The sequence below is a fragment of the Lathyrus oleraceus genome, chromosome 6 (genome assembly GCF_024323335.1).
Source record: "Lathyrus oleraceus cultivar Zhongwan6 chromosome 6, CAAS_Psat_ZW6_1.0, whole genome shotgun sequence".
Lineage (NCBI taxonomy): Eukaryota > Viridiplantae > Streptophyta > Magnoliopsida > Fabales > Fabaceae > Lathyrus > Lathyrus oleraceus.
The window spans coordinates 357,713,366-357,785,454 of record NC_066584.1 but is presented as its reverse complement, the minus strand read 5'-3'; the positions used below and the strand labels follow the sequence as shown (position 1 = coordinate 357,785,454).

General features: G+C 37.1%; 1 protein-coding gene across 1 annotated transcript; it reads left to right on the top strand.

Annotated features, from left to right (window-relative positions):
* Positions 1 to 41,212: 41,212 nt before the first annotated feature.
* LOC127097617 (uncharacterized) lies at positions 41,213 to 42,718 on the top strand. The gene is made up of 7 exons (XM_051036119.1): positions 41,213 to 41,467; positions 41,537 to 41,608; positions 41,701 to 41,771; positions 41,861 to 42,011; positions 42,097 to 42,177; positions 42,253 to 42,354; positions 42,510 to 42,718. The coding sequence occupies exons 1-7, from the start codon at positions 41,330 to 41,332 to the stop codon at positions 42,597 to 42,599; spliced, it is 705 nt and encodes a 234-aa protein (XP_050892076.1). The 5' UTR covers positions 41,213 to 41,329; the 3' UTR covers positions 42,600 to 42,718.
* The last annotated feature ends 29,371 nt before the right edge of the window (positions 42,719 to 72,089 follow it).

Sequence of the window (72,089 nt, the reverse complement as noted above, 5' to 3'; positions counted from 1 at the left end):
ACATTCATATCATCAACCAATATCATTTCATGAAGCATAGAAGGCAAAGCATGCAATTTAGAACCTCATAGGACCAAACAGAAAGATCCAATTCAAATCAACTTACAAACAATTCAATAAATTCCCAAAACATTCATGGCTAAACAGAACTCATTAAAGGATCATCACACCAAATTTCAGGCTATTTGGACAAAGGGAAGCAAGTCAACTAAATTCATCAAGTCAACACAAGTTCAAACAAGCTCACACAAGGCACCAAGACATGCATCCACTTCAAGCAATCACAAAACAGAATGGGCATAAGATAAATGAACCAAATCAAAGCCATGACAAACTCCAAGATGTCTATAATACACATGCCAAATTTCAAGTCCATCCAATAAACCACAAGAATTTCCCAAATCATATAAAATCATGACTCACAAAAGGTCCACAATTGGTCAAACAGGGGAGAAATTATCAAACAAATTGGAAATGCATTCAAATATTCCAGGAAAATTCACAAGCAATCTCAACATTCATAAGTATCAACATGCAAAAATCCAGGTCATTTCAAGCTCAATAGGCATGGTAAATAAAATCAAGAAGTTGGACGTGAAATGGTGTGACACACATTGTCACACCTAGATTGATCATAGCATATCTCACAATCCAGGAATGATAAAATAGCAAACTCAAAGCCAAAATGTCCATTAAGGTCTCTAGTTTTACACATGCAATACTTCAGCTCCATCCAATTAAGCATCATTATTTCATGATCAAAATACCAAGCAAGGTGCAACAAATGACATGCATGAACATTCCTTAGCCAAAACAGAAATCCACACGTGCACAATTTCCACAAAAATCACCAAAAAATACTAGACATTACAAGGATCAAGGCATAAAAAATTTCATCTCAATTGGATCAATATTAAATGAGTGAAAAAAAATAAAAAAAAGTGTGAGATGGCATATGAACACATGTAGCATATATGAAGAAAAATACAAAAGGCCAAAGGTGGAATTGACATAGGCAAGGATCGAAGGAGGTATGGATTTGAAAAGTAGCGCGCGCTACTGTAGCTAACACTAACAGCATGGCAAAACGCGAAAATGAAGATCAAAGCAAGGTTCTGGAAAAAAATTCATCACATTCATCATGTTCATCATACATTCATGCGTCAAGAACAAATGTCCACCAAAATCAACAAAACCTATATCACTGGAAAGGTATCTCAACGTACATCAACAATATCACATCAATTAAGCCTAATTCCTCCTAATTTAAGAGAATCGAAGCAAAACATAATCATGCACCAAAGTTCTAATCCACATAACTTCCTCGTTTCTCAACCAAATTCAATGAAACAAATTGCAGAACACTCCACATCCAAAGATCTATCTAAAGCATGCATCAATTTTAAGAATTAGGCAAGTCGAAAACCAACCTTAATTGGATAGCAGTGATGAATTTGAGGTTTCCTGGCCTTGTAACATGAAAACAGATGCGCTTTGATGCTTGTAGAAGTGGATGAAACAAAGCTTTGATGTTGATTGTACACGATTTAGCTCAAATCTTGAATTGCCATTGTTGAAGCTCTCTTTAACAGTCCACGAATTCAGCTTGAAAAGGATGAAATCTTGCTTCCAACAGCTTCAATAATGCACATGGATCATGGATTGATGAAGATCTTGGCAAGGCTTTTGAAGAAAATTGCAGAAAAAGTGAGAGAGAAAGATGAAGAGTTTTGTGATTTTTAGATCTAGATCTCAATTCTGTTATGGTTAATCAGAAAACAGTTATGATTTAACTTATATATGTGATGTTAATGATGCTAGTAATCATGATTAGTGTAAATGCAATGGATTAAGCCAAATCAAGTTTCATGCTAAATGGCCAATTGACCAATCCACCCTCACTTGTGCAAAACCAATGCAACAGTAAAATTTCTGTTTTGGAGCAAGTTTCAAATGATATTTGTGAGCTAATGCAAGTGGAATGGAGTGAAAACAATGAATATTTTGCAAAATGACCTTTTTCCCTCCAAATTCAAAATTGGTTCACTTGAAAAATGCACTTTTTGTGTGATGAGTTTTCATGAAATGTGATGCATGTTTTGGATAGAGGGGATAAAAAGTGATTTGCCCCAAAAAGTCTCACTCCATTTGGCCCTGTGAATCAAAAGTTATGCAACTTTAAAATTCAACTTTTTTGGACAATGATTTGATCATAACTTGCCAACCACAAATGAGAAATTCATGTTCTTGGACTTTTTGGAAAGGTGAGAGAAAGATCTACAACTTTCATGTTGAACAAAATTTCATTTGAAGCATTTTTGGACATGTAATTTTAAGGTGAAAACCTTTCCATTTTTGGCAATTTTAAATTACAAGTCACTTTCTATTTTTGGAAAGTTTTCATCTGACTTTATTTTCTTCAATCTTGATGTTTGAAATGTCAAATGAAACTTGTTTGGACATGAATGAAGTGTATCCAACCCTCTCCCACCTCCAAATCCATCAGTTGACTGGTGGTTGACTTTTGTTGACTGATAGATGAACTGGCCATGCATAGATGAACTTGAGCTTCAAACTCCTGATGAAATAGCTCAATGATGAAACCCTAGCTTCCATAAGCTCAATATAACCATAGGATAATCCCCATATCCATTGAAACCCCATCTCCTTAACAAGCCCTGATTGGCACAATTCAGATGATTAGGGTTGACCAGAGGTCAAAACCCTAATCCCAAGGCATCTGGTCAAGCATAAGGAATCTCTTGGTGATAACAAAACCATGATGATGATGATGTACCATTTCAACCAAGATGATGATCAATCTCCTTGAGGAACCATGAAACCCTAATTTGAAGCACCAACCCTCAGATAATTAGTGATCAGTCCAATGAAACCCTCAGCTTGAATCTCAACCTCTTTGTCTTCTGATCAAAACCTAGGAGGATGACTAGTTTGATGTTGCCATATGATATGCAATATGCTAATGACCTAAAACCCTAAAAAATGAAATGCAATGTGTTAAGCTAGTCCCAAGAGAGGAGGGCAAATTTTGAGGTGTTACAATATGGCTCAGAACCTGTCCAACACATCACCGGCGTTAAACCTTCAGTCACCTTCTCAGGCGAACCTTGCCGGACTGATTCAGTCATCACCATCACATAAATGAAAAAGGATGATATGATCTGAAAGAAAAAAATAGCGTAGAGCACGAATCTGACCTCAATTTTAACTAACTCCACCTATATAGAAAGATATGAGGAGTTGAATTTTGAGGTGTGTCAACTGAGTTGCTTTGATTTAACCTCAAAGAAACTCAATCTTCTTGCCTACATTGGTAGGACTTCAGACAACCAAAGATCCAAGAGAATTGATGAGAATTGAGTGAGAACCGAAGAGAAGAAAAATTCTGAAAAATACCTTCAATGCTGTGTAGAACTTGATCTTGCTTGCTTCAAATCTTGCTTGATCACACTCAGGGAACTTGCAAAAGTGGTTTGGAAATGGAACAAAGCTTTGGGTCCTGGAGTTTTTGAATCTCTAAACAGTGAGATTCAAACTCAATTTTCAGATTGAAAATTCTCAAGTTTTCCTTTGAATTGTGAGGGTTTGAAAAGAGGGGGCAAAGCTGGCGCGCCAGGGATCCTTCGAATGAGCTCAGAGGGCTTGTATTTATAACAATTGGGAATGTTATTTGCACACTTGAATTTGCTTCCAAATTTGGCAATGTCATGCACATGCTTGCATGGGCGTGTACAGGCCCATGAAGCAATCTATTTAGGTCCAAATGCAACTGTTCTGAAGTTAGAATGAAGCTTGAATGGCAAGGCAACGCTATGTGATGTTTTGAACATTTGATCTTTCCACTTGATGCAGACCTATTAAGACCATGTGCAGCCCTAGAAAACCTTGTCCAAAATGGATGAAATAGGACTCTTTGGAAAGCTAATATCAAGGGGAACAACTCTTATGTTGAACACTTTTCCATTTGGAACTTGGATCAAGGTGAATTTTGAGGTGGAAGTTTAGAAATTTCAACATGTTGAAAAAATTTCTAAGTGTCAAGTCATATACCTCAATGTTCCACCTTACTTATCTTTTCATGTGAGCTCTAAAAGAGAAATGTGTCTTCATAAAAGTTGTAGCTCTTTCAAAGACCTTCAAAATTGTCACCAATTTCATGCCATTTGGATTTAGAATGATAGAGTTATGCATTTTTGAAGTTGAGGAAAATCACTTGTTCAATGGTATAGGTCAAAAATGACCTATAGTGTATCCTCATATCACATGCTCATAAAAGTTGAATTAGCTTTCACTATAAACATCAAAGTTTAAGTAAACATCTTTAGTTTGATTGTGCAACTTGGAAATCTTTCATCTCATAAAAATTGAGCAAGTTATGGCCTTGGGAAGTTGACTTTCAAATTAGGGTTTAGACAAAATGACCTATAATGTCTCAATATATAAAATGACTTTCCAAGCAAAATGAGCTTTATACTTCAACATGAAAGTTGTTTAGAATGTCATTTAGAGTAACTTTTATCTTGGAATCATTTTCATATGGTGAAAATTGTAGTAGATAGGGTCTAGGGAGACCCAGTTTTGATCAGATGAATCCATCTGGCCAACTACCACCAACCAACTTGCTAAATTACAATTCTCTTGACTTTTTAGGCTCATGGTAGATCATATATGTATAATATGATGAACTTTGAAGTTTCCCTTGAGAAATTTGATCAAATGGCGAGGAACCTTGTTAAAGAAGCTACTCAAGATACCCAGACAAATTAGGGTTTCCAAGGCAAACAAACTCCAAACTCTTGAAGAATACTTGATCAAAATAACATGTAGAGATCATTGGGACTCACATATGATGCTTAGAGACTTTATGGATCATTACTTGGTTGTGCTCTTAGCCATGAGGGTCTTAAACCCTAGATATGAACTTAATAGATCAATGGGGATCATACCCTACCTACAAAAGAGTTAGACAAATGCAAAGACATATTTTTGGTTTTTTGGTTAGAAAAATGATGATATACAAGTATGATAAATCACATGGTGCTTGGTGATCTCTCCCAAAATAAACCCAATGAAAGAGGGGTAAGGAGGATGCTAAGGTGTGATCCCAATGCTAATGCATATGATGAAATTGCATGAGGGATCTTAGGGTCAAAATTAGGGTCTTACAGCTGCCCCTATTTAAGGACATTCTAACTGAGGTGGTGAAGGTTAAAATCTTCGTATCGACTCAGTAGAATGGGCTTAAATAACAACATATAGAAACAAATTTTGGTCCCTAAGAGACCTCATGATGCATATGATATGAATGTTAAAAGCAAATTCTCTGTGGGGAAGTGTTACCACAAAGGAAAAGAAATCAGAGAGAACGAATATCCGCAGGAGCATGACGCATTCCGTAAGGAAAACTCACTAGGGAGACATAGATTCTGGGGGGGAATAAAAGGGTTATGCATAGGCCAGGCTATGACTTAAAAACTGCTGGGAGACTAGAGGAATTCCATGAACATGGAAAGACTCAGTCGGGGGGAAACAAAAGAACCTCTGCAGGGGAAGCAAATAGATCAGGATAAAACTGACTTACTTGAATCATGCAGGAAAAGCGATTTCACTACAGAAATATGCATTCAACTCAATTGGGGAAGAAATAGACTTCAACACAGGAGGAACGGAAATTTATTATCCACTACCGGTTACCGGGTAAGGATATAATAAAGATCCGATAGAGAGGACATCCGTCATCGGTTAAGATGAACATATCAAGGATGACTCGCTGGGAATCGCCAGGAGGGAGTATTCATTACCGGTTACTGGGTAAGAATAGTCTTGCTAGCGAAAATTGCGAGAATAGGATTTACAACTACCAGTTACTGGGCAGCAGACCAAAGATGAGAATATCCGTCGCCGGCTAAGGTAAACATATCAAGGATAGACTCAAAAGGAAAGAAAATCCACCATCAGTTAAGATGAACATATCAAGGATAGACTTGCCTGAGGATGTTAAGGAGGATATCCGTCATCGGTTAGGATGAACATATCAAGGATAAACCAACTGAACAAAAAGTAGGAATTACATCTATCAGATGCTGGATAGAATACCATCAAAGACAATACCCGTCACCGGTTAAGATGAACATATCAAGGATAAACTCTGTGAAGAAGAAAATAATTAGGAATTACATCTACTGGTTACTGGATAGAATACCAACAGAGAGAATATCCGTCATCGGTTAAAATGGACATATCAAGGATATACTATGCACATGGGAGAAAAGTAGGATTTACAACTACCGGCTACTGGGCAGAAGACCAAAAGAGAAGGAAACTCGTCATCGGTTAGGATGAGCATATCAAGGATTAACTCTCTGGGGAACAAAATAGGGATTACAACTACCTTTTTACTAGGTAGAATACCAAAGGTGAGAATATCCGTCATCGGTTAGGATGAATATATCAAGGATAAACTCAAAATGAGGGAAGAAAATATCCGTCATCGGTTAGGATGAATATATAAAGGATATACTCCCTGAAAACATAAAAAATGAATCCAACTGGGGACTCCACTGAGGAGAAAACAAAGGTACTTTTGCCGGGCATTCGGGCAAGAAGTAACAAACTGTAAACTAAGAAGAATATTACCAGTTACTAGGTAATAAACTCTTAGGGGACCCAAAGCATCCATCTAGGTAAGATCTAGAAAGAAACGGTCAATCAAGACTCATCCAAATGAGGATATATCTCAAGGGGAGTAGTTCCATCCAGATAACCAACTGGGGAGGAAACTGAAATAATAATCATCCATGAGGAAATAACTCAGTGGGGAAAGGAGAAAGGTTAAAGTCTTTCTATTTAAGGGGCTGACACTCTACAATTGAGAGGGTACAGACACCAAATTTTTATGGGGATAAAGTACCACCATAACAGAGAATTTAAGATCATAGGAATGAAACAATCAATGTGATGTTGCAATAATGGAATTATATGAGTGCATGTATATGTATATGTATATGTAATGATTATGCTGATAAAACTATCGCAAAGGATACAAAGGTGTCGTAGATTTGAATCATCGATACAATCCTCATTCAATCCACAAAAGAGGGAGACAACTGCTAGAGAAAAGAGAGATCAACATCCCAAAGGCTCGATTCTAGCTGGGGAAGGAAAAGATCGGGAGGGAATCTGATGATGATTGGTGAAGAAACCAAAGTCCTACTACAATCATGTGAACTGTTGAGGCCAACATCCTTATTCTGCTAGAGACGAAAATGGTCGGGTAATAATCACCAATCTCGCTGAGGAATAACCACAAGATCCGCTGGGGGAATAACACTCCGCAGGGAATTTGAACCAACTTAGCCGACTATTTCACCGGGAAAAGGTGAACAACACCGAGTGCTAAAAAATGTTGTTGGGGATGAAAGAGAATTGCGCCTACTGCTTGGGGACAACCAATACTGCTCCACACTTAGGGCTTACTGCTTTCGAACTAATGTTGCTATTCCTTTTTAAATGAAACCGATTGCTTAAAATTCATGCTTTTATATGTTTAAGAAAAATGATTTTGATTAAAAAATTTAATTTCAAAAAATGATCATAATAAAATTTAAAACTATTTTCTGAAATAAATAAGAGTAGAAACAATTGGATAAAAGCTCAACTTTATTTAATAGAATGGTAGTCTGTAAATGACAAGACTCCATAGATCTTTACAAAGTTGAAAAATGGTAATTTACATGGAAAAGGGTTACATTGAATACAAATAACCATTGATCCTTCCACCAACTCTTGATGTCCACTGTGCTTTTGGCCGTTTCTGGGGATGATGAATCACCGTCGCCCGCTGTGCTCAACAAAGTCTTCAAAACTGAAGATCAACAGGATGCAGTTACTTGCCATAATCCCTAACTTTTGCATAAATTTCCCCAAGGTGGGGTACTCAATTCATCGGGATGATTCTTTTCTGTGTTTATGTCTCAAACTTTTGCCTGGATCGCCCTTTCGGGTTTTCAATCCACCGAGACGCTCATTTTTGCCTAAGCCGTCCTTTCGGGTTTTCACCCTAGCGAGCTGTTCTTTTCTTTTTAGGCGAAGTATTTCTTGACTGCATCTGCGTTCACAGGACGAGTGAACTCTTCTCCATCCATAGTTGTAAGAATCAAAGCAGCACCTGAAAAGGCTTTCTTAACAACATATGGGCCTTCATAATTAGGAGTCCATTTTCCCCTATAATCTGGTTTGAACGACAAAATCTTCTTGAGCACAAGGTCACCATCTCTGGATACGCGAGGTATGACCTTCTTATCAAAATCTTTCTTCATTCTCTGCTAATATAACTGACCATGGCACATGGCAGTCAATCTCTTCTCCTCGATTAAATTCAGCTGATCAAACTTGGTCTTACACCATTCAGCCTCAGTCAACTTGGCTTCCATAAGCACACGCAATGAAGGGATCTCAACCTCTACGGGGAGTATTGCTTCCATACCATAAACAAGTGATAAAGGGGTTGCCCCCGTTGAAGTGCGGATGGATGTACGATACCCGTGCAAAGCAAATGGGAGCATCTCATGCCAATCCTTATATGTGGCAACCATCTTCTGAATAATCTTCTTGATGTTCTTTTTCGCAACTTCAACAGTCCCATTCATCTTAGGTCTGTAGGGAGAAGAATTATGATGTGCAATCTTGAAGTCTTTGCAAAGAGCTTCCATCATACTATTATTCAAGTTTGGTCCATTATCAGTAATGACCTTACTTGACACACCATAACGGCATATAATCTGATTCTTGATAAACCTTACAATAACTTGCTTGATTACATCCGCATACGGTGTCGCTTCAACCCATTTTGTGAAGTAATCAATTGCCACTAAAATGAAACGATGTTCGTTCGAAGCTTTGGGCTCAATCATGCCAATCATATCAATTTCCCACATGGAGAAGGGCCATGGGGAAGAAATGACATTCAACAATGTCGAAGGAACATGAATCTTATCCCCATATATTTGACACTTGTGGCATTTCTTCACAAACTTGCAACAGTCAGATTCCATTGTCAGCCAATAGTAACCTGCTCGCAACATCTTCTTTGCCATCGCATGTCCATTGGAATGAGTACCAAAGGAACCTTCACGGACTTCAATCATCAATAGGTCTGCTTCGTGTCTATCCACGCATCTGAGCAAAACCATATAGAAGTTTCTCTTGTACAATACATCACGATTCAGGTAAAAATTGTCGGCTAATCTCCCCAAAGTCTTCTTATTTTTCAAGGATGCCCTAGACGGGTAAATCTGACTTTGGAGGAAACACTTGATGTCATAATACAATGACTTCTCGTCTTTGATCTCTTCAACAACAAACGCATGAGCTGGCCTATCAAGACGCATCACAGTCAAATTGGGAACCTCATTCCAATACCTCACTACAATCATTGATGCCAACGTTGCAAGAGAATCTGCCCTCCAGGTTTCATCTCGAGGGATATGATGAAACTCAACCTTTGTAAAGAAAGTTGAAATCCTCCTTGCATAATCTTTATATGGTATCAAGTCGGGTTGATTTGTCTCCCATTCCCCTTTTATTTGATTCACAACCAAAATTGAATCTCCAAAGACATCTAAATGCTTGATTCTGAGATCAATGGCCTCCTCAAGCCCCATAATGCAAGCTTCATATTCCGCCATATTGTTTGTGCACTTGAAAGTCAATCTAGTTGTAAATGGAAAATGCGTGCCTTGAGGAGTAATAATCACTGCCCCAATGCCATTACCATACTGATTAATAGCTCCATCAAATACCATGCCCCAACGGGAACTAGGTTCTGGCCCTTCTTCAAGCAATGGTTCATCATAATCCGTCATCTTCAAGTATAAGATCTCTTCATCAGGAAAATCATATTGTACTGACTGGTAATCTTCAATTGGTTTATGAGCCAAATGGTTAGCCAAGACACTACCTTTGATTGATTTCTGAGATCGGTATTCAATATCATATTCTGATAACAACATCTGCCAACGGACAATCCTCCCAGTTAAAGCAGGCTTCTCAAATATATACTTGATTGGATCCATTTTGGATATCAACCAAGTGGTATGATTCAACATATACTGGCGCAGACGCTTGGCAGCCCAAGCCAATGCACAACAAGTCTTCTCTAGCATAGAATACCGAGTCTCACAATCAGTGAACTTCTTACTGAGGTAGTAAATTGAAAATTCTTTCTTTCCAGTCTCATCTTGCTGACCTAGAACACAACCCATACTCTCTTCAAGCACAGTCAAATACATAATCAACAGTCTTCCTTCAACAGGTGGAGACAGAATCGGAGGTTCAAGCAGATACTCTTTGATACTGTCAAAAGCTTTTTGGCAGTCTTCGGTCCAATCACAAGACCGATCTTTTCGAAGAAGCTTGAATATAGGCGCACATGTGACAGTCATGTGTGAAATGAATCTTGAGATATAATTCAAGCGGCCGAGGAAACCTCTGACTTGCTTCTCAGTTTTGGGCGCAAGCATCTCTTGTATTGCTTTGACCTTGGCGGGATCAACTTCAATACCCTTCTCGCTGACGATAAAGCCTAACAACTTACCAAAACGGACACCAAAAGTACATTTATTGGGATTCAAGTGGAGTTTATACTTCCTCAAATGCTGGAATAGCTTCAACAAATGCTCAACGTGTTCCTCTTCATCAATTGATTTAGCAATCATGTCATCGACATAAACTTCAATCTCTTTATGCATCATATCATGAAAAAGAGTAGTCATTGCCCTTTGGTAAGTTACACCAACATTCTTTAAACCGAAAGGCATCACTCTATAACAGAATGTTCCCCAAGGTGTAATGAATATGGTATTCTCCATATCTTCGGGTGCCATCTTGATCTGATTATATCCGGAAAATCCGTCCATAAACAAAAAGACTTTGAATTTAGCAGTATTGTCTACCAACATATCAATGTGTGGCAGAGGGAAATCATCTTTCAGACTGGCTTTATTCAAATCTCTATAATCAACACACATGCAGACTTTTCCATCTTTCTTCGGTACAGGCACGATATTGGCCACCCATTGCGGATACCCAGCGGTCACAAGGAAACCGGCATCAATCTGCTTTTGCACTTCTTCTTTGATCTTTACCGCCATATTAGGATGCGTTCTTCTCAACTTCTGCTTGACTGGAAGACATTCTGGCTTCAACGACAATCTATGCTCCACTATCTCAGAATCCAAACCAGGCATGTCTTGATAGGACCAAGCAAACACATATGAATACTCTCGAAGAAGATCAATCAACCCCTTCTTAACGTCTGAACAAAGTCGAGATCCAACCTTGACTTCCTTCACTTCATCCTCGGAACCCAAGTTGACTAGTTCAATCTGCTCTTCGAATGGCTGAATGGCTTTCCTTCATGCTCAAGAAGACGAGAAAATTCATCACTCATTTCTTCATCACTTTCCTCCTCAGCCTCAAACACAGGGAATTCAAAATTTGGAGAAGGAGAAGGATCACTGTATTCAATGGGGTTAGAAACCAACCTACATAATGATTTGATATTTTGATTTTAGAGAAGTGAATTTATGACCAAATATTATGCAGATGGACAATTATATTATTTATTTATGTTTTTTGTGATTACCATTTTCAGAATAAAGCAAAAAGTAAAAACAAACATCATAGATGTGGATGAATAGAATTAATTTTATTGATAATCAAATTTGAAATGCCCAACAATGTTCACTTCTCCCTTAGGCATAGGAGAAGGATTTTTAAAACAAATAGAAGCAATTACTTAGATCGATGCAAAATAACAGGTATATCAACACCAGTCCAATTGTTGCAAGCCTTTCCATGCGTCACAAAATTGGTGAAGTCTTCCTCTTCGTCATCCCCTAGCACATCAGCTAAGTGGTGTTCATTGCGATGAATGAACCCTCCTCTACGGAAGCTAAGTTGCATATCCTCTAATCTAGCGGTTGATGAACCTTGTTGGAAACCCAAACCGGTTCTATTCTTGTTGTCGGAGACCTCTACCACTCGCCCCCACTGGTCGACATTGCCTTCTTCAACAATCTTCCTTGCATCTTTCAATGAGGACATAGGTGCCCCAACTCTCTTTTCAACAACAATAGATAAGGCTTGGAATGGAGTTCCAACCTCATCCCTAGCTTCAACGTAAGAGAAAGATGACAGATGGCTAACCAACAACGCCTTTTCCCCACCAACAATGACTAATTTTCCGTTCTTGACGAATTTGAGTTTCTGATGCAATATGGAAGTAACAGCTCCTGCCTCATGAATCCATGGCCTTCCCAACAGACAACTATAGGCCGGGTGGATATCCATTACTTGGAAAGTAATCTGGAAGTCACTCGGACCTATCTTTACTAGAAGGTCCACTTCACCTATCACTATTTTGCGTGAACCGTCAAAACCTTTGACGATTACACCATTATACCTCATAGGTGCTTCTTGATATGACAACTTTGATAATGTTGACTTTGGAAACACATTCAACGAAGATTCGGTGTCAACCAACACATTGAATAAAGCGTCATCTTTGCAATTCATCGAGATATGCAAAGCCAAATTATGATTCCTACCCTTCTCAGGGAGTTCCTCATCACAGAAACTGAGATTGTTGCAGGAAGTGATGTTAGCTACAATATGATCAAACTGATCCACCGTAACATCATGTTCCACGAAAGCTTGCTCAAGAACTCTTTGCAGTGCTTCTCTGTGCGCTTCTGAATTCATTAACAGAGACAGTACTGAAATCTTCGAAGGGGTTTGGAGCAACTGCTCTACTACATTAAACTCACTTTTCTTTATCAGCCTAAGTACCTCATCATCATCATTAGTTTTCAAATTGATGGCTCCACTAGACTGATGCTTTGAAGCACTAATTGGATATGCTGCAGGCACTTCCACTTTCTTTCCAACCGTTGAATCTTCTACATCTTTTGGGAACACCGGCTCAAACACTCGATCGCTACGGGTCACCTTAGTAACATCAGCAATGCTCACGACAGAACTGGTCATAGGTAATGGAACCTCTTGACCATCTTTCAACATAGTTGCATTATACTGATAAAGAACGGCCTTATCGGATGCATACGGGACTGGACCCGCCAACCGTATGACCAATGGCAATACCAATCTTTGACTGATACTGTTACTGTTGCTGCTATCATATTAAATCACCACTCTCTCGGGATTCTTAAACACTGGAACAATCACATTCACATCGTCATCTACATGACGAGATTGAATAATCTGAATCATACCCTCATCCATCAACCGTTGGATGTCCCTTTTCACAATCTCACAACCCCTTGAATTAACACTACAAATAGTACAACCGTCGTGGTCATGCTCACATTAACTAACCAAGCAAATATCCTTGTGCATCGTCACCAAGGATCTTCTTATGAAACGGACATCAAACACTTTGAACTCCCCAGGGCAGCCGTCTACCATATTAATAGATGAATTTCCATGAGCGGGTAGTGGGTTTGCTTTCACATTAGGTGCGCGGTCCTCAATGGACACCATTCCATTTTTCACTAGCTTCTAAACTTCATATTTAAGTGGATAGCAGTTCTCAATGTCATGTTCGGGTTCTCCTTGATGAAAAGCACAGCGGAGGTCATGCTTGTACCACCATGAAAGTGGTTCAGGAATTTGTGGCGGATTTCTCGGTTGTAGCAGGTTCTTGAGAACCAACAATGGATAAAGCTCTGCATATGTCATAGGAATTGGGTCGAAAGAGACCTTCTTACTCTCAAAAGTTTGTTGCTGATGATTGTTGGTATTGTTGTTGTTGTAGGTGTTTGTTCGTTGTTGTGGTTGTTGTTGTTGACGTTGTTGTTGTTGTTGAATTGGTGTTGATTGATTTCCTGAGAAAACGGGAATTACTGAAGATACTTGATGATGGTGTTGATGGGGTGGTTGACTTCTTCTGATTTGGGGCCTCCTCTGCCTCCCACTGGAAATTGTGTTGGTTTCACTGTCCTTCTTCTTACTAAAACTGTTGTCATATCTTTTGTTGGACGATACCTCCTCCTTTGAAAACCGTCCTTATCGAACACCTTCTTCTAGCCTCATCCCCATGTTTACCATCTCGGTAAAATCACTAGGGGCATTGGCGATCATCTTCTCATAATAAAATGAGCTAAGGGTCTTCTGAAAAATCTTGGTCATCTCCTTTTCCTCTAAAGGAGGGTTGATCTGAGCAGCGAGTTCTCTCCACCTCTGCGCATACTCCTTAAACGCTTCCTTTTCCTTCTAAGACAATGATCTCAACTGATCTCGGTCCGGAGCCATATCAACGTTGTACTTGTACTGCTTAACAAATGCTTCCCCCAAATCGTTGAAAGTGCAGATGCTTGCACTATCCAACCTCATATACCATCTTAGCGCGGCGCCGGTCATACTATCTTGAAAGTAGTGGATTAACAGCTGATCGATGTTTGTTTTGGGAGACATCTTGCGAGCATACATCACCAAATGACTGAGCGGACATGTGTTCCCTCTGTATTTTTCAAAGTCAGGCACTTTGAACTTCACTAGAATCTTCACATTCGGCACCAGGCATAATTCAGCAGCACTCTTCCCAAAGAGGTCCTTACCTCTCAAAGTCTTCAACTCCTTGCGCAGCTCTAGACACACAAACCAAAAGTCTTCTTTGAATCAAGTTCTCACTTCAGTTATCCTCTCGCTACCTTCTCGTTGTTTTTGTTTTTGTTTTTTTTACTTGTTGGCTAACGTTAACCGGCTTCGCGGGACCATTTCGGCCTACACAGGGCTAAGCTCTATTGGGCGTAGCTTATTCGATCCAAGAAATTAATCTTTCATCTCATCCATTTTCTCATGAATGTCTGGGCCCTCAGATGGCTCGAAATGATAAATGGTGTCTTCCACACGAGGTAAGGTATGCACTATAGGTGGCGGCACAGACATGACCGGGCTAGATGCCGACATGGAAGCAAATGTGGGCGCAAAGCCCTCAGGCATGAAGTTTGGCGGCATTCCCCACGGGAATCCGGCAGGCATAGCAGGCGCAAAATGAGCTGTAGCAGCAGGCATGGTAGAGGTGGCCACCTCTGAAATAACAGCCCTCTAAGGAGGAGGAGTTGCGGGTGTTGGAGAAGACTGGCTCTACGCAGCTAAAACCGACTCCATCATGGCAGTCAGGCGGGCGATCTCCTCTTTCAGATCTCTATTCTCTTGCTCAAGATGTTCCATAATTCTGGAGTGATTGACGCGAGTATTGTATCGATGAGTCAGATTGGCTGAAGCACGGAAGAAATACCAATGAGACATCTAGCGAAAGAGAAACTTGTTTATGCAAATGATGCATGAAATACAATGCTTGATTCTTTTTATTTTCAAGGAACTTACTATATTATTTGCAAATATATATATATATATATATATATATATATATATATATATATATATATATATATATATATATATATATATATATATATATATATATATATATATATATATATATATATATATATATATATATATATATATAACAACAAATGCAACAATTTGATATGACCATAAAAAATCTCTTTTTATTTATATAATTGGAAGGATTACACTGAGTACAATTTCAAAAACCAAATGAAAAATACAAGAGAAAAGGAGACTAGTCATCCTAAGGATCCCTAACAACAACGTCAAAAGATCTTACTGCAGGTGCATACTTCCTTCGAATGCGTCGGATCTCGGTCTTAAAAGAAGCCTTCATCTGAGTCTTCTCGAGGACAAGCTGATCAACAATCCTCTTCCAAGCAACGGAAGGCTAAGGCATGTTAGAAGATGAAACCTCCGACTCTCTCTGTCTCTTTGTCCATTCGGTCTTCAAGCTCTTCTATCTCAGACTTCTTCGAGTGAAGAGCTTCAGCAAAAAGATGAGATCTGGGATTCTCTTCCAATTCACTAAAAGGAACCTTGCTGGAAACATGTATTCCCAAGAGATGGGCATACTCCTCCAACGTAGGCACGAGCTGATAATCAGGAAAAGTGAAGCAGCGGTAGAGAGGGTCATAGAACTGAACCAACACCCTCAGAAGTCCTTCAACCACATCAGCAGACAAGATAGATAGAAGCTTCCCATGACGTTGTTTAAAGTCCAAGGGATCTAATACAAAATATGCTAGCTTCCTTAACTCTTTTAAGTCGGGACATCTGAAACTATACTTTTTTGTGTTCCTTCGTCCACAATCCATGGTCTGAAAATATTTGCAAATAACACCTCAGTTCCTTGAAATTTTCGTGTGATGAATGTTATGATGCGCATGAATGCATGAATGCAACAATCACAAATAAAGGATCAATCATCCATTTTGGTGGATTATGGTTTACACCTTATCAACACCCAAGTTCCATTGATATTGACAAGACTTGATTGGATCAACCAAGAATCAATGGTTTGTTGTAAGTCACGAGCATGGAGTCTGGGTAAGAACCATCCCAAGGGAGTGAACTAAGGATAACAACCTGTAGATCATGTTCTAAAAAGTTCCCAGAGTCTTAATTCCATCTATCGGATATTACAGGTTAAGATGACTGACTCATTGACCCATAATATTCTCAAGAGAAACTCGTCATAGTGTAGTATCGCGTGACAACTGTTATCAAGTCTACACTTGAACAGCCTCTGCACAACGTCCTAAATAGGCCAAGTGGGGTCAAAGGTTCTACGGTCCTCAGCTTCTCGGACCCCAAATTAGAGATAGTAATGCCTAACCACAAATACTTGTGTGACATTTCCAAATCCAAAAGGGTCTCCACTGAGCAGATGGATCTCAAGCCAACTTGTCAAGGACTACTCCACACAAGTCAAACATGACAATACCATCCTCCTATCTCAATTGCACTAAAGTTCAGGTTAGAACTTATCTCACCACTCAGAGATCACCAAGCACAACAAGCAGATCATATCACACAAACAAATAAACATACATCAAATATATACAATTATATACACACAAAAAAGTAGGCTAAACCCACTGGAGACTACTTCCCAACAGAGTCGCCATTTAATTTCTGTACCAGTAAATTCATGATCATCAAGCTATGGATAAGCGAGATATCAAATAACAAGAGTCGTCACCGCGCTTTTATTGTTTCCAAGGGAAAAGGGAAAAAGTACGAACAAAACCCCAAAAATAAGAAGTTTTCAAATCAAAACTAATAAAATGCCAGAGATTACAGGTAAGGGGGTTGGTTACACAGAGGGAAGGTGTTAGCACCCAAAGTGTCCTAGGTACTCCTACGGAGCCCTTTTTTGTGTGCATATGTGTTTTTGTACAAATGATGTTTGCAAACAAATATAATGGGGGGATGAGAAAAAAATTCATTAATTATATTTTTGTGTTTGACAAGACCTTCGGACTTGTGCCTACGTACCAGCATAAAAATGAGGGATCAAAACCTCGTAGTTCGTGATACAAATTTCAAAGTGGATGCATTGCTTTTAACAAAAATTAGATTTGAAAGGCACAAAGGCCTAGAAAATGGTTTGAATGAGTTAGTTATTTTTGGCTTTTGAAAATTTTAAGTCAAGTATAGTTAAGTTTATTTACAAATTTGATTTAAGAAAAGAAGTTTGAAAATGCAATGGCATAAGGCCAAAGTTTCTAATTTGCAAAGGGTCTAAGTTTTAAAGAAGAAACAAGTACAAACAAAGAAGTTTTTTTTAAAAGGGAGGGAGCGATTTTGAAATTAAAGAGATGGGGAGGAGATGAATAGACTAATCCTAAGCACAAAATTAAAAGTTAAGAGTTGAAAAGATCTAACCAATGGGTTGCAATCCAATATACAAGAATGTCATATAGAAATCCAAATTCCCTTGGACACTAGAATCAAGCAACAAACAATGCACACAATATTAACTTGAAGAGCAAGGCATCAAATAAAGATAGCCACATCCAAGCTTAACCACCATGATCTTCTTCAAATTTTGCCCATGTAGCAGATGAATTCCATAATGCCACAAGTCACAGGTTCAAAATAACAGCTTCATAATGATCATGTTGCAGATGAACTCAAATGAATCTTCAATGATGTATCAGATGAAGTTTCAGATTTCAAGCACTTGGTTACATGAAAGTTGGCATTGGTCAAGTCCTTTGCATAGGGAGCTTTGCCTAAATTTAAAGTCCAATTGTCTCAGATCAAACCAACAGTCCATGCAAGATGTTTTTTAGGGTTTTTGATCTTATTATGTACATTAATGACCAAAGACCACACAAACAAACACAATATACACAAGCAAAATATATCACAAAATAGGGTCCAAATGGACAAAGTGAAAATGATATTAACATAAACAATTAGAATAGTATGAATAATGGCAAATGAATAGGGCTTAAAAGTAAAGTGCATTAAAGTAAATAACTTGAAAGTAAATGTTAGTTGTTAATGAGTTAGAAGTTAGTATTGCTTTTGCTTTTTCTTTTAAGTCATCCTTTGGAGAACACTCAACCACTTATCACAAGCATGGATCCTTGAACCAAGACATCTTCCAAAGGAAGGAAAAAAGGCCAAGTTTCCACACTGTAAGACCCCAATTTTGGGCCCTAAGATCCCTCATGGCCCATATCATGTCATATCATAACCTCAAGGATCATTGCATGCCCTAGCTTCCCTCCTAGTGGGTAGATTGCCTTGTGGGTTGTTTCTTGATCACCAAGCATACTTTGCATTTGTATATTCTTGCTTTTCATATGCTTATTAACCAAAAAGTACAAAAATATTGTCAGTCTAACCTTGTTGATTGCAGATGAAGCAATTAGGTCAAAATCAGTCATTGATCAGTCAAAGCAATGGATGGTGGCCATTCTTGCAGAATTTGGGCACCATGATCAATAATCAAGAGTTCATACATCTTGGGACATCATTTGAAGTCAAGGTCTCAAGGAATTAGGGTTTGGAATTCATCAGAAGTGGTCCAGTCATCCAAAACCCTAGAAAAGTCAAACTTGGTCAACTGTGGATTTAATCAGTGATTTGATGGATAGAATTGATTTGAAGGAGTTCATTCATGCTTGTATAAGCCTCATCTATCATGTTCAACCTCATCATGGAAGAAAATCAAGTCAAATCAGAAATTTTCCAGAAATAGAAAGTGGACCTGTAATTTCAACTGCCAAAAATGGAAACTTCTTGATCCTCAACTCACATCATGATACAAGCTTCAAATGAATTTTTGCCCAACATGAAAGTTGAAGATTTTGTCTTCCCATTTTCAAAAAGTCCAAGAACTCTCAAATCCCATGTGTGGTTGTCAAGATATGATCAAATCATTTTCACCAATTTTTGAACTTCAACAAGCCATATCTCTCAAACCATAAGGCCAAATTTGGTGGGGTTTTTTCCTACAAACCACATTTTTCATCCTCTTTCCAAAATATAAATTTCATGCACCAAAACCCTACCAATCAAAATAGCATTTTTGGACCTTTTTCATTTAAATTCAAAGTTTGACCAAACTTTGACTTTTTGATTCTTTGACTTTTTCTTGATTTGGCCAATTGGGAAATGTTCCATATATCATTTGTGATTTGCTCCAAGCTTAAAATCATAACCATACCACCATTACACCATCATTTTGGACCAAAAGGCAAAGTTGGCAAATTGTACAATTGGTTTCAATAAGCAAGGACATGTTAACAATTGATGTGCAGACCACAAACAGCAATTTAGTTGGTCATTTGCTGTCTGTACCAAGGCCCATTTGAGCAGCCTACACCCTCCAACATTCACTTATTTCACAATTAGCAAAAATGCAAAACACTTCATTTAGCATAAACAAGTTTACCATTTGATTAAGCCTTGCAAAACAGAAGTATAAAGCAATATTTCTGCTCATTTGTAAACCCTAATCGACAGCAGCCACAGACCAAAATATTCATTTCCTCTCATTCTTGCAACTTTGCTCAAAGTGAATTTTTGCAGAAAAATCTCAAAACCCTCGAACAACCCTTGCATCCTTCATCATCCAACCATGATTTAGGACTTTTTGCAAGCATTATTCACCACCTGTTTTGCAGCTTGAGCTCTGTTTTCTCTAGGAGCATTTCCATGGCAAATCGAAAGTTGGATGTAGTTAGACATTCTTGAGCTAAAAAAGGTTCATCATCCATCATTCTAAGGCACCCTCTTCAGCTGTTTCAAGTTTGTACCATCAATACCTCACTGCATTTTGAATTGCTTCAAAACCAAGTAAGTTTTCGAATCCCTTCTTTTGCCTTGCTATGCTATGTTTTTAAAAAGTCTTTCCATGCTTGTTCCAATGCAACTTGAGTCATGCTGATTGGTTAAACATATCATGAGAAATTTGGATTTTATTTTGCATGCTCAAACCTAGTTTCCTTCGATTTGCTTATTTGTTGTTGCTTCAGTGAAAACCATTGCCATATTTGTGATACTGAATGTTGGATGATGCTGTTGTTCATGTGTTGATGATTTATATGATGAACATGATGATGATGAATTTATGCTGCTGCAGCCCAAACTTATGTCATGCCCAGAATTTCCCATGATTTTGTTGATTATTGTTGGTTTGTTGTTCATGAGGTGTTTGTATGAGGGACATGCTGTTTGCCATGGCTGTATGATCTATTCTATTTGAAAGTTGTTGATTGAATGTTGAACATTGATGTTGAATGTATGCCCTGCTGATTGAAAACTTTAAACTTGCTCATAAAATCCACATGCTGTTGTTTGTTGTATTTGGTCATGGATGCTGTTTTGTTGTATGATCATTGTTACATGTTGCTGTTCATTTGTTGTTGGTTTTGATCGTTTGATGAAGCTGAACATGATACCATGAGCCATGCTGTTAGAAACCCTAAGGGTTTATGTGAAAACCCAGAAACTTGAAGCTTGATTGGTCCGCGTCACTGTTCCATTGGCAACAGCCAATGAGAACATTTCATTCCCCATGCCAAAACGCAGCGCTTGGTTAAATGAAGCGCTGAATTACCACATTGCCATCCGGTCAACTTAGTTGACCAACATTTCATGTTATGTTACTCATGTTCATTCCAAATTGTTACACAACTTTGAAAATTCATAACATCTTCATTATTCATCCAAAAATCATGGAATTTTTTGCATTGTGTCCTGTTAAATGTATACTATTTTATCCTGATTTTTATTGAATTTTTGGTTGGCTGGATTTTTATTGGCTTTAGGGTTTTATTCATGTGTCATTATTTTGTACCTTTTGCCATTCCTTTTATGAAATGATGAGGATGTATCCAATGCCCCTGAAATTTTTTGTGGTGAAACTAGACTCATTCATCTTTGCTTTTATGTATAGTTTGTGCATTTATCATATGTGGTTGTTGAGATATGATTTTCTGAAGTAGGGTGTGACAATTTGTGTCACACCAATGATGTGCATTTTCATGATTTTTGTTCACATGCTTCCTGGCTTACAAATAACTTGAAATTTTGCATGAATGATCTCTTACATGTCTAGTTTGTGTATGAATTTTCTGGAATTTAATGATGCTATTTCCTATTTGTTTGTGAATTTTCTTCCCTGCCTAGTCAATTGTTGACTTTATGTGATACATGTTGCCAAATCCTTTGTGAAATTCTCATACATTATTGGATGATCATGAAATTTTGCATGTGCATACTAGACATCTTGAGCTTTGCATTGGTGTTAATCCCATCCATTTCTCATCTGTTTTCATTTTGTTATGATTTTTTGAAGATGACACATGTTTTGTTGACTTCTTTGTGCACATTTGAAAATGTGTTGACTTCCTGATTTTAATTGACTATCTTCCCATGATCCAATTGAGCTGAAAATTTGTATGCATGTCATTATGTGGATTGTGATTGACCCTGAATTATTTCATAATTTTTGGAATTGATTATGTTTGCTTTTGAGCTTGGTCTTGCTGTTGACCTCTATGTGCTCCCTCTTGTCATGTTTTGACTTCTTTGGTCTATAAAATGACAATGATGCATGGTATGAACTTGAGACCAATTGTGCTTGCTTCTTAAATGTTTGAACTTGATTTTGGTTGACTTTCATTTGCTGTTTTGACTTTTATCATTTATTTTTGACCCTAGGCTTGCCCTAGTGGTCTCTTGGCTTATGTTGAGTTCATTTGTTTCAGGTTAGGCATCAATGCTTCAAAGAAACCATCCAATTTGTTTGAGCTTGATTGTTTATCATGTGCTCACCTCTTTGTTTTGTAGGTTGCTTGGCTCATAAGCCTTGTGCCTTGTGCTTTGCACATTTGTCTATCTGTTTGACTGTTGACTCCTGTTTCCTTTTGCTTTAACTGTTGAACTGTGTACTGATTTGTTTGACTATTTCAGGTACCATTAGTTGCTTAAGTTCTTTGAACTTGCTTTGCTTTGCTATTTAGCAATTTGCTTTGAGGTATAATCCTTCTTTCTTCATGTAGTCTGGAAGACCTGGCCTGTTATTTGACCGGGCAAACTGTCTGAAGTCCTCCTTAAGAGGCAATGCTTGTGTGTGTTTAAAATTGTCCCAAGCAGGAAAAGTCCTTCAAGTAAGGCAATTGGTGGAAGGTAGGGATAAGCAATATATCCCCCACTATTCAGTGTGTCCACTCTTTGCTCCCATTACATGGTAGAAGCATTGAGATAAATACCCAAGATCTAATCGAGTCAATAAAGGGGAAAGAGTTCCATCTTTCTGAACTCCCCCACTTTCTATTTGATGCTCTCTCTGATCTGAGATAGAAGCAATGAGGCACACCCCTCATCTCCTTTTCATCTGCTTCACCTTAGCCTCTCAATGGCAAGGTTAAGAGCGACATTTACCTATTACAGTGGACTTTCATAGTCAAACCCTCTTGTGTGAGCCCTCATTGTTTGGCTATAGAGTGTGCTGTTTGATATTCATTGGTTGATTGATTGCTTCATATGCACATGTTTGCTTGTATGCTTTGTGCATTCATCATCATTTGTTGCTCATTAATGCATAATCATCTCATTTGTCTTTGTGACATTATCATTGTCGTTTACCCATTGAGGACAATTGTAAGTCCATTGCTTTGGCATTTGATCCTATGATATGGAAGGATAGAGTGTAAGACCTCATTGGTCACTCATATCTGCTGTTGCTTTGATTGTATGTGAGGATGTAGTTATAAGTCCCTGTAAGTTGGCATCTGCTTATCCTGTGATCATAATTTGTTTTGTCTGCATGTGAGGTTGCAATTATAAGTCCCTGTAAGTTGGCATTTGCATGATCATGTGTTACTTTTGTTCCTGTCTGTGAGGTTGCAATTGTAAGCCCCTGTAAGTTGGCATTTGCATTCCTATGATCATATTGTTGCTTTTGTTCTTGTATGTGAGGATCCATTGTAAGTCCCTGTAATGTGGCATTGGTTTTCCTATGATCATATGTGGAGTTAACCTAAGTCCAGATAGATTGGCAGTTGACTTCCATATTTCATCTTTGTTTTCTTTTGAGGAGATTAGTGTAAGTCCATAGAGTGGCCTCTGATATCCATTTCTGTTTTAGGAGATTGGTGTAAATCCAGCTATTGGTATCCGGTATCCGTTTTCTTTTTAGGAGATTGGTATAAGCCCAGTGATTGGCATCCGATATCCGCTTTTGTTGACTTTCTTGTTTGTTTGTTATTATCCATTGCTATTCCAAAGGACACACTTGAATCATCCCCTATATGATTTCAAGAGGTGAACCTTCTAAGAAGTTTTACAATCCATCTTCATCCATTCATCCCCATTGTGTCCTAAACCTTTTCACACATTACCTTCAAACTTGACATAGATATTGTGCAAACATCTTCATGTTTTTTTTCAAACTAAAAACCTGGACCCCAAGTCCTTGACTTTTTTTCAAACTCCATTTTCATAATACTTCTTTCAAATCAATCTTAATCATACTTTGACTCCACTTTCATAATCACAATCAATTAACTTCACTCATTCACTTGTTTTGGCTCTGTCCATTGTTAATCTTTTCATGCATTAGCCATAGGTTTCAATTATCATTGTGGTTGATGTAAATCTTGCCTATCCTTAGTGAGTCGACAGTAAGACTTCCGTACTGAAAACAGGGCTAACCCCTCTAGTACGTCGAAGCTATCCTCGCATGGTGGATGTTGGTTTTGGTCGAGTGATCTCCCATTGATAATGAAAAGCCTCAGTGCTTGTGTTTAAAATTGAATCCACCAACTTTTTGAAATCTTTTAGCCGAACTACGGCGTTTTGATCCTTACCTTTGATGGAAGGTACGTAGGCAGCGGGTTCATCCGTTCAAACCCAATAAAAACTTGTACATTCTTTTCTCATCATCCCAATCATGTTTGCACAATACTTATGTCATAACAAATAACAATATTTTACAACAAGTGTGAAAAGGGCTCCCTAGGAGTACCTAGGACGTAGTGGGTGCCTAACACCTTCCCATTGCGTAATTTACCCCTTACCCAGACTCTCTGATCTTTTTATTAGTTTTCTACGTGTAAAACTTCTTAGGCTTTTGTTCGCTTTTTAGCCAGTCCTTTGGATAAATAAAAGTGCGGTGGCGACTCGAAATTTCATTGTATAACTTGCTTATGATTTAATCGATAAATCATATAGCGACGAATACACCGCTACAGAAAAGTGGCGACTCTGCTGGGGATGTATTGATCATCCTTGGTGGTATTGCCTACTTTTCACCCTTGTTGTGCTATATTGTTATTTGTTATATGACATATTTTTGTACAATTTGGGATCACTGTATTGATTGTAATGTGTGAATTGCTTGATATACAATTGCTGTTTGCTTTGGTGATCTGTGAGATGAGTTCTATACCCGAACTCGAGTGCACTCTAGGATAGGAGAATGGCATAGTCTTGTCGATTGGTGTGGAGTATTCCTTAGCCAGTTGACTTGCGAGCCCATTCACTTGGTGGAGGTCATGTTGGACTAATAATGTCACACAAGTTATTTGTGGTTAGGCATTATTCTTTCAATCATGTTCCGCAGAAGCCAAGGACCTTAGTTTACCAAACCCATCTTGGCCTATTTTTAGGACCGTAGTGCGGAGATCGTTCAGATGTCAGTTCTGATACGATTGTTACGCGATACTACACTCATAAGAGTTTCTCTTGAGAATATTCTTGGAATACGAGTATTCGTTCCTCCGATAATATTCGAAAGATGGAACGATGATTATGGGAACCTCTGATAGAACATGTCTGGCAGGTTTAAACCCTAGTACACTCCCTTTGGGTGGTTCTTAACCGAGACTCCATGCTCGTGACTCTCAACAAACCCGTGATTCGTGGTTGAGTCGTTCAAACATTGTTAATATCAATGGATCCCGGATCAGGTGTAAAACCTAAAATCCATCAAAGCGGCTGGTTGATATTAAGAATGTCTGAACCGGTTCATGTACCGTTAATATCAATGGAACTTGGGTGTTGATAAGGTGAAAACCTAAATCCACCAAAATGGATGATTGATATTAGGGATACAATGAGCTTTCCCACGACCTTTGTGTGGTGTGCCTTGCTTGATCCTTGAGTGTGATTGTTGCATTCATGCATTCACGCATTCATCTACATCCATATCGTCAGAAAAAGAAAATTTTCAAGGAACTCAAAGGAGTTTATTTGCAAAAATTTTCAAAACATGAAAAAAACCGGGAAAATTTTTTCACCTGACATATCTGATGAGATATTCTCATATATGATCAAAATGCTTAAACATTTCAAAGTTTGCAAATAAAACCTTCGAGTTCCTTTGAAAAAAAACAAGCATATGCACCAACACTTCATGCATCATTTGCATAAGCAGGTGTTTTGTTCCGGTCTCCTGTCCTGTGGTCTGACCCTGCGGTCTTCATTTATTTTGAAGACGCACCTCGCCGGTATTATACCAGAGCCGATTCTGCCAGATTGATGGATCATCCTGAGCAAGAGAATTGTGAACTCAGAGGAGGAATTTGCCAGACTAAGTGCTTTTAATGGATTTATTCCTGTTGATGGATTTATTCTTGTTGATGGATTTATTCCTGGTTAACCGATCCCGGGCTGGCATAGGCTATTGTTCTGGGGCGCATAATGAGCAAGGTTTGTTCACAAGTGGAGGATTCATCCATGCTGATCAACCTGAAGCTGCTGCTATCATGGAAGAGGATGCAGAGGTCTGAACAATTTCATCATTCCTGGTGGTGTCTGCCACAATTGGGTCGCTGTGGATGTTCCTACGGTCATTCATAAATCAGCATGAATTGTTCACTTTGTTTGAAACCCTTCTCCCATGCCAAAAGGAGAAGTGATGACATTGTTGGCAAAGCATTTTAATACAATGATGTTTTCATTCAATTAATGCATTGTTAAACATTTGTTTTTCCATTTGTTTTCACTTTTTGCTTTTCTTCATGAAATCAGTGATCACAAAAAACCCTGAAAAACAAAAACAACTTTTTCATCTGCATAACTGATTTGCTTGTTTAAATACAAAAGCTTTTCATTATCCATAATCATTATGCAGGGATTTCTAAACCCATTGAACATAATGATCCAACGCCATCTCCCAATCTTGAATTCCTTGTATTCAGAGCAGAGGAAGATGATGTTGAAGGGGATTCCTGATGAGATTACTCGCCTTCTTGAGCACAAAAGGAGCTCATTCAGCTGTATCATGAGAATCAGCTAAACAGTCAAACTGGGGCATTACAAATGTAATGTAAATCAAAAAAAAAAAAAAAAAAAAAAAAAAAAAAAAAGAAAAAGAGGGTGAAAAAGATGAAAAAATCAAAAATCAGAAAAAAAATTTCAAAATTTTTCAAAAGAAAAAGAAAAAGCATACCCTCAATTCCCTAGTTGACTGATGCTGAATGGATTCAGAGTCGTTACGACCAACTGAATTTGATCGAAGAGAAGCGATTAACTGCCATGTGCCATGGTCAGCTATATCAGCAGAGAATGAAGAAAGCATTTGATAAGAAGGTCAAGCCTCGTGTGTTCCGAGAAGGTGACCTCGTGCTCAAGAAAGTTTTGTCTTTCGCGCCCGATTCCAGGGGCAAGTGGACTCCAAACTACGAGGGTCCATATGTTGTTAAGAGAGCCTTTTCAGGCGGTGCTTTGATGCTTACAACAATGGATGGGGAGGATTTCACTCGTCCTGTGAATTCAGATGCAGCCAAGAGATACTTTGCCTAAGAAAAAAGAAGTATATGCAAATGAAAAAAAACAGAATAGCTCGCTAAGTTGAAAACCCGAAAGGGCGGCTTAGGCAAAAATGAGCGTCTCGGTGGAGAACCCGCAAGGGTAATCCAGGCAAAAATTAGAGACTTGAAAAAAAAGAATATTTGCATCCCGCTAGATTGAGTACCTCACCCTGGGGCAATCTAGGCAAAAATTAGGGATTTGGCAAGCAACTGCATCCTGACAAGACTTTCTGGTTTATCAGTCGTCATTTCGTCAGAAGATTCTCGACTCGTCGTCAACCGAAGCTTCGGATACATCGAGATTCAAATTGGTAGAGAAAGGATCATTATGTTCAATGTAGCCCTCTTCCAATATATATCACTGATTTCAAATTTGTACAGATCTATGGAGTCTTGCCATTTGCAGACTACCATTCCATCAAATCAATTTGAACTTTTTATACAATTATTTGCACTCTTATTTGTTTCAATTCAACAAATGTTTTGCATGTTTTAAATTGATAAAATGTCATTGTTTTAAACAAATCAAATTTTTCAAAAAATATTGTTTTAAACAAAGTGAACATTCACAAGGTTGAAAGGATACTCGAGAATATCTCAGTGCTCTCCCGAGGGTGGCATGATTCCCAACAGGTAAGACATTCGTTCATATTCCTGGTTTGGTGGTATCTTCTTTCTTCAGATCTTTGTTGGGGTTGTTCCTCAGACAGAGTTGTTGTTGGGGCTGTTCCCCAGTATAGTCACAAGCAGAGTGTTGTTGGGGACTTCGTTTTCTCCAGCAGCAGTTTTCCCAGTGTGGGTGTTTTCTTGAGAAGTTTCGGCGGTTGATGGTTTGTCATCCTGGTGCCCTGTCACTTTCTCCAGTGGGCCGTCTGCCCCAGACTTTATTTGTCTCCTCAGCACAGTCATGAGTATAACTGATTGATTGATATTCCCATCGGAGTCGCGAGTATAACCGTTGTTAATATCCCCACCAGGGTTGCAAGTGGAGTTGTTACCGCTTTTCCCCATGCAGTGTGCCAGCAGGATTTGTCTGTTTCCTCAGCACGTTTGTTTTCTTTTGAAGACTCGGTAAGTCAGTGGTTTGATACCCAGCACTTTACCTTCTCCCCGGCGAAGTCGTCTGTGGAATTGTTGATATCTCTCCATCAGAGTTGTTCTCTTCAGCAGAGCAGGATTTATTTTCCTACTCCGTGGTTGATTGGGTTGGTATCCCAGTATTTCAATCATCTTTTCCTCAGCTTAGTCTGCAGGATGTTTGTTGTGGCAGTCTCGCCTGGTGAATACTCTTTCAATCCCCGATATGGTCGGATGATGGCTTCAGCCTCCAGTGAACGGATTGTTTTCCTGACTGTTGTGATCCCCAGTAGAGTGGCTTGTATTGCAGAATTTACTTGTCGTGATCAGTTTGCTATGTGTATTCTCCCCAAGTGGAGTGGTTCGTTGCAGAATCTGTTTGCTTGATCTGTCCTCCCTCAGTGGCTTGTTCCCCAAGAGAGTAGCCGACAGTTTTCCCCAGTAGAGTTGCTTACGCAGTCAGATTCTATTTGGATGATATCATCCTCCCTCAGTGGGTTGTTCCCCAGCGGAGTTGTGTGGATTTGCTTCTACAGCAGTTCGTGCTTATGCACTCTTTTGTTTCTCAGTTGACACTGGGGATCCCCTGCAGATATCTTGGGTTTTCTCTTGTTCCCCTACAGATTCGTCTTGGTGGCTGTTGTGCCCGTTGTGACTTTCTGTACCCTGATTGGGTTGTGTCCTGATATCTCTGATCCTCTGCTTCTTCAGCAGTACCTGCAGATCTTTGCTTTACAGCATGTGGATCTCCGCAGATTGGCTCTCCAGCTGGTTTTTCCCCTGGAAGTATAATACCGGACGTTTGGTTCCTGAACCTGTTTGTGTTAGAATTGTCTGTTTTGTCAGCATTCATCAAACATAAATTACGCATATTCATGCATACTCATAAAACATTCAGATATTCATGTTGCATTTCTTGCCATGTACCCTTTGTTGGTTATTCCCTGCTTTCGGGTGATACAGATCTCTTTACGGATCTCCCCAAGCAGATGTCGGGTGTTTAAAATCTCTCCATATAGAGTCAGCCCCATAAGCAGAAAATGTTGTCTTTCCTTCTGCAGTTCCCCACTGAGATATATCCTCGTGGATGACGGTTTCTTCCGTTTCCTCCCAACACATATATTGGGATGGATTTTCCTATTTGAGTTACATCCTCATTAGGACATGTCTTGATTCAGTCTGTCTTTTCGGATTATTCCCGAATTGGCTATTTGTCAAATGTCTTGTGCTTCCCAGTGGGTTGTTCCCCAGCGGAATGTTTTTGGGCCTCTGCCTACAAACCAGCAGTTGTAAGTCCTATCTCTCCTGGCTTTCTTGACAGAATTTGTGGTTATACACCCTTTTATTCTCCAGCCAGAGTTTTGGTTTTCTACCTCATAACCGGTAGATGTAAACCCTAATTTTGTGGTCACCTCCACTATCTTTTGGCCCTCTGCCTACAAACCAGCAGTCGTAAGTCCTATCTTTGCGGTTTTTCTACCTACGAACCGGTAGTTATAAACCCTGTTTTCTCCACTTGCAGAGTTAACTTTGTTGTTCATCCCAACCGATGACAATTCCCTCTTTGTGGTTATCTTCATCTAGTTCTTGATGTTGATTTTCCTTTTGCTTGGATAAGTTGCTCAGATCAGCACTTGTATCCCCAGCAAGTTTTGTGGATAATTGCCGTATGCTAGCAATTTTATCCCCAGCGGGTCCTTTCACCGTTTGCTAGTGGTTGTGTTCCCCGGACCGTTGATTTTCATCAATGAATCCTCAGCAGATCGCCTTTCATTTACCCTGTTGTCGGTAATGTCTGTTGTTCCTTTTGATCGGTCATCATTATATACCTAGTTTGGTATCCCGATGCCTTTCTTTTCGGTTGATTTATCCTTTATTAACCCAGTAACCGGTTGTGGATAATCTTCCATGCGAGTATATTATTCACGGTCTGCCGGTAATGAATAATATATCTCATGCACTCTTCAATCGAAGCCTTTTGTGTTTTCTTTGTGGAGTAAGATTCGTATTTCCTTTGCGGAATCGAATATTTCTTTGTTGGATAATTGCCGGATGCTTGCAATTTATCCTCTTGAGTGGTCTTTCGTTTACCCGGATGCTTGGTATCGATTGTCTTCTCTTTTTGGTTGGTCACCTATTATATACCCGGATGCTTGGTATCTCTGGTGTCTCTTCCTTTTCGAGTATGTTATTCACGGTCTGCCGGTAATGAATAATATATCTCATGCACTCTTCAGTCGAAGCCTTTTGTGTTTCCCCAGTCGAGTAAAATTCGTTATTTCCCTTTGCGGAGTCGAATATTTCTTTGTTGTCGGATAATTGCCGGATGCTTGCAATTTATCCCTTGGAGTTGTCTTTCGTTTACCCGGATGCTCGGTATCGATTGTCTCTCTGTTTTGGATAGTCACCTATTATATACCCAGTAACCGGTATCTCTGGTGTCTTTTCCTTTCGAGTATATTATTCACGGTCTGCCGGTAATGAATAATATTTCTCATGCGCTCTTTAGTTGGAATCCTTTGTTGATTTTCCCCAACTGAGCAAGATTCGTATTCTTTGTAGAATCGAATATCCATCCTGTAACCAGTTTGTGTTTTGGATGATGAGTGTTTTGGAAGTGAAATCCAATTCACGTTTTCGGTAGATCACCTATTATATACCCAGTAACCGGTATCTCTGGTGTTTCTTACCATGCGAGTTTATTATCTACGTTCTGACGGTAATAGATAATATATCTCATGCGAGTATCTTATCCACGGTCTGCCGGTAATGGATATTGTATCTCATGCACTCTTTGGGTTTGTGTCCCCAGTTGAGTAAGATTCGTTTTCCCGTTGTGGATTCGAATGTCCATCCTGTAACCAGTTTGTGTTTTGGATGATGAGTGTTTTGGAAGTGAAATCCAATTCACGTTTTCGGTAGATCACCTATTATATACCCAGTAACCGGTATCTCTGGTGTTTCTTACCATGCGAGTTTATTATCTACGTTCTGACGGTAATAGATAATATATCTCATGCGAGTATCTTATCCACGGTCTGTCGGTAATGGATATTGTATCTCATGCACTCTTTGGGTTTGTGTCCCCAGTTGAGTAAGATTCGTTTTCCCGTTGTGGATTCGAATGTCCATCCTGTAACCAGTTTGTGTTTTGGATGATGAGTGTTTTGGAAGTGAAATCCAATTCACGTTTTCGGTAGATCACCTATTATATACCCAGTAACCGGTATCTCTGGTGCTTCTTACCATGCGAGTTTATTATCTACGTTCTGACGGTAATAGATAATATATCTCATGCGAGTGTCTTATCCACGGTCTGCCGGTAATGGATATTGCATCTCATGCACTCTTTGGGTTTGTGTCCCCAGTTGAGTAAGATTCGCATTCCTTGTGGAATCGAATGCCCATCCTTTAAACAAGTCTGCTGTTCTAGCTTTCTTTCGGATGATGAGTGTCTTGGAACACACACCAATTCACGTCTTCGGATTTTATCCTATAAACAACCCAGTAACCGGTTCAGGATAATTTTCCTTTCGAGTATATTATTCACGTTTTGACGGCTATGAATAATATGTCTCATGCACTCTTGGATTAATCTTTTGATTGTTTTCCCCTCAGAGTAAGATTCATTCCTTGTGGAGTCAAATATCCATCCTATAAACAAGTTTGCTTTTCTAGCTCTCTTCAGGATGATGAGTGTATTGGAAGTGAAATCCAATCCACGCTTTGGTCGGTCACCTATTATACCCAGTAACCGGTATCCTTGGTGTTCCTTCCCGATTTTTGTTACCCTTATACCGGTAATATATCATTTCTGTTGTGCTTCCTCAGTGAAGTTTTCCTTTTGCTTCTCCCCAGGAGTCAGCTTGTGTCTCTCCAATGGATTTATTTTCCTTTGGAATTCTTTTCCCCAGTGTGAGTCCTTCACTTCCCAGTGAGGTTTTCAGTCTTTTTTCTGTATTCCCTAATCAAAGTCGTGTCTTGTTCACGCTGTGTCAGTTTTGTTTATCCCCAACTAGAGTTTTGTTAGAGTCTCTGTTCCTGGTGAGTGTATTACTCCGATGGATCGTCTTTTCTTCTGTGTGAATCATATTCCCCACAGAATTTGTGTCTTTTGCATGCATACATTTGCATCATGAGGTCTCTTAGGGACCAAAATTTGTCTCATTACTGTTATTTAAGCCCATTCTACCGCGTCGAGATGAAGATTTCTAAACTTCACTTCTCCGGCTAGAATGACCTTAAATAGGGGCATCTGTAAGACCCCAATTTTGGGCCCTAAGATCCCTCATGGCCCATATCATGTCATATCATAACCTCAAGGATCATTGCATGCCCTAGCTTCCCTCCTAGTGGGTAGATTGCCTTGTGGGTTGTTTCTTGATCACCAAGCATACTTTGCATTTGTATATTCTTGCTTTTCATATGCTTATTAACCAAAAAGTACAAAAATATTGTCAGTCTAACCTTGTTGATTGCAGATGAAGCAATTAGGTCAAAATCAGTCATTGATCAGTCAAAGCAATGGATGGTGGCCATTCTTGCAGAATTTGGGCACCATGATCAATAATCAAGAGTTCATACATCTTGGGACATCATTTGAAGTCAAGGTCTCAAGGAATTAGGGTTTGGAATTCATCAGAAGTGGTCCAGTCATCCAAAACCCTAGAAAAGTCAAACTTGGTCAATTGTGGATTTAATCAGTGATTTGATGGATAGAATTGATTTGAAGGAGTTCATTCATGCTTGTATAAGCCTCATCTATCATGTTCAACCTCATCATGGAAGAAAATCAAGTCAAATCAGAAATTTTCCAGAAATAGAAAGTGGACCTGTAATTTCAACTGCCAAAAATGGAAACTTCTTGATCCTCAACTCACATCATGATACAAGCTTCAAATGAATTTTTGCCCAACATGAAAGTTGAAGATTTTGTCTTCCCATTTTCAAAAAGTCCAAGAACTCTCAAATCCCATGTGTGGTTGTCAAGATATGATCAAATCATTTTCACCAATTTTTGAACTTCAACAAGCCATATCTCTCAAACCATAAGGCCAAATTTGGTGGGGTTTTTTCCTACAAACCACATTTTTCATCCTCTTTCCAAAAATATAAATTTCATGCACCAAAACCCTACCAATCAAAATAGCATTTTTGGACCTTTTTCATTTAAATTCAAAGTTTGACCAAACTTTGACTTTTTGATTCTTTGACTTTTTCTTGATTTGGCCAATTGGGAAATGTTCCATATATCATTTGTGATTTGCTCCAAGCTTAAAATCATAACCATACCACCATTACACCATCATTTTGGACCAAAAGGCAAAGTTGGCAAATTGTACAATTGGTTTCAATAAGCAAGGACATGTTAACAATTGATGTGCAGACCACAAACAACAATTTAGTTGGTCATTTGCTGTCTGTACCAAGGCCCATTTGAGCAGCCTACACCCTCCAACATTCACTTATTTCACAATTAGCAAAAATGCAAAACACTTCATTTAGCATAAACAAGTTTACCATTTGATTAAGCCTTGCAAAACAGAAGTATAAAGCAATATTTCTGCTCATTTGTAAACCCTAATCGACAGCAGCCACAGACCAAAATATTCATTTCCTCTCATTCTTGCAACTTTGCTCAAAGTGAATTTTTGCAGAAAAATCTCAAAACCCTCGAACAACCCTTGCATCCTTCATCATCCAACCATGATTTAGGACTTTTTGCAAGCATTATTCACCACCTGTTTTGCAGCTTGAGCTCTGTTTTCTCTAGGAGCATTTCCATGGCAAATCGAAAGTTGGATGTAGTTAGACATTCTTGAGCTAAAAAAGGTTCATCATCCATCATTCTAAGGCACCCTCTTCAGCTGTTTCAAGTTTGTACCATCAATACCTCACTGCATTTTGAATTGCTTCAAAACCAAGTAAGTTTTCGAATCCCTTCTTTTGCCTTGCTATGCTATGTTTTTAAAAAGTCTTTCCATGCTTGTTCCAATGCAACTTGAGTCATGCTGATTGGTTAAACATATCATGAGAAATTTGGATTTTATTTTGCATGCTCAAACCTAGTTTCCTTCGATTTGCTTATTTGTTGTTGCTTCAGTGAAAACCATTGCCATATTTGTGATACTGAATGTTGGATGATGCTGTTGTTCATGTGTTGATGATTTATATGATGAACATGATGATGATGAATTTATGCTGCTGCAGCCCAAACTTATGTCATGCCCAGAATTTCCCATGATTTTGTTGATTATTGTTGGTTTGTTGTTCATGAGGTGTTTGTATGAGGGACATGCTGTTTGCCATGGCTGTATGATCTATTCTATTTGAAAGTTGTTGATTGAATGTTGAACATTGATGTTGAATGTATGCCCTGCTGATTGAAAACTTTAAACTTGCTCATAAAATCCACATGCTGTTGTTTGTTGTATTTGGTCATGGATGCTGTTTTGTTGTATGATCATTGTTACATGTTGCTGTTCATTTGTTGTTGGTTTTGATCGTTTGATGAAGCTGAACATGATACCATGAGCCATGCTGTTAGAAACCCTAAGGGTTTATGTGAAAACCCAGAAACTTGAAGCTTGATTGGTCCGCGTCACTGTTCCATTGGCAACAGCCAATGAGAACATTTCATTCCCCATGCCAAAACGCAGCGCTTGGTTAAATGAAGCGCTGAATTACCACATTGCCATCCGGTCAACTTAGTTGACCAACATTTCATGTTATGTTACTCATGTTCATTCCAAATTGTTACACAACTTTGAAAATTCATAACATCTTCATTATTCATCCAAAAATCATGGAATTTTTTGCATTGTGTCCTGTTAAATGTATACTATTTTATCCTGATTTTTATTGAATTTTTGGTTGGCTGGATTTTTATTGGCTTTAGGGTTTTATTCATGTGTCATTATTTTGTACCTTTTGCCATTCCTTTTATGAAATGATGAGGATGTATCCAATGCCCCTGAAATTTTTTGTGGTGAAACTAGACTCATTCATCTTTGCTTTTATGTATAGTTTGTGCATTTATCATATGTGGTTGTTGAGATATGATTTTCTGAAGTAGGGTGTGACAATTTGTGTCACACCAATGATGTGCATTTTCATGATTTTTGTTCACATGCTTCCTGGCTTACAAATAACTTGAAATTTTGCATGAATGATCTCTTACATGTCTAGTTTGTGTATGAATTTTCTGGAATTTAATGATGCTATTTCCTATTTGTTTGTGAATTTTCTTCCCTGCCTAGTCAATTGTTGACTTTATGTGATACATGTTGCCAAATCCTTTGTGAAATTCTCATACATTATTGGATGATCATGAAATTTTGCATGTGCATACTAGACATCTTGAGCTTTGCATTGGTGTTAATCCCATCCATTTCTCATCTGTTTTCATTTTGTTATGATTTTTTGAAGATGACACATGTTTTGTTGACTTCTTTGTGCACATTTGAAAATGTGTTGACTTCCTGATTTTAATTGACTATCTTCCCATGATCCAATTGAGCTGAAAATTTGTATGCATGTCATTATGTGGATTGTGATTGACCCTGAATTATTTCATAATTTTTGGAATTGATTATGTTTGCTTTTGAGCTTGGTCTTGCTGTTGACCTCTATGTGCTCCCTCTTGTCATGTTTTGACTTCTTTGGTCTATAAAATGACAATGATGCATGGTATGAACTTGAGACCAATTGTGCTTGCTTCTTAAATGTTTGAACTTGATTTTGGTTGACTTTCATTTGCTGTTTTGACTTTTATCATTTATTTTTGACCCTAGGCTTGCCCTAGTGGTCTCTTGGCTTATGTTGAGTTCATTTGTTTCAGGTTAGGCATCAATGCTTCAAAGAAACCATCCAATTTGTTTGAGCTTGATTGTTTATCATGTGCTCACCTCTTTGTTTTGTAGGTTGCTTGGCTCATAAGCCTTGTGCCTTGTGCTTTGCACATTTGTCTATCTGTTTGACTGTTGACTCCTGTTTCCTTTTGCTTTAACTGTTGAACTGTGTACTGATTTGTTTGACTATTTCAGGTACCATTAGTTGCTTAAGTTCTTTGAACTTGCTTTGCTTTGCTATTTAGCAATTTGCTTTGAGGTATAATCCTTCTTTCTTCATGTAGTCTGGAAGACCTGGCCTGTTATTTGACCGGGCAAACTGTCTGAAGTCCTCCTTAAGAGGCAATGCTTGTGTGTGTTTAAAATTGTCCCAAGCAGGAAAAGTCCTTCAAGTAAGGCAATTGGTGGAAGGTAGGGATAAGCAATATATCCCCCACTATTCAGTGTGTCCACTCTTTGCTCCCATTACATGGTAGAAGCATTGAGATAAATACCCAAGATCTAATCGAGTCAATAAAGGGGAAAGAGTTCCATCTTTCTGAACTCCCCCACTTTCTATTTGATGCTCTCTCTGATCTGAGATAGAAGCAATGAGGCACACCCCTCATCTCCTTTTCATCTGCTTCACCTTAGCCTCTCAATGGCAAGGTTAAGAGCGACATTTACCTATTACAGTGGACTTTCATAGTCAAACCCTCTTGTGTGAGCCCTCATTGTTTGGCTATAGAGTGTGCTGTTTGATATTCATTGGTTGATTGATTGCTTCATATGCACATGTTTGCTTGTATGCTTTGTGCATTCATCATCATTTGTTGCTCATTAATGCATAATCATCTCATTTGTCTTTGTGACATTATCATTGTCGTTTACCCATTGAGGACAATTGTAAGTCCATTGCTTTGGCATTTGATCCTATGATATGGAAGGATAGAGTGTAAGACCTCATTGGTCACTCATATCTGCTGTTGCTTTGATTGTATGTGAGGATGTAGTTATAAGTCCCTGTAAGTTGGCATCTGCTTATCCTGTGATCATAATTTGTTTTGTCTGCATGTGAGGTTGCAATTATAAGTCCCTGTAAGTTGGCATTTGCATGATCATGTGTTACTTTTGTTCCTGTCTGTGAGGTTGCAATTGTAAGCCCCTGTAAGTTGGCATTTGCATTCCTATGATCATATTGTTGCTTTTGTTCTTGTATGTGAGGATCCATTGTAAGTCCCTGTAATGTGGCATTGGTTTTCCTATGATCATATGTGGAGTTAACCTAAGTCCAGATAGATTGGCAGTTGACTTCCATATTTCATCTTTGTTTTCTTTTGAGGAGATTAGTGTAAGTCCATAGAGTGGCCTCTGATATCCATTTCTGTTTTAGGAGATTGGTGTAAATCCAGCTATTGGTATCCGGTATCCGTTTTCTTTTTAGGAGATTGGTATAAGCCCAGTGATTGGCATCCGATATCCGCTTTTGTTGACTTTCTTGTTTGTTTGTTATTATCCATTGCTATTCCAAAGGACACACTTGAATCATCCCCTATATGATTTCAAGAGGTGAACCTTCTAAGAAGTTTTACAATCCATCTTCATCCATTCATCCCCATTGTGTCCTAAACCTTTTCACACATTACCTTCAAACTTGACATAGATATTGTGCAAACATCTTCATGTTTTTTTTCAAACTAAAAACCTGGACCCCAAGTCCTTGACTTTTTTCAAACTCCATTTTCATAATACTTCTTTCAAATCAATCTTAATCATACTTTGACTCCACTTTCATAATCACAATCAATTAACTTCACTCATTCACTTGTTTTGGCTCTGTCCATTGTTAATCTTTTCATGCATTAGCCATAGGTTTCAATTATCATTGTGGTTGATGTAAATCTTGCCTATCCTTAGTGAGTCGACAGTAAGACTTCCGTACTGAAAACAGGGCTAACCCCTCTAGTACGTCGAAGCTATCCTCGCATGGTGGATGTTGGTTTTGGTCGAGTGATCTCCCATTGATAATGAAAAGCCTCAGTGCTTGTGTTTAAAATTGAATCCACCAACTTTTTGAAATCTTTTAGCCGAACTACGGCGTTTTGATCCTTACCTTTGATGGAAGGTACGTAGGCAGCGGGTTCATCCGTTCAAACCCAATAAAAACTTGTACATTCTTTTCTCATCATCCCAATCATGTTTGCACAATACTTATGTCATAACAAATAACAATATTTTACAACAAGTGTGAAAAGGGCTCCCTAGGAGTACCTAGGACGTAGTGGGTGCCTAACACCTTCCCATTGCGTAATTTACCCCTTACCCAGACTCTCTGATCTTTTTATTAGTTTTCTACGTGTAAAACTTCTTAGGCTTTTGTTCGCTTTTTAGCCAGTCCTTTGGATAAATAAAAGTGCGGTGGCGACTCGAAATTTCATTGTATAACTTGCTTATGATTTAATCGATAAATCATATAGCGACGAATACACCGCTACACACACAATACCATGAAAGAGGGGAGACTTACAATCTCACTAACTAGAATGCAATGCCTTTTGTGTCAAAAATTTAGCGTTATGTTAAGCAATCGTATTTGGACTTATGTAGAAGTCACAACTATTTGAGGCCGGGCAATAGAATTTTGGTGCTAATGCATGTTAGAGACATAGTATAATGGACTATGATCATGAAACATATCACACACAAAAAGAATATGCAAAAGAGGTGGCCTAATCTCATCCATACTTATGTTGATTTTCAATCAACTAGCCTTAGGACATTGAGATATCATAGGACCATGACATGAATGCATAAAGAAGTGGAATAAGATGAAGAGGGAAGGGAATAGATAAAACTCAAATTGGACAAATGAGGACTTTTACCAAATTAAGATCATTAATTCATTTTGGGAGATGGAATGTGCATTCCATCAATCCCCTAAATCCAATGATCTTAACCTAGCAAAGTCAAATCAACCTTGACCAAGACCCAACAACATAATTCAAACTCATACAAACAATCAAAATGGCTCAACACAATTATTTGACATTTATTCAATTTAAGAATACTAAAAATAATGCATTAAATTAAATATGGTTTGTCAAATTCCTAACCTCAATTTTAATCTAAATGAGATGATATTGGATATTTTGAAAAGGTGAGATCAAGGGGAACAACTTTCATGTTGAACACTTTTTCATTTAAAGCTTGGATCATGATGAATTTTGAGGTGGAAGTTTGGGAAATCAAACATATTTGAAAATTTTCTAAGTCCCAAGTCAAATGTTCACTTCTTCCATCTTGAATAACTTTTTCTATGGATTTCAAATGAGAAAAGTTCCTTAATTAAAGTTGCATCTCTTTCAAACCTCTTCAATTTAGTCACAAATTTGACCTCATTTGGATTTGGCATGAAGGAGTTATGAATTTTAGAAGTTGAGGAAAATCACTTGTTCAATGGTATTGGCCCAAAATGACCTCTAATGTTTCCTCTTGGCACATGCATTTGCAAGTTGAATTTGTACTTCCTTCAAACATCAAAGTTGAAGTAGACATCTTGAATTTAATCATACAATTTAAATGGATTTCATCTCATAAAAATTGAGCAATTTATGGCCTTGAGAAGTTGACCTCCAAACTAGGGTTTAGACAAAATGACCTATAATCTTTCACCATAAAAAATGTCTTTCCAAGCAAAATTAGATCTAGACCTCAACATGGACATTGTTTGGAATGTCACTTAGAGTAACTCTGCTCTTGAAATCATTTTCATATGACAAAGATTGTAGGAGATAGGGTCTAGGGAACCCCAGTTTTGACCAGTTGACTTCCTCTAGTCAACCACCATGAACCAACTTGCTAACTTGACATTCTCTTGACTTTTGAGACTCATGCAGGATCATATATGCATAAGGTGATATAATGTGAAATGTCCCTTAAATATTTGATCAATTGTTGAAGAAACTTGTTGAAGAAGTTACACAAGATACCCAGATGAATTAGGGTTTCCAAGGAAAACAAACCCCAAATTTTTGATGATTTCTTGATCAAAATAACATGTGAAGATCATGGGGATCCATATATGACACTTAGAGCCAAAGTAAATCAATTCTTGATTGAGCTCCTTGCATTTAGGGTCTTAAACCCTAAGTATGATCTTGATGGAGCATATGTGAGCATACACACTACTTACAAAAATAACAAACTATACATTGACATATTTTTGGTATTTTGGTTAGTAAATAATGAAAAACAAAGTATGATAAATCAAAAGTGCTTGGTAATCTCTTCAAATGCAAATCCAATGAATGGGGGGTGAGAAGGATGTCAAGTTGTGATCCCAATGCTAATGCATATGATGAGATAGCATGAGGGATCTTAGGATCAAAATTGGGGTCTTACAGGTCAAAATTAGACAATTAAAATTTAAGATCAAATCAAACAATTAGGAAATTTGGAAGGTAAAAATTACATTTAAGCATATTTACAATTATTATTTTATTATAGTAATAAATATTATATTTTTGTGCTTCTAATGAATTGATGTGCGTGTAAATAATATATTGTGACTTAATAAAAAATATATTGTGGCATGTTAGGAGTATTCATAATTTTGTGCATGTAAGAAGTAGTTGTGCGTATCAAGTAGTTGCTCGGTCTTGAGTTGAAAGAGAAGGTGCAATGTATTTTTTAATGAGAAGTGATGGTACAATATTCGATAATATATGTGCAAACTTTTTAAATAAGAATCAAAACAAAAGTAGTGAGATTTTAAATATCTTAGAGAGTGCAAACATATAAATTTTCATGTATGTTTTCTTATTTATTTTTTCTAAATTAAATGCTTCAAAGCATGCCCAAATGAGATTTTCTTAGACTCTTAACTTCAAGTCCATTTCTTATATTGAAGGGTTCAAGGCTAGCCTTCATTTTTTTACTCTAATATTAAGCTTCCATAAATTAAACAAAAAAATAAGAAGAAAAGGATTATTAATAAAGGAGAAAAGTCCTACTCTTATTAATATTAACAAACTAATTTCTTGAAAAGTAATACAAGGACAATATCGTAAATCCAAAATTTAAATCTACATATAAATCCTAGATTCTAGAGAGAAAAAAAAAACAGAGAAAAACAGAGTGTGCCAGACACAAAATTTGAAAACCAAAGCACAAGTTTTAAGAAACATGGGAGGAGAAGTTGTTTTGTTCATTGATGATTTGAAACCAATTTCAGGATTTTCTCGTTGTAGAATATGTCATGAAGAAGAATTTGAAAGCTTCAAAAGCTTAGAAGCTCCTTGTGCTTGTTCCGGAACAGTCAAGGTAAAATCAAAATTCCTTAACCTTTTCTAGATTTTCTCGTTTTTCATAGAGATTCTGAATTTTTTGCAGTTCGCTCATAGAGATTGCATTCAAACATGGTGCAATGAGAAAGGAAACACAACTTGTGAAATTTGCTTACAAGTATGTATGAATCTTATAAAGATACACCTCCGATGTCGCAGATTCGAACCCAGCATCTGATAACTAATAAATATTAATATTTATTTTTGCAGCAATATGAACCTGGATATACAGCACCAGCACCAAAGAAATGTAAAAATTCTAATGAAGTAATGACCATTAGGTGATTATTTTTCTGAAATGAAGTATTTTGTAAAACATAACAGGTTTATTTGTATAATAAATAGAATTAATTTTGATTGGAATTTACAGATATAGCCTTGAGATATCAAGGAGAGAAGAAGAAGCATTATTGAACAGAAGAATAGTTGAATATGAAGAAGGTGTAAGAGAAAACAATTACGTTGAATGCACTTATGCTGCTGATAGAAGCGCGTTTTGTTGTCGATCACTGGCTTTAGCTGTAACGTTTTCTATTTTTATTTATTGAAATTAATTTTAGCTATTTTTTAAGAGGCTTAATTAACTAGTTATTTTTGTTTTTGCAGTTTACTCTCCTATTACTTCTAAGACATCTTTTTGCTTTGCTTACAAGTGGAATGGAAGATTACCCATTCACAATTCTTACGGTAATTAGTACTTGTTAATTGATTGTTTCCGGTTTATTATTAATCTTTTAACTTTATGAATTAATGTGTTTCTAGATTTTTATACTAAGGGCCAGTGGAATTATTATACCTATGTGTATAATTATTAGAACTATGGGAGCCATTCATAAAAGTATCCAGCGTCATTATCATCATCAGGTTAAATATTATTAATTAATTCAAAAGTATTTTTCATCTAATTATTTATGTTACTGTAACATCTTTTGTTTTGACAGATTAATATTTTGATTTTGAGTCTGATTTATGAAATTGCAACCACACAACTGATGAACCATTTTCCCTCTGTTTAACAGGATTCTGATGATGACTCGTCAATGTCTGATGGAGATGATGAAGAAAATGGGACACCACATATTTCAATTTTAAGACATTCACATTATTAATTTGTTATTTACTTTAAATTGTGTACAAGTGCATTATGGTGATGCTCTCTTAAATTCTAATGTTTTGTGTATAAATATATATTATTTTTATTCAAATGCATATTCCTTTGCCGTATTAATGATGGTGTGTCTCCTATCTACCATGCAATAACCCAAGTTTATTGAACAGCCAACTTCGTTTTTATGTCAACATTTGTATAACATCATGTTAATCTAAAACATGTATTGTTTGTACTTATATAGAAGATTCTTTACATATTATTAAATATATTTTATTATTCGTTTTTGAAATATAGCTTTATAAATATTATTTATTTTTTACAATATTCAAAGTCAATATTAATCACAATTATAAGCATATTATATATATATATATATATATATATATATATATATATATATATATATATATATATATATATATATATATATATATATATATATATATATATATAATTGTAATTATGTCTCTCTTTCTCTCAATTTTTTTAATGATGTTAATAGTTGTTGGTGAGTTTTGTTGTAAATTTTTTATATCATTGTATATATGAAAAATTGTTTGATGAGAACATGAGTTTTATCAAAGTTTCATTCGAATCAAGTTGGGATTTTGATTATAAAAATCATCCGAACTGTAAGAGAAAAAATATGCGGTTCGGTTTGATTAAGTTGATTTTTAGAAATAAAATAAAATCAAACCAAACTAAACCAGTGCGGTTTGGATTGGTTCGATTTTCTACAATATTTTTATTGAGTCGTACATGCGCCTAAGTAGGCATACATTATTTTGTGTTTAGTAATTTATACATTACTAAATAACATCAAAATTCATCATATTTTGACAAAAACTTCTCATTCAATATACAAAAAATCATATTAAACAAAAGTGGAATTAAAAACACATATAAAACATAAAACAGTAGCATAAAATAATATCAAAGATATTATAATAAAATATTATATATATATATATATATATATATATATATATATATATATATATATATATATATATGAGATGAGAGATTAGAGAAGATGAAAAAAGAACATAAGAGATGCGAGATTCAGAAGAAAGATGCCATAAAAATATAATTGAAAGAGAAAACAATAGCATAAAAGATGAAAAGGAAAGAACGGAAGAGATGATATATTAGAGTAGAAAAGACGAAACATATGTGTCAAAGAAAATATTAAAAATGCGTGATAATAGTATGAGAGATTTAATAAGGTTGGAATTGAAACCTTAAGTGTAAGTAAGAGAAAATTATCTGTAAATGTAAGTTTAAGCCATATTAGGTTTGGGTTTTAGGTAGGATGTGAGATAAGTGAAGTTGGGATAGTAATTCAATATGGTTTGGTTTGGTTTAGTTCGGTTTGTAAATTACAAACCGTACGGTTTTATTAAAAAATGACTTAAACGCATCCGAACCAAATGTGATTTTTTACGATTTTAATTTGATTTAATTTAGTTTACGATTTTCTACGAGGTTGAATTAGTTATGAACACCACTAAAATCAAATCCTAATAATATAATTAAAATTATATGAGTTTTTGCATCTTAGATTTCCATATTGCATTAATTGATTCAAATATCAAGTACTAATAATATGATTAAAATTATATGAGTTTTTGCATCTAGATTTCCATATTGCATTAATTGATTCAAATCACCATGCGTGTCATTCAAATCAAGTAAAGTGAATGATCCTTTTTTTAATAACGTGATTCAAATGGAGCAAGACTTACTTGATCACAATCACAAATCCAATTTACTTAGACACACATTCATAAATGGAATAAAGTAAGAAAGAGAAAATATAAAATTTGATTATTAAATTTAAAATAATTAAATAATGTGTACTTTTTGAGTGTGTCCAAATGATTTTGATATCAAAAACTTTTCAATGTTAATTTAACCACACAATTATTTTTAACAAAAGATTGATGTCATTTGAATGGCATTATCATATGACTCATTTACTATGTGGAAAATCTAAAACCTAAATTATGTGGTGATTGAAATCCATGTAATTAAATCTAAAATCTAAATTATGTTTTATCGTCTTTATAGAGATTAGTGCGACATTAAATGTCGTTCAACGGTCTCTACGTTTCTAAATTTAATAAAGGGTTTGAAAGTAAATGTGAAAACATATGCACAAGTAATTAAAGTAACGAAGAGAAGAGAGAATTTGTTAGGAATAAATTTCATCCACCTATCTAATACGTAAATTTATCAATTAGTTATGCACAATCTAAATATTTATCAATGTCATCACGTATCGCTCACAATAGTGTCCATGTTTGCAACACCGATGAGACTTTTAACCGACGATCTCTCAGCCTATTAGACAATGTTCAGAGTTTATCATCTAATAGATGATTATCATCTAATAAAGCATTAAGAATCTATATTCACACGAATGTTAAATCTAAATCTATGTCTAAAATTTAGCATCTAACAGATGGTTATCCTAGATCTATATTCGAAAATTATTTCTCAATAACGGTTCAAATCAATAGATAAAACAAGTAAACAAGGATAACATTGATATAGATTCATAAAATAGATCGTATACAACGCCATGATCAACAAAAATACATACTATCAAAGTAAACTTACATACAAAACCCCAACAAGAAAGGTACAAAGAGAAGAAGGAAGATGAAGAAACAACCACCCTAATTTCCCAACGATAGAGGCGAATCCTACTCCGGATCTTCAAGATGCAACCCCTAATGTTGTTTCTAAGCTTCTATCTCTAAAGAATTGTGTTGATGGAAATGGGGTTAAAACTTCCCAAAATCATTCCCTAAAAATCTATGTACAAATGAATAAATAGGGGTTGGAAAAGTGGAATCGTGCTAAGCCCGTGAAGAGCTCGCTTAGCACGATCACGATAAAAAATAGAAAATCGCTATAACTCGTGATAGGACCGTGTTTAACCCACTCCTAACACAAGTGCGCTAAGCACACTCAAAGCATGCTCCTAGCACGGAAAATGCAATTTCCCCTGCCATTATTTATCTAATCGCGCTAGGACCGCGCTAAGTCCTAGCAGGAACTTGATTTCCTTCCCAAAATGCATCATGAAGCTTTTGTTTTTTCCTTTAAGTATCCAATGCTTCAACCATGCAAGAAAACCTACAAAAAGAGATGAAAATTATCAAACTATGCGATATTTACATGATAATGCAAACTATATAATATATACACATAACTTGAGGTTTATGCATAAAAATCAATTTAAACAAGTCAATAAGTGTCACTTATTCACACACAAAATTACTATAATTTAGCACTTGTCAGTTATCCCACTTATAAATGCTCAAGTCTCCACATTTATAACCAATGTGGAACTCTAACTCACACTTGACTTATTATTCTTAACAATAATCTCGTATTTATTCTTTCCATAACATCTAAACATTGGCTAATCAAATAACGTGGAAGTCTTTGTGAAATTTTCTTTTATCATAGATAAGACCTAAAGACAACTAAGCTTTCCCCCTTAAGTCATTAGGATAGGCATTACGGACATCTAGCAATTTCATAAGATTGTACCATACACCCCCGACAAAAGTACACTCGAAAAAAGGTGACTTATGTCTTTTGTACTTTCCAAGACTCCTAGGCATCTCAAAGAATAGGGATCATTTTAGTTTAGATGAAGCAAAACCATTCCAACCATAATGAAGGTTGAGAAAAACAAGAAAGGGGGTTTGAATTGTTTTGGAAATAAAAACTTTTTCAGAAATCAAAACACACACAAAATTTTATACTAGTTCGCTTGAAATTCAAAGCTACTCCAGTCCACCCAGCCAAGGTGATTTCGCCTTCAACAAGGACTTAATCCACTGATCTTGAAGGATTACACAACCAATCGTCTAAGAGAATAATCTCTTAGCCCTCTCAAGTATTCAGACTGCGTAGAGTCACTTGAGGAAATAGTTTAAGCAAAAGTAAATTGTAATGTAAAGTACTTCTAACAAAAAATAAGTATTACAGAAAATATGAGAGCAATAGCTTTTCACGTAAGAGCAGCAGCTCGTGAAAAAGAGAGAGAATGAATGAGATTTCTGTGTGTCTCAGGTGTGTTCTCTAGTGAGGTAATCCGTCCTTTATATAGTCGTTGTGAAGGACCGTTGGAGTGATGACAAAATCTTGGTCATTGAAGAATAATTAATGTCATTACTCTCTTTGTTTCTTTCTAAAACCATCTTGTCCGCCTCATTATTCCTTTCTTTAATTACTTTCTTTCCATAATGAGATTCTTTTTGGTTACACGTTCTGGACTGGTGAGTCTGCATCAGAGTCTTGATATACCAGAGTTTGTCTTCAGAGGATGATTTTGTATGACTTCATCAGAGCTTCTCAATGCTCTAGACTTCTTAAGTATCAGAGTCTGGATTCAGTAATCTTTTAACGAAGCTTCTGACTTCTAAGTGTTATGCTAGTATCTGTGTTGGTCAGAGTCAGAACCTTCTGGACGTATCCTTTCTGAGTGGCATCTGATCATCGAATATTTTGTATCTGACATAGTTTTGTATCTGATGTATGGTCAGAATTCTGCGTAAGTGTTCAGAGTCCTGCACACTAAGAAAAAATCTCGTTAGAGTACCATTTTTGTTTCATCCTTTGTTATCATCAAAATCTTAGAGATATATTGTAGAACCAACTTTGTTCTTACAATCTCCCCCTTTTTGATGATGACAAAACAGTTCAGATTTAAAGATGAAATGTTTAAAGAAACTCTTAGATCAGATATTACAGTGGGCTCCCCCTGAGTTAGATCTTTGGATAGTTCAGAAGTTCTTATCGGACCTTCCATGGTTTGGTGCTTTTAGCTACTTTCCTGCATCTCTTAAGTCATTGATTTTATAGAAAATGTTTGCAGTGCTTGAGAGGAATTAGTTATGTTTTCATCAGAACTGTTTTAGTTCCCCCCCTTTTTGTCAGCATCAAAAAGAATATAGCAAAAGAGTTGATATTGATTCTCATACCCCAAAATTCACCCTACTCCAATACAACTTTCATCTGATCTATGATCCTATTACACATATATTTACACATTGCTCCGTCACCATAATTATATTAACATTCATAACCAAAAACATATTGCATGGGTTCAAGGCATGAATTTTAAAAAAAATATATAGGGAAATCGATTTACCCAACTAGGTAAATCGATTTTCCCTGCATAGACACAAAAAATAAGCCTCTTTTTGCACAAAGGGTACTTGGTTTCCCCCATTTTCCCACTTGCTTTCCCTATAAATAGATGCACTACTCCCCCTCATTTTTCATGCTTTCTAGTCCCCAAAAATTCTGAAAAAATATCATTCAACCCCTCTTCTCCAAAACCTAAATCAAAACCAAAAAACCTTTCTCTCCCAAAAGTCACCACCACCAACTTTTTTTCCATTTCAAATTTTTTCCTACAAAATTTCTAACTCTCTAACACTCATAACCCAACCCCTTTACTAAGCTTTCACCACAAATATTTTCATCCCAAACCCCTTGCTTCACATTCAAGCTCAACACCATTTCTACCTACCTTTTTCACATTTTTTTTGGATAATGATTTTAACTTAAACTTTTTAACTTTTTGTTTCTTTTTTTTATTAAAAATGGCTGCTTGTTTTTGGTTGGTCTTTTGAGATGGTTTAGATTTAAGCTTGCAAAAAATGATAGACTTATGTTTACTCACCTTTTTTAAAAGATTTTTTGCTCTTACTATCTTTTTCCACCTTTTTGTGGTTGCTTTGTGCGTGTTATCATTTTCTTTTATTATGGACTTGTTGTTGTATTTGTTTGGTTGATGAGGTCTATTAGATCATGACCATGGTTGTTTAGAGTTGATTAAATCTTCAATGTTTCAAACCTATCTATGATTGATCAATAGATCATTCATGATACTTTGAGGCATTGATAGATTGCCTCTATTTTAACCATATTTGGGTCATTTGATGCATAGATGAAACCATGTCTTTACATTAACTTGCTAATCCATTTGCTTATTGTTACTAACTACTAATTACTAACTCCTAACATTTATATTATTGCACTTTATTTTTTTTACAATTTATTTTATTGTTCATTTTATTTCCTTTACTTTATGTTTATGTTCACTAACTACTAACTTCTAACATTTATATTATTGCACTTTAGTTTTTTGCAGTTTATTTTATTGTTCACTTTATTTCAAGTATTTTATATTTATGTTTATTGTTACCTAACTATATCATTTACATTATGTTAATTTATTTACTACCTTATTATCTTGTTAAATAAAAGATGAATAAAAACAAAAGAAAGAGAACAAATCACTTTTTTCTTCTTTTTTTAATATATTAATAGATGGACTTAAGGTTGCATAACTTTCTTTGTTACAAATCTATTGTTAGTTGATTTTTTTAATCATCTTCAACACTTTGCATCAATGATAAGCTATCCCTTAATGTGTCATATTTTAAGTCTTTTTGGCCTAAGAAAATAGTCTTAAAAAATACTCATTTTTGTACATGTTACTAACCACTAATTATACTTCATTAATTTTGTTTATCATTAATCTTTGTTATTGTGCTTTTGGTATTATTGACTTATATTTGTTTTATATCATTTATATTCACTAACCATTATTATTGTGATATTGTTTCTTTATCTTGTAATTTACTTTTATGTCATTACCTTGTAATTTACATTAAAGTACTCATCATCATCATCATTGTACAAATTTATCATGCATGTTTACTTACTTGTTATTTATTTTATTGTGATCAAACATTAAAAACAACAAAAATATGATAAAATGATAAGACAAAAAAATTCATTCCACTCTTAATCAACTCGGACTTAGAGGATTTCATTTTAGGACCCTTGCTTGGAGGCCTTTCCCTTATCTTTTTGATACTTTGTAAATGTTGGATTTTATTTGTAACTTACATTCATGTTGTAAGAATGGCATCATGGCACCACCTTAGGGGGACATGTTTGTAAGACCATTATCCTTTGTTTAGCTTAGGTCACTTTTGAACACAAAAGGCTTTCTCTTGGGCTACCTTACAATGAGACTCTTTAATTTCTTGTTGGTTACTTTGCATTCATGTTGCATAAGCCAAATTTCATAATCAAAATAAAATAAACCCTTGATTCAACGTCAAGTGGCATTTTCTTAGCCAAATTCAAAAATACTTAATAATTACGATTATTATTGTGCGTCATGAGCCTTAAGTGGTGGAGAATGAGTTAGAATGGAGCATTCCTACCCTTACTCTGATTATTTTGGACGCAAGACGCTTGACTTATTGTCTAGAATAATCACCTCCACCCATAGACTTTAGTACAATATAATCACAAACACTCATTTCATAAAACCCTTATTCAAGGTAAAAATCATACAACTCATCAAACTCATTTTTGTGCCTTAGGGCATCATCCCGAAAACCCTTTTTTCAAAGGTAAAATCAACCAACACACAAACATTTTCTACTCCGAACTACGGAGCTTTGATTCCTCATCCCCGAATGAGTGATACGTAGGCACAAGGGCCACAATCCTTGGCGAGCACTATAATAACAAAAACACCCCCTTCTTTCACACATTCTTTTGAAAATGAAACAATAATAGATCAATCTCATGTATGTAAAACAACCCAAATGGTTCCCATGGAGTACCATGGACGTAAGGGGTGCTAATACCTTCCCTTTACGTAACCGACTTCCGAACCCAAATCTCGGTTGCGAGACCGATTTCTTATTCTCTTTTAGCGCTTCCCGTGCGCGTCTCTCTTTCGAGGACTTTATCGACTATTTCCCCTCTCCTCTCCGATAGAGGTAAACTAAATAAAATTCGGTGGCGACTCTTCTGACTTTGCCTCTCTTTGGCATCTCTTTAGTCCCGGTTTCGTTATCGTGAAATCCCGGTAGCGACAACTGGAGACTCTGCTGAGGACTACCGAAATTCCCTAAGCAAGTCTAGCCTAGTTTGGGTTGTTCCTCTTTTACGTACGTGAGATTTGTCTGTTATCTATTTTTTCTGTATATATTACTTTCTTTGCTAACCTGTGCGTATTTTCTTTGTTTGCCTGTTGGTCCGAAACTCTGGTTCTGTGGCGAAGAATTTTTGGAAGCAATAATGATTGCAAAGGAAAAAACCTTGTGTGAAGGACTCTCCACCCGAGTCTGAGAGCTTGCTTGAGATAGGAGAGGTTGAGTAGTATTGATCCGCGAGGTGCCTTCCTCGTTAGTGTCATACGAGAACCTCACTTAGTGGTAGATTCTCTTAAGGGGATTGATGACCGTCGTGCTTTCGGCGTAAGCATCTTTTCTTTTACTAGAGTCAATGACCCTAAGACCCCTTTTAGAACCTTTTAAAACTATGGCTAGCCTAGACCGATGGTCGCGTAGTATAGGCCACCGAGGTGCCTTCCTCGTAAGGGTCGATACGAAGATCTCACTTAGAGTAGATGACTTTGATGGAGCAGTCGCCTGGCAAGTAAATTGACATAAGCGGCTGACAGTCAAGGAAGTCCATGACTCTAGGGGCAGTGTCTTACACCCAATTTTCCAAAAGCCTTAGATCACACAAAGCGAGAACCTTAGTTTACTAAGCATTCATTATTAACTCCATGCTTCGTCACGATGGTCCAAAACCATGAACCCATGCCTAAAAACCTGTGGAAATCTTCTCACCCATTCATTCATAAATAAACATTGCATTCATGCATCATTTGCATCTCATAAGCAAAACTAGGGGTGGCAAAACGGGCTGGGCCCGCGGGCCAAGCCCGTTTTGCCCGCACTTTTGTGCGGGACGGGCCAAGGATTTAGGCCCTCATCTTCAAATGTGTCCGCTCCGCCCCGCCCCGTTTTTTTTGCGGGCTTTTGCGGGCACGTGTATTTACATAAATTTTTGCATTTTTAGGCTTAAATAATGCAGTGTCCGCGGGCTTTCCCTGTCCCGCCCTTACTTTTTTTTGCGGGGCGGTCTAAGTTTTAGGCCTACATTCTCAACTATGACCGCCCCGCCTCGCCCCATTTTTTGCGGGCTTTTGCGGGGCGGGCCTAAACGGGGCGGGCATGCCCGTTTGCCACCTCTAAGAAAAACCTTATACCACCTTCTGTTTTTACCCCACTAGCTGATTTCCCGACGTACGCTTAGAACTAGAAGCATGTCTCAAGCCACTTTGGAAGAACTACAACAAGGCCAAGCTGCATTGAAGGAAGAGATCAGCCAACTAAAGACTCAGATGAGCTTGGTTATGGAAATCTTGCAAACACTATTGAAAAAGGAAGGAAATCCCACACCAACCTCCAGGATGGAAATGGTCTCCCTTATGCCTCTGTCCAACTCTACCTTACAACATGAGTTGCCTCAGGGATACCGTCCCCAACCCGAATTGCTGAGGTTTCTTAATCAACAGCCAGTGTTCGTTCCTCAGCTAGCTTTGGGGAACCAAATGCAGAATCAAAATTGGTACTCAAGTGGAAGGAAAAACTCTTATGCTCAAAAAGGCCAGAGAAAATCAAAGAGGTCGAAAAAACAGTTTGACCTGATTCCCATGTCGTATGGTCGAATTCTCCCTCTTTTGCTCAACAAATCATTGGTGAAGTTAAGGGTACTAGGACCTCTTCCAACATCTCTTCCCTTGAACTACGACATGAATGCTAGGTGTGAGTTCCACTCAGGAGCACCCGGACACTCGATCGAGAGTTGTAAGGCCTTCAAACACAAGGTTCAGGAACTTATTGATTCAAAGGCTATCGCGTTCACACCAAACAGACTGGATATACTAAGCAACCTCATGCTGCCACGTGAAGGCACTTCTGCAATGCCACAACCAGTGCTAATGGATGAGGAACAAGAAGCTGAATAAGAGCCTCCTTGAGGACTATCATACCTAAGTTCCTACAAGCATGATGACACCGGTCTACGGTTGAAACAAGGCTAATCACGCTAGCAATTATGTTATCATTCATTTGTTTTCATGTGTAACTTTCTTGCTTGTCATTGTAATATTCACTCTTAAAAACTTGTTTTTGCAACAATGAAATGAATATGCATGTTTTAAGTCAATCCAATCGTGTTCACTCTTATCTTACTTTTGTTTAAAAATGAAACTTAGAGGGAGAATGATGAATATAAGGTACAATAGCTCATTGCATGTATGCTTTTGAATAAACACCTTGCTGGTGATGTAAGGCATTGCTTCAAATCCCCAAACAGTGGAGGTGTAAGGATGATAATCCCTAGTCAACCCCTTTGAGCCTAGAAGTAGGAGTTTTCTTCAAAGCAAAAAAAAAAAACTCACATCTTAAACCCGGGGCAGGGTAGTCTTCAGCTAATTTGACCACGCGTTCGATTTTTAAAAAGAAAAAATAGGGAGTGTCCCATTTGAGTATCAACCACATCCTAGGGAGTGTCTTGTCTAAAGGATAACCACATAGTTTCCCTCACGAGAGGTCGAAATCACAAATCCAATGGTTGTCCCTCGCCAACACAAAAAGTGAGACAGTCACAAATCCTTTCAAACCAAATAAACAAACGTCACACGATTTGTTCCAAAAAAACTCAAAGAGAGAGAGAGAGAGAGAGAAATCCCGCTAAGTCGAAACTTGAAAACAAGTGGCTTAGGCAAAAATTAGGGTATCCTGATGGACTGTAAGCAAAAAAAAGATAGTCCAGGCAAAATTAGGGAAGTCGAAAAACAAAAAAAGCAGAAGAGGAATCAAAAACAAAAATCCTCAGCCAGAACAAAATCGTGTGTCTGCAAACACAAAAATAGGAAGGCAAGTGACTGTCACTCCCAAAACCTTGTGGGTTCTCTTACTACCACTCCCATCATTCTAAGAGACGAACGTCTGTATCAAACTAGTTGAATGTAGGACTGAAGGGTATCAAGAAGAATGGGCGGGCTAAATAAATATTTGAGCTATAAATCCTTTGTTTCTTAAACCACACATTACAACCCTCAAAAGACCTAATTGAAGCAAGGTCCATTTCGAAAGCATATTCCATTAGAACTTGTGTTGAAACTGACTCCTATTCGTTTTGCTAAGTATCAGTATGACTTTTGTAACTAGTGATCCATTCACTATATGTCATCTTTTCAGTGGACATACTTGGATTTCTAAAACTACCATAAACATAACATTAGCATAAATAGTTTTACTTGTGAATGGGCATTGACATCAAGAGCGTTTTTACAATGAACATGACTCGAGAAGTTTTGGTAACCCAAAAGAGGCAAAATTCATGAGGACTCCGATGAGCAAAGATCATCCCCTTAGATTGATCTCACAAAGGAGGGCAAGGTATCTGAGAACTCTGTTGAGCAAACCACTTCAAGATCCAGTCAGTTTGGGGCAATCACGTCAAGATTAGGCAAATCTCTCCAAAGGCAGTTGGCCAGGGGCATTCCCTCAAAAATCAACCAGTCAGAGGAAAAATACATTCAAGGTTTCATACTAGGGAAGACCACCTCAAAAGCATGAGAAAGTCAAAACACTCCAAGAGATGGATGAATAGGGGTAGGCAGACCCAAGACGTTGGACCATATCAGATCAAGATCACTCTACCCATGGTTTGCTTCATAACTTGTAACTGGGGCAATCCATGTAGATACCTAACAGATTGGGGCAGGACTGGCCATGGAGAGGAAACTTTTCCTTATATTTTGGATTTTCTTGCTCAGATCAAGCATGGGGTATCCGAATATCCATACCAAGCTCACTACGTCAGCCAAGTTCAAAGCAAATGTTGGGAAGTTATGATAAACACATCATCCCATAACTTGTCAACAATGAGCCTTGAAGCCAAGCAAAAATATTTCCCAGTTTCAACCATTCTTGACCCACCTCAAGGACATTTGTTGAACTATCCAAAACAATTGCATCAATCACTATGCACCAACCATGTCGCTTCGCTCATACATATCGTGCAACATGCATAACATGAAGCTCTTCCCCAACAAGGATAATGAAGCCAAGCCTCACTTGATACCTTCCAAAAATAAAGCCCAATCGCTATTGGCACCTCCTAAAATAAATCTCTATAAAGCCCAATCGTTATTGACACCTACCAAAACAAATCTCTATCATTAACCATAAAGCCCAATTGTTATTGGCACCTCCCAAAATAAATCTCTATCATTAACCATAAAGCCCAATCGTTATTGGCACCCCCAAAAACAAATCTCTATCATTGACCATAAAGCCCAATCGCTATTGGCATCTCCAAAACCGAAAGCCCACTCCATATTAGCCATCACTAGAAATAAAAGCCCACTTCGCTGGTCTCTTCATAAACTCAAATCCAACCGATATTTGATACCCAAAAAATCTCACCTTCAAAAAGAGAGATCAATCCAAAGACAATTAATATTCATCTTGCATTACCACATGCACTGCATACAATAAACACACATGACTTTCCTTCCAAATAAGGGAGTTTCATATCAAAAAGCTTTCTCACAAAAATGAGAAATTCTCATTAACATGCACCATATGCATACATAACATAATAAATCCTTCCCATCAACCCTTTGATGATGCCACTTCATAGTGAAGTCCCTTTCCGTCAACCCTTTGACGAAGACAAATTACCTTTCCGTCAACCCTTTGACGATGACAAACTTTTTTCCATCATCCCTCTGATGACGACATTTTACAACAGTTTCTTTCCGTCAACCCTTTGACGAAGACAAATTACCTTTCCGTCAACCCTTTGACGAAGACAAATTACCTTTCCGTCAACCCTTTGACGAAGACAAATTCTTTTTCGTCAACCCTTTGACGAAGACAAATTCTTTTCCGTCAACCCTTTGACGATGAAAAATTCTTTTCCATAAACCCTTTGACGAAGACAAATTCTTTTCCATCAACCCTTTGACGAAGACAAATTCTTTTCCGTCAACCCTTTGACGAAGACAAATTCTTTTCCGTCAACCCTTTGACGAAGACAAATTCTTTTCCGTCAATCCTTTGACGAAGACAAATTCTTTCCCGTCAACCCTTTGACGAAGACAAATTACCTTTCCGTCAACCCTTTGACGATGACAAACTTTTTTCCATCAGCCCTCTGATGACGACATTTTACAACAGTTTCTTTCCGTCAACCCTTTGACGAAGACAAATTACCTTTCCGTCAACCCTTTGACGAAGACAAATTCTTTTCCGTCAACCCTTTGACGAAGACAAATTCTTTTCCGTCAACCCTTTGACGATGACAAATTCTTTTCTGTCAACCCTTTGATGAAGACAAATTCTTTTCCATCAACCCTTTGACGAAGACAAATTCTTTTCCGTCAACCCTTTGACGAAGACAAATTCTTTTCCGTCAATCCTTTGACGAAGACAAATTCTTTTCCATCAACCCTTTGACGAAGACAAATTCTTTTCAGTCAACCCTTTGACGAAGACAAATTCTTTTCCGTCAACCCTTTGACGATGACAAATTCTTTTCCGTCAACCCTTTGACGAAGACAAATTATTTTCCGTCAACCCTTTGACGAAGACAAATTCTTTCCCGTCAACCCTTTGACGAAGACACATTATCTTTCCGTCAACCCTTTGACGAAGACACCGACTTTCTGCATACACCGACATTTTACATGCATAACATTGCATCATAACATACTCTTCATATTGGGGCAAGTATGTTTAGCATAAGTTGGATTCAAGCCTTTCTCGAAAGTGCAAGGGGTCCCCGTGAACAACCCCAATAGGTTTCCCCAAAATATCTCTTTTTATTTGCCTTTTGCAAATATTGTTGGCCCTTTTTTTAGTACCTCGCCTTTTGCGAGACCCCTTCTGCTTTTTGCAAGGGAAAACCCTATTTTGCCTTTTTTTGCAAGCCTCCTTGTTGCCTTTTGCATGAGAGAGTTTACCTTTATCAACTTTTCATGTTACGCAAAAATGAGAGATTGGACGATTGACCTATTCTCTTAAACGTTTGTCTTAAAATACCTGATGTAGGTTTGGCAAGTCCCAAGTGGTAGCCATATTTCGAAAATTTCATCCCCGCCGTTGTGCCTGAGGGATATAATGAGTTTTTCGTGCCTACCGTAAATTTTCCTCTACCTTGTGTATGATAACCACCATATCTATTCACCTGCCTTTTGCAAGTACTCATGTGCCTTTTGCACACTTTCAAAAGTCAAACCTTCCCAGCCGTTGCTAGGGATTGACACTTTTCAAACTCAAACCTTCCCAGCCATTGCTAGGGATTGATACTTTTCAAATTTAAACCTTTCCAGCCATTTCTAGGGATTGACACTTTCAAAAATCAAATCTCCCCAACCGTTGTTAGGGATTTATATCTTTAGATTTAAGGTATTCCAGCTATTGTTAGGAAGCGTCACTGAACTAAAACCTCCCAAGTCGTTGCTAGGGATCTACACCTTTAGATTTCAGGTATTCCAGCCATTGCTAGGAAGCGTCACTGAACTAAAACCTCCCTAGTCGTTGCTAGGGATCTGCATCTTTAGATTTCAGGTATTCCAGCAATTGCTAGGAAGCGTCACTGAACTGAAACCTCCCTAGTCGTTGCTAGGGATTTACATCTTTAGATTTCAGGTATTCCAGCCATTGCTAGGAAGCGTCGCTGAACTAAAACCTCCCAGTCATTGCTAGGGATTTGCATCTTTAGATTTCAGGTATTCCAACAGTTGCTAGGAAGCATCACTGAACTAAAACCTCCCCAGTCGTTGCTAGGGATCTACACCTTTAGATTTCAGGTATTCCAGCTGTTGCTAGGAAGCGTCACTGAACTAAAATCTTCTCAGCCGTTGTTAGGGATTTTCACTATCTTTTACATAAGAAACTTATCCCCAACGAAGTCATATTCCCTTTCATCTTTCTTCTTGACCTTTTGTCATGAAGCTTTTCTATTTGTTTTCTAGTAGAAGAGATACTTATGTTACACACCATAACATACATTGCATATCATACACATCATGACATAACCATCATACAGCTGACTCGTGTCCTCCCCACATAATACCATAAACTATCCTCAACAGATGATTTCATATCAAATTTATTTTCCATCCCATGAACAATCTTCACAAATACCCATCACTTCATATCACATTCATTTCATTCCCAGTATGGTGAATTTCTGGATATTTTTATTTATTTAATCCTCTCTTACCTTGGATGTGTGGAAGCCGTTGCTATCTAAACATTCAGGTTCGAGAAGATTAAATAGGGGCAGTTGTCAACCCTACTCCGATACAACTTTCATCTGATCTATGATCCTATTACACATATATTTACACATTGCTCCGTCACCATAATTATATTAGCATTCATAACCAAAGACATATTGCATGCGTTCAAGGCATGAATTTAAATATATAAATATATATATATATATATTATATATATATATATATATATATATATATATATATAGGGAAATCGATTTACACAACTAGGTAAATCGATTTGCCCTGCGCAGACACCAAAAATAAGCCTTTTTTTTGCACAAAGGGTATTTGGTTCCCCCCACTTTCACACTTGCTTTCCCTATAAATAGATGCGTTATTCCCCCTCATTTTTCATGCTTTCTAGTCCCCAAAAATTCTGAAAAAATATCATTCAACCCCTCTTCTCCAAAACCTAAATCAAAACCAAAAAACATTTCTCTCCCAAAAGTCACCACCACCAACTTTTTTTCCATTTCAAATTTTTTCCTCAAAATTTCTCACTCTCTAACACTCATAACCCAACCTCTTTACTAAGCTTTCACCATAAATATTTTCATCCCAAACCCCTTGCTTCACATTCAAGCTCAACACCATTTCTACCTAGCTTTTTTCACATTTTTTGTGGATAATGATTTTAACTTAAACTTTTTAATTTTTTGTTTCTTTTTTTTATTAAAAATGGTTGCTTGTTCTTGGTTGGTCTTTTGAGATGGTTTAGATTCAAGCTTGCAAAAAATGATTGACTTTGGTTTACTCACCTTTTTTTAAAGATTTTTTACTCTTACTATCTTTTTCCATCTTTTTGTGGTTGCTTTGTGTGTGTTATCATTTTCTTTTATTATGGACTTGTTGTTTTATTTGTTTTGTTGATGAGGTCTATTAGATCATGACCATGGTTGTTTAGAGTTGATTAAATCTTCAATGTTTCAAACCTATCTATGGTTGATCAATAGATCATTCATGATACTTTGAGGCATTGATAGATTGCCTCTATTTTAACCATATTTGGGTCATTTGATGCATAGATGAAACCATGTCTTTACATTAACTTGCTAATCCATTTGCTTATTGTTACTAACTACTAATTACTAACTCCTAACATTTATATTATTGCACTTCATTTTTTTTTACAATTTATTTTATTGTTCATTTTATTTCATTTACTTTATGTTTATGTTCACTAACTACTAACTTCTAACATTTATATTATTGCACTTTAGTTTTTTGCAATTTATTTTATTATTCACTTTATTTCAAGTATTTTATGTTTATGTTTATTGTTACCTAACTATATCATTTACATTATGCTAATTTATTTACTACCTTATTATCTTGTTAAATAAAATAGGAATAAAAACAAAAGAAAGAGAACAAATCACTTTTTTCTTCTTTTTTTAATATATTAATAGATGGACTTAAGGTTGCATAACTTTCTTTGTTACAAATCTATTGTTAGTTGATTTTTTTAATCATCTTCAACACTTTGCATCAATGATAAGCTATCCCTTAATGTGTCATATTTTAAGTCTTTTTGGCCTAAGAAAATAGTCTTAAAAAATACTCATTTTTGTACATGTTACTAACCACTAATTATACTTCATTAATTTTGTTTATAATTAACCTTTGTTATTATGCTTTTGGTATTATTGAGTTATATTTGTTTTATATCATTTATATTCACTAACCATTATTATTGTGATATTGTTTCTTTATCTTGTAATTTACTTTTATGCCATTACCTTGTAATTTACATTAAAGTACTCATCATCATCATCATTGTACAAATTTATCATGCATGTTTATTTACTTGTTATTTATTTTATTGTCATCAAACATTAAAAACAACAAAAACATGATAAAATGATAAGACAAAAAAATATTCATTCCACTCTTAATCAACTTGGACTTAAAGGATTTCATTTTAGGACCCTTGCTTGGAGGCCTTTCCCTTATCTTTGTGATACTTTGTAAATGTTGGATTTTATTTGTAACTTACATTCATGTTGTAAGAATGGCATCATGACACCATCTTAGGGGGACATGTTTGTAAGACCATTATCCTTTGTTTAGCTTAGGTCACTTTTGCACACAAAAGGCTTTCTCTTAGACTACCTTACAATGAGACTCTTTAATTTCTTGTTGGTTACTTTGCATTCATGTTGCATAAGCCAAATTTCATAATCAAAATAAAATAAACCCTTGATTCAACGTCAAGTGGCATTTTCTTAGCCAAATTCAAAAATACTTAATAATTACGATTATTATTGTGCACCGTGAGCCTTAAATTGTGGAGAATGAGTGAGAATGGAGCATTCCTACCCTTACTCTGATTATTTTGGATGCAAGACGCTTGACTTGTTGTCTAGAATAATCACCTCCGCCCATAAACTTTTGTACAATATAATCACAAACACTCATTTCATAAAACCCTTATTCAAGGTAAAAATTATACAACTCATCAAACTTATTTTTGTGCCTTAGGGCATCATCCCAAAAACCCTTTTTTCAAAGGTAAAATCAACCAACACACAAACATTTTTTATTCTGAACTACGGAGCTCTGATTCCTCATCCCCGAATGAGTGATACGTAGGTACAAGGGTCACAATCCTTGGCGAGCACATTAATAACAAAAACACCCCCTTCTTTCACACATTCTTTTCAAAATGAAACAATAATAGATAAATCCCATGTTTGTAAAATAACCCAAATGGTTCCCATGGAGTACCATGGATGTAAGGGGTGCTAATACCTTCCCTTTACGTAACCGACTTCCGAACCCAAATCTCGGTTGCGAGACCGATTCCTTATTCTCTTTTAGCGCTTCCCGTGCGCGTCTCTCTTCCGAGGGTTTTATCGACTATTTCCCCTCTCCTCTCCGATAGAGGTAAACTAAATAAAATTCGGTGGCGATTCTTCTGACTTTGCCTCTGTTTGGCATCTCTTTAGTCCCGGTTTCGTTATCGTGAAATCCCGGTAGCGACATTGATATATAAGCATTTAAAGATAAGCACTTAAGTCGAAAAGCAGAAAGCATGAAACAGACATCAAAACATAGAAAACAACAAGTAAAATAGCCTAGGTGCCTAAGGGTTTGGAGGCGGAGGCATCCTCTGGAGCAGTTTGGACAGCATGTTCTGAATGTTAACATTGACAGAGTCCTGTTGATCCAGTCTGGCTCGAACTACCTGTTGTTCTTTCTGCAGCTCTTCGAGAGTTTTTAGGACCAGATGGACGAATCCAGAGTTGGAGGACTCCCCCTGAGTCAGTTCATCAGCTTTGGCTTTGGCAGCAAACTCTTTAGCAAAGTGCGCTGCTTCTTCAGCGTCGGCTTTGGCTTTTGCCTTAGCTTCAGCAACATCAACATCAACAATAGCCTTTGCTTTAGCTTCTTTGATTCTCTGAAGTTCTTCTTGACGCACTTTCTCTTTAGCTTCCTGTCTTGCCCGTTCCTTAGCTTCTCTGGCTAGGCGCTCTTGGAGTCTGATCTCAGCGTCTCCGATGAAGTCGTTGCGGACTTGTTCAGAGAGGCCTTTCAGCTTGAAGGCTTCAAAGGTCATCCAACTTATCACTCTGTTTCAGTGAGTCCTTTACAGCAGAGGGATCATCACTGATACCAGAGTTGATGGTCAGAGACTTGACCTTTTCAACTAAAGACTCTACAAAAACCTTAATTGCTTCTTCAAGGGTCAGAAGGGTAGTTTCTGGTTCATTGGCAGAGGCTTGGGAGGGTGAGGTGGGGGCACTTAGGTTAAGTGTGGGAGTTGTTGGGTCAGCGGAAGTGATGAGTTGTGGTATATCGGAGTGTGTTGGTTCATATGGTTGTGATACATAGTGGATTAGTTCTGAAGGTTGTGGTTCAGAGTGGGTTGGTTCTGATGGTTGAGGTTCATATGTGGTTGTGTTTGGATGTTCCGGAGGTGGGGAAGTGACGGCTTTTGAGAGGCCAGAGGACGGTCTTGGAGTTGAGCCAGAGTGGGGGATTGAGGGTCAGATGGTTCAGTGTCAGATGAAAGTTCGTAGTAAGGTAGGAATTGAGGAGATGGTGATGATGATGGTGAGGTGGTTTCATTTAGCATTTCTGCTTCTGAAATAGGTAAAGTTGTGGTGGCGAGGTTGAATTTTTGAGATGGTGGGTTAGAGGATCTGGTGGTTGAGGGAGGAGTTTCAGCAGTGGTGTATATAGGGTTTGTTTGAGGAAGAGAAGAAGCAATGGGTTTAATTTTTACAGAGGGAGGGAGAGATACAGACTTACCTGGAGAGCCGGCCAGAGGAACTAGGGGTCTTGATCCAGATGTTTCTCCCAACTTAGCTTTCTTCGCCTGCTTTGTCTTCTCAGAAGGCTCTCGCATCCTCTTCTAGAAGTTTGGTGGAAACTCAGGCAGCCAGTCCACTGAGAATTCTGTGATATCCACCCCTTGCTTGTACAGATCCTCTAGATAGTAGGCTATTACCTCTAGAGGGTCGATCTTGGAGAATAAGTAGAGCTCGTTGGGAATCTCCCTCTGATCTTCAAGTGTTTCCCAGGAGGTATCAAGTGTTGGTTTGGCTCTCACTTGATCAATGATTCCCATGCTCTTTAGGTTTCGAGCATTCAGAGGTCTTCCAGTATCAATAATGACATCTTCCATGAGTCTGAGATGAATCAGATGATCCACGAGGCCACTCTCGATCAACACATCATATATCAGTCTCCCCAAAGGGATGTAGTTCCTTGTCTTTATGTTATTTCTAGTGTCTTTAACGGAATCTCTGAGGTACTTGAATAAGAGTACAGGTAGGCAGAGCTTCAGACCCTTGTGAATGCAGTACAGGAGGCACTTCTGATTTGTATTGATGTAGTCAGAAGAGTTTGAAGTCGGACGATGATGGGTGATGCCTAAGATAATCTTCAGCCAGACCCAGAGGTTCTGATGCAGTTCCTTGTTCTTGGAATGCTTGCCTTCAGCATTCTGTTGGAAGATGGTAGGGTTTATCTCCTGGGACAAGTACTTTTCCCTAGGGTTGATGTTGTAGATGCGTCTTCCTCCTGTCTTCTCCATGTTCAGAAGAGAAGCAGTTGATTTCTCGGTGATGACTATCTTGACTCCTAATATGTAGGAGACAATGTAGTGATCATCAGAGTCTGCGAAACGCCATAACTCCTTCACCAGATTCGTGTACACCGGGCCATAGAGGCGTTGAAAGTAATTTTCCCACCCTTGCTTTTTCAGTTCTTCAATGAGGTCGACGCCATTGCGCTTCATGTTATCAAAATCAACCAAAGTTTCACAAAGAACTTCCAGCTTATCAAATGGAGTAGCTAGATGAATGTGAGGCTCACGATCAAGAATGTGAGGTTCCTTGTAGATTGGAGTTGAGACGACACCGATGGTTGCAGGGGTTTATTGACTGGAACTGGGTGCTTGCTCTGTTGAGTTCATCTGTTGGGAGAAATTGTACACTGATTGTTTCTGAGAATCCACGAAGAATGGTTGAAGATGATGATGAATGTTGAAGAACTTGGTGAAAACTGTAAAAAAAACCTTTGAAGGAGGAGAAGAACTGAGAGAGAGAGAAAGGGTTTTATGAGTTCGTGAGTGTGAAAGTGTGCAAGTGTAGATTGTGAAATGCATATATACACAATTAGGGCGCATGCAAAACGACACAAAAATGTTGAGTTTAACAGATAGGAAATTAAGTGAAGCACGTTAACCAAGTAAGCACGTTAGAGAGGAGAATGATTACAGCCCATAATGACGTCTAATCCCAAAATCAGCACACTGGTCGAGGAGATATCAAGAGTTTGTTTCTTGATTACTGCTAGATAGCTGTCTAGAAGTTCCAAGGTCAGACGTAAGATGTATCACGTGTTACTTTATCTGATCTTCAGGAATACCAAAGGGTTGGTTCCTGGAGATGTCTAACTCAAATGACTTCTAATTGGTAGTAGCATCAGAGTCAGATACAGAATCCAGTTGTTTACTTCAGAGTCTTATTTCGCTATCTCAGAGGCACATATCATTCTGGACAATTTTGAATGTTTAGATTTTTTAAGATAAACAAGAATCTATCTTCATCAAGGGTTTGGTAAAAATATCAGCCCATTGTTGGTCTGTATCAATAAATTTTAATGTTACTACCCCTTTCTGAACATAGTCTCTAATGAAATGATGTTTTATTTCTATGTGCTTAGCTCTAGAATGAAAAATAGGATTCTTACTTAAACAAATGGCAAAAGTATTATCACAGAAGATAGGAATGTTACTCTCAAAGATTTGAAGATCTTCTAGTTGATTCTTCTCCAGAGCATCTGAGTAGTGCATAGTGATGCTGAAATATATTTTGCTTCTGCAATGGGCATCGCTATGGTTGATTGCCTTTTGCTAGCCCAGGATACCAGATTCTTTCCCAAGAACCGACAGTTCCCAGATGTACTTTTACGTTCCATTCTGTCCCATGCGTAATCTGCATCACAGTAACCAGAAAGTTTATACTCTGATGTTTTCTCATACATCAGGCCCATGTTAGGGGTTCCTTTCAGATACCTGAGTATTCTTTTAACAATTGTTAAATGAGATTCTCTAGGATCTGATTGGAATCTGGCACAGAGACATACATTAAACAGAATATCAGGACGTGTAGCAGTCAGATAGAGAAGAGAGCCTATCATACCACGATAGAGCTTCTGACAAACCTTCTAGCTAACTTCTTCTTTTTCCAGAATGCAAGTTGGATGCATAGGTGTCTTAGCAGGTTTGCATTCCGTCATTTCGAATTTCTTAAGAATGTCTTTAATGTATTTACTTTGATGAACATAGGTAGCTTCAGAAGCTTGATTGATTTGAATTCCGAGAAAGAACTTTAGTTCTTGCATTAAGCTCATTTCAAATTCTGCCTGCATTAGCTCAGAGAATTCTTGACATACAGAAGGATTAGTTGAACCAAAAATAATGTCATCAACATGTATCTGGAATATCATGAGGTCATTGCTAATGTTTTTACAGAAGAGTGTAGAGTCAACTTTTCCTCTAATAAAGTCGTGTTCCAGAAGAAAATTGCTTAGTCTTTCATACCAAGCTCTAGAAGCTTGTTTTAAACCGTATAATGATTTCTTAAGTTTAAAAACATGTTCTGGACAACTTGAGTTTTCAAAACCTGGAGGTTGATTGACATACATTTCTTCTGATATATAACCATTGAGAAATGCACTTTTGACATCCATTTGATATAGTTTGACTGAATGATTTACAGCAAATGAAACAAGTAAGCGAATAGATTCTAACCTGGCGACTGGGGCAAAGGTTTCGTTATAGTCAATGCCTTCTTGTTGACTGTACCCTTGTGCTACCAGTCGAGCTTTATTTCTGACAACTTTGCCTTTTTCGTTTAGTTTGTTTCTGAACACCCATCTGGTTCCAATAATGTGAGTGCCTTTAGGCTTTGGAACAAGATCCCAGACGTCATTCTTTGAGAATTAATCTAGATCTTCTTTCATAGCTAGAACCCAGTCGTCATCTTGAAGTGCCTCATCATAGGAAGTAGGCTCAATCAAAGATACTAGTCCTAGAGGAATTTCTTCAGGTACCTTGAATGTTGACCTAGTTCGGATAGGTTCATCCTTGTTTCCCAGAATCAAATCTTCAGAGATGTTGGGGAGACTTCTTGATTTCTTCTGGATAGATGAGGCTTTAGTTGCATCTAGACTTTGTTTATCAGATACTTATGGTGCTTTGGTCTTTTCGTCAGAACCTGCAAGAGTAATCTCCAGATCTGCAAGTTTCTCAACTAGCTTTGACTTTTCAGGGTCAAGCTTATCATCAAATCTAACATGAATTGATTCTTCCACAATTTTGGTTTTTGTGTTGTATACTCTGTAGCCTTTAGAGCATTCTGAGTATCCTAACATAATACCTTTTTGTGCTTTTGAATCAAACTTGTTCAGATGTTCTTTAGTATTCAGAATAAATCAAGAGCTTCCGAAAGGATGAAAGTAAGAAATGTTGGGTTTTCTTCCCTTACACAGTTCATAGGGAGTCTTCTCTAGAATAGGTCTTATAGAGATTCTACTCTGAATATAACACGTTGTATTTACTACTTCATCCCAAAAGTGCTTAGCCACATTTGTTTCATTTATCATGGTTCTGGCCATCTCTTGGAGTGTCCTATTCTTCCTTTCTACAACTCCATTTTGTTGTGGAGTTCTAGGACAGGAGAAATCATGGGATATTTCATTAGAATCAAATAGTTCCTCAAAAAATTTATTTTCAAATTCTCCACCATGATCACTTCTGACTCTGATGATTTTAGAGTCAAATTCGTTTTGCACTTTGGAACAGAAGCTAGTGAATACAGAGTGAGACTCACTCTTGTGCTTTAGGAATTTTACCCATGTCCATCGGCTAAAATCATCAACAATAACTAGTCCATACTTCTTTCCATTGACTGATGCTGTTTTAACAGGTCCAAACAGGTCAATGTGAAGAAGTTCCAGAGGCTTAGAGGTGGAAATAATATTTTTCTTTTTAAAAGATGTTTTGGAAAATTTTCCCTTTCTGACATGCTTCACAAAGAGCATCTGAAGAAAACTTCAGCTTGGGTAGACCTCTGACTAACTCGAGTTTATTTAGCTGAGATAGTTTTCTCATGCTAATGTGGCCCAAGCGTCTATGCCATACCCATTGCTCTTCATGAACAGACATCAGACATTTTACATTTTGTTCTTTTAAGTCTAAAAGATTTATTTTGTAAATATTGTTTTTCCTCTTGCCAGTGAATATGACTGTTCTATTATTCTGATTAATTGCTTTACATGTTTTTTGATTGAAGATTACATCATAGCCGTTATCACTTAATTTACTTATTGATAACAGGTTATGCATTAATCCTTCTACATAGAGAACATCAGATATAGAGGGAAGAGTTCCATTACCAATAGTTGTGGAGCCTCTGATCCTTCCTTTCTGATTTCCTCTGAAACCTACGAAGCCAGCATCTTTAAGTTTCAGGCTTTGGAACATATACTTTCTTCCCGTCATGTGTCGCGAGCATCCAGAGTCCAGGTACCATGATTGGTGTCTTAACTCTGCTGCATAAGATATCTGCAACATAAACAATCTTATCCTTTGGTACCCAGAATCTTTTGAGTCTTTTATGATTAGTCTTCCTAGAGTTTCTTGGAACTTTGGGTTTTCTAGCATTATCAAAATGTTGTGCTTGTGTATGTGTGTAGTGATAAGAAAACGGAGATTTAGGTTTGCCATTTATGGAAGATTTATCTTCACTAGGGTCATACCCAATTCCTCTTTTATTATTCTGACTAACTTCATAAATCATGGATGCCATTCTGCTTCTCTCTATCCCATTCTTCAGAAACTTTTGAAAAGATTTTTCATATTCATAAATTATTGTGTTCGAAGTTTATGGAGCTTGAGATAACGCTTCTTCAAGTTCTAAACATTGTTTATTTGTGGAGTCTCTTTCTAATATCAAAGTTCGATTTTCATCTTTTAGTTCTGAAACTGTCATCTCAAGTTTACCACATTCTTCTATGGTTTCTTCAAGAACCTCTTTTACAGCTTTAAATTTTTGTTTAAGTTTCTGTTATGAGTTTAGAGTTTCAGAAAGGCATGATTCGAGGTTAGAGCGAGAAAGATCAAAAAACATCTCTTCAGATTCAAATTCTCCATCTGATGTATTTCTGGAGGTGGTAGCCATGAATGCAACATTTGTCTGTTCTTCAGAGTCTGATTCTGAGGAATTAGATCCACTATCGTCCCAGGTGCCCATCAGTCCCTTTTTGGTTTTGAATGAATTTTTCTTGAAATTTTCTCTTCTAGAGCTTTCTTTCTTCAACTTGGGACATTCGTTTCTGTAATGACCTGTTTCCTTACATTCATAGCATATTATATCTTTATTAGACTTACCTCTGGAAGTTGATTCTGATCGATCCCCCTTGGGTCTCGGTCTTCTGAAGTTATTGTTCCTTTTTCTCCAGAGTTGTTTTACTCTTCTGGTTAAAAGGGATAATTCTTCTTCGTCGTCAGAGTCTTCCTTTTCAGAGTCATCATTGTCTTCTTCTTCAGCCTGGAAGGCTTTGTTTCTATCTGGTTTGCGTCTTTCGGATCTGGACTTTAGTGCTAGAGATTTGATCTTCTTTTGAGGTTCATCTTCCTCCAATTCTATCTCGTGGCTTCTGAGTGAAATGACGAGTTCCTCAAGGCTGATACTGTTCAGATCTTTTGATAACTTTAAAGTTATGACCATGGGTCTCCATTTCTTTGGCAAGCTTCTAATAATCTTTTTGACATGATCCGCAGTTGTATATCCTTTATCTAGCACTTTGAGTCCTGCAATTAAAGTTTGAAATCTAGAAAACATTACCTCTACAGCTTCATCGTCCTCCATTTTGAAGGCTTCATATTTCTATATTAGAGCCAGAGCCTTTGTTTCTTTGACTTGAGAATTTCCTTCGTGAGTCATCCTCAGGGAGTCGAGCATTTCTTTAGTTGTTCCCCTGTTGGTGATCTTTTCATATTCATTGTAGGAAATATCATTGAGTAGTATCGTTCTGGCTTTGTGATGGTTCTTGAATTCACGCTTCTGATCATCTGACATTCTGCTTCTGGGAATAGAAACTCCAGCGTCTATCACAGGTGGTGTATAGCCAATTGTGACAATATCCCAAAGATCAGCGTCGTAGCCCAGAAAGAAACTTTCGATTCTGTCTTTCCAATAATCAAATTTTTCTCCATCGAAGATTGGAGGTTTAGCGTTGTAACTATCTCTTTCATTGGTCTTGGCCATAGTTTTTCTCACGCTGGATCTCTCTACACTGTTAAGTGTTTGATTAGAAAATCAATAACAGAGTCGTAGCTCTGATACCAACTGAAGGTTGAGAAAAACAAGAAAGGGGGTTTGAATTATTTTGGAAATAAAAACTTTTTCAGAAATCAAAACACACACAGAATTTTATACTGGTTCGCTTGAAACTCAACGCTACTCCAGTCCACCCGACCAAGGTGATTTCGCCTTCAACAAGGACTTAATCCACTAATATTGAAAGATTACACAACCAATCGTCTAAGAGAATAATCTCTTAGCCCTCTCAAGTATTCAGACTGTGCAGAGTCACTTGAGGAAATAGTTTAAGCAAAAGTAAATTGTAATGTAAAGTGCTTCTAACAAAAAGCAAGTATTACATAAAATATGAGAACAATAGTTTTTCACGTAAGAGCAGCAGCTCGTGAAAAAGAGAGAGAATGAATGAGATTTTTGTGTGTCTCAGGTGTGTTCTCTAGTGAGGTAATCCGTCCTTTATATAGTCGTTGTGAAAGACCGTTGGAGTGATGACAGAATCTTGGTCATTGAAGAATAATTAATGTAATTACTCTCTTTGTTTCTTTCTAACACCATCTTGTCTGCCTCATTATTCCTTTCTTTAAATACTTTCTTTCCATAATGAGATTCTTTTCGGTTACGCGTTCTGGACTGGTGAGTCTGCATCAGAGTCTTGATATACCAGAGTTTGTCTTCAGAGGATGATTCTGTATGACTTCATCAGAGCTTCTCAGTGCTCTAGACTTCTTAAGTATCAGAGTCTGGATTCAGTAATCTTTTAATGGAGCTTCTGATTTCTAAGTGTTATGCTGGTATCTACGTTGGTCAGAGTCAGAACCTTCTGGACGTATCCTTTCTGAGTGGTATCTGATCATTGAATATTTTGTATCTGATGTATGGTCAGAATCTTGCGTGAGTGTTCAAAGTCCTGCACACTAAGAAAAAATCTCGTTAGAGTACCATTTTTGTTTCATCCTTTGTTATCATCAAAATCTTAGAGATATATTATAGAACCAACTTTGTTCTTACAAATAATTGATAGGAACTCTTAGGAAAATAATCGATAAAAGTATTTGATATGATACTCACAATCAATGTTAAGTCTCCATAGCCATTACTCAATCCGTTCCTTTTTTTAGTGTCATTTTTTTAAAAAAAATTGTTTCTTTTTAATTGTCACTTACAAATTTCAAGGTAATATTAAATACACTTTTGTCAAAATTACCCCTAGGTAATTATTACATAGAGAGAAAAACTAAAATGAATGTGATAAATAGTTAAGGGTATTATAGGTAAAAGAAGAATTATTATTTGAAAAGTAATAATAATGATTAGCTTTCTTGGTATGTGTAAAAAGCCAAAAAATTACACTTAAAAAGGAACGGAGGGGTATTAACTTTGATATCCTTAAAAAATGTTCTCTAGCAAATTACAACAATCTAGAAATATGTCATCCTACCAAGCAAAGAGACGAAGTCACCACCTCATAGTCCCACCCTTATGTACAAATATCAACCACATATACCTCTTTAATAAAAGAAACTTCATACAACCAAGGATCATGCCATAAAATGTGTTTTTTCTCCAATATCTACCTCTTAGAAAATAAATTTACTGCACCATTCCTTCCTAGAAAAGCTCACTGCATCCCAGATAAAAGTCAAATATGTCCACCATTTGACATTTTTCTCTCGCCATCTTGTACCTCACCTCTCTAACCTTTATACTTATGAACCAATACCATATAACAAATATTGAACTCTTGAATCATTTTCACACCCAAACCATTCTTATCATGATCAAGACAAATTATGTCCTATTAGATCCAATGAATTTCATAGATTCCTTGTTACCCCCGCCCAAGAAAATATTCAAACAAAATTTTAGTTTTAGAAACAATACAGGTTAGAGCCATGAAGAAATAAATAAAGTAGAGCGGGAGAGAAAACAAAATAAGTATTAGTAAGACAAGTTGACCACCCATAGACAACCAACAACATTTTCTCCCAGAGAGTCTTTTATTTTATTTTATCATTCATGGGTTTTTAGAAATAGAATTTATGAGAATTACCACTTATCCGGAGGCCAAGATAAGTAAATGGAACATCTCCAATCTTACAATTAAAGAAACTTACCATTTAACTAACCAGGACTGAGAAACATTAACACCTACCAACAGGATTTTATGAAAATTGACTATGAGTCCAGAAATTAACTAAGAAATCTTAAAATTACTTTGATTGTTTTAATATTTTCCTTACTCATACCCAAGATCAAGGTATCATATGAAAATTGAAGGTGTCTTGATTTGATTGAGTGCACCAACTTAATGCCCAAAGTATAGACTGTTGTTGACAGTCACTTTCACCATGGAATTAATGCTTTTGGCATCAATACGAATGGAGAAAAAGGATCATCTTTCCTCAAACCTCTATTTAACCTAAATTTATTGTTGGAAACTATTGACAATAACTAAAGTTAAACTAATGCCCTCGATAATACATCTCCTTCACTTATTATAGAACTCCATCAGGCATGCGGCATGTTACTGGTAACACCATTCAATAGAGTTGTCAGCCATTGAAGGTGAGAAAAATATAAAAGAAGGGGTGGGAGGTTGAATTGTGTATGTAAATTCTTTTATACTTCTGATGAAAAGATTTAGAATTTGAACAAGTTCAGAGTCTTATATCAGAATGTTAATGTCAACAAAATAAATAGAGTTCAGAAGCAAGTGGTAAATCAACACATAAAATTTATCCCGATTCCTCTCCTAAACTTAGATTAATCCAGTCCCCTTGTCCAACAAGAGATTTTCACTATAATCAAACTGATTATAACTTTACTCAAGAAAACTAGCAAGAGACTTCAACTGCTCAATCACATTAGAAAGAGACATCTACTCAAGCACACAGGCAAGAGACTTCACTGCTCAAGCACACAGAAAAGAGACTTTACTGCTCAAGCAACCTTGCAAGAGACTTCCTCTACTTTAAACAAATAGTTTAGTAGAAATGATTACAACTATGCTTTGATGTTCAATTAGAAGTATAGAAGTGTTACAACAACCACAACGATTATTAACACTTAAGTTTTCTAAGATATACAAAGATAAGAAATCTTAAGAGCTTGTACGAATAAACAGATAAAACTTTAGCTCAGAGTTTGTACTTAATGCATTTTGTTAGATTGTCTGATAGTTGTTTGTGAGTTGTTAACATTCCTTCAAATCTTTAACTCCCTTTTATAAAGGCAAAAAAAGAGTCGTAGGAAAGTTGTTTGTACATCTGATATTTTAAATGCAGCAGCTCCAAGAGAGAGACGTTTGAAGATGAATCTAGTTAAGATCTTCAATCGATGTGTAAAAACATAGTCCACTGCATCTTTATCATACTAGGTATAAACAAGACGTGTGAGCGAACTAGACAAGTCACGTCAACTTTCCTTGAGCCTTGCACTA

Coding starts and splice junctions, on each gene's coding strand:
- LOC127097617 (XM_051036119.1), top strand. CDS start 41,330: ATGGGAGGAGAAGTTGTTTTGTTCATTGATGATTTGAAACCAATTTCA. Junction 42,012..42,096: donor GTCGATCACTGGCTTTAGCT/GTAACGTTTTCT, acceptor TTGTTTTTGCAG/TTTACTCTCCTATTACTTCT. Junction 42,178..42,252: donor ACCCATTCACAATTCTTACG/GTAATTAGTACT, acceptor ATGTGTTTCTAG/ATTTTTATACTAAGGGCCAG.